This window comes from Leptodactylus fuscus, chromosome 7 (assembly GCF_031893055.1).
Source record: "Leptodactylus fuscus isolate aLepFus1 chromosome 7, aLepFus1.hap2, whole genome shotgun sequence".
In the NCBI taxonomy this organism is placed as follows: domain Eukaryota; kingdom Metazoa; phylum Chordata; class Amphibia; order Anura; family Leptodactylidae; genus Leptodactylus; species Leptodactylus fuscus.
Window position 1 is genome coordinate 68317883 of NC_134271.1, and position 63199 is coordinate 68381081.

General features: G+C 40.6%; 1 protein-coding gene across 1 annotated transcript; it reads left to right on the forward strand.

Annotated features, from left to right (window-relative positions):
• The first annotated feature begins 13224 nt into the window (after window positions 1-13224).
• Window positions 13225-59023, forward strand: LOC142213695 (ninjurin-1-like). Its single transcript, XM_075282132.1, has 5 exons — window positions 13225-13270; window positions 13427-13545; window positions 22582-22734; window positions 39353-39453; window positions 58694-59023. Exons 2-5 carry the CDS (start codon window positions 13429-13431, stop codon window positions 58839-58841), a joined length of 519 nt encoding a protein of 172 aa, XP_075138233.1. The 5' UTR covers window positions 13225-13270; window positions 13427-13428; the 3' UTR covers window positions 58842-59023.
• The last annotated feature ends 4176 nt before the right edge of the window (window positions 59024-63199 follow it).

A 63199-nucleotide genomic window follows, 5' to 3' on the forward strand; every position in this document is an offset into this window, starting at 1 on the left:
ATTCAGAGGAGTCAGGGATAGTCATCTGGCACATTTTACTACTTTCTATGCCACGAATCAATCTAGTCTGAATATTTGTCCAAGTTATACAAAATCTCACAGCTACATATAATTGCTGGTTGAATCCATTCCTAAATATGTGAAGGGTGGGAACACCATCGCCTCTATATTTACAAGACTGATGCAAGATATATTGAGCCAGACAAACACTGATAGTACATCAAAGGAATCAAAAACAAGTCAAAAAGAAAGTATATTGACTTTTGCTACTTTTCAAATAACACTGTGCAACCTGAAAATGAATGTAAACTTTTAACTCTTCGTGTCACCCTAAGATAAAACCCAAAGGCAGTATATTGTAGCCTGCGCTCTATCACAGAGGTTAGGATAGAAGAAAGTCATATTTTTTATTCTCAAACCTCAAAAGTCTCTGCATACAAATAAAAAGTGTGAGGAGTCATTGAAGATCAGGAGTGCGGTCAGCAATGAGCAAAAATCAATCATCGGATGCAAGTCTGAGTCTTTCTTCTGCCATAATGATTAACCCTGCAGCATTCCGCAATAAGATAAAAGCTCATATCACGTAGCTGAAACTTGTGATGAGAGTTTTGACCTTTACACTTCACAACTAAAAATATAGAGTAAAAATCCTTTATGGTGCAAAAGAAAGAAAAAAAAAGTTAGGTATCAAAGTCTTATATAGACATTCTTTTTTTTGGCGTTCTATGTACAGTTGAAAAATACACTAGGTTCCAAATTATTATGTAAATGATATTTTTTCTGATTTTCCTAAATGGTCAGTATAATGTAGAAATCTTCAACGATTAGAGTAGAAATTAAATTTTATTGGACAAACTTCCCAACGATTTTTTTTTCTGCAAATGACACAATCAAAATCCTATTAAAAGCTATTTCAATCAAAAACATCTTAACAGGCCAATTATATGTTAACATCGGACCCCTTCTTTGACCTCACCTTTACAATTCTTACATCCATTGAACTTTGTGAGTTGTTGCATAGTTTTGGCCAGGGATTGATTTGGCGTAAACATTGCGGAAAAAAAAGACAGCATTTTACAGTCACAGCAAAGTGTCAGAACCTGGACCTACTGGAGGATCTTGTGCGCCTAGTTGGGCAGTCATGTAATCAGAGATCTTAAAGGGGCTCTATTATTGGGAAAAGTTATTTTTAACTAAGCACATACTTGCATACCCTTTAGAAAGGCTATTCCACACCTACCTTTTGTATGTAAATTGCCTCAGTGTTTTTTGAATAAGTCCGTTTTTATTTATATGCTAATTAAACTCTTGGTGCACCATCGTGCACTCCTCTTCGCTATTGTTTCTTATGGGTGTATACAGCACAGGCTGATGATGATGATTATGACTTCCTGCTTCCTGTTTGCACACACACATAGGAGATAATAGCAGAGACAAGTGCTGCTGGGAATTTCCTGTGCTGGCTGGAAGCTCATTAGCATATGAATAAAAACAGGCATATTCAAAAACCACTGAGGCAATTTACATATTAAAGGTAGGTGTGGAATAGACTTTCTAAAGGCTATGCAAGGATGTCATTAGTTAAAAATGACTTTTCCCAATGATAGAGCCCCTTTAAGAACTTTTGAGCTCTTTTTTTCCAGCCATAATGAGCCAAAGTATAATTATAAAGATGTCTACTCTTAGAGAAACTTTCACTTTCTTCACAAGCAGTTCACTAATCACAAAGAAGGATGAGAGGATAAAGAGAACTTGTAGTGATCTCCATCTAACCTGCCTATTTAACTATACATTGGTCCTTTTACTAAATATTTCCTCCAGATTATACAAATCTGTCAGAAGATGATAGGCTCTGACCACCATCATCACTTGGGTGCCTAGGACCCACCTGTAAAATGTATGTACAGGTTTACTGTGTTTTGCCAAATCTTGCTTCAGAATCTATATGTCCTAGGGGCCCTGTCAGTAAATTGCTGTCTGGCTCTTACCATGAACTAGAACCCCCTTATCTCTGCTTGCTAGAGATATGGATAGTGCCCATGGAGACAGAATACTGGTTGGCCTGCCCATGTGCTTAGATATCAATTCAGCCATCTGTATAACAATAAATTGGTTATTTAAATAATTTAAGAAAATTTATTTGGACGCATAGACTGGTTGAGATGCTGTATACTTCCTATCTGTATGTAGTATGGTGTCTGTACTTTGCTGTACTGCTTGTGCAGAGGGTGGGGGACTGGGGGTCCGATGGGGGAATCACCCTATTGGCCAATACAAGCCCAGGCAGCCTTATCCAATATTAAACCTTATATTCAAACCTTCATTGAAACTCATACCAAGCACTTTCTAAAATATCTGAATTCCTGACAGAACTAAATATCACTAAATGTGGAAAGATACACTGTGACCCTCTCTGCAGGCCAAGTGCCATTAAATCTCAAAGTGAACAACTTGCGGTAGGGGCATTACATGTTTTCCAATGGGTATTCCTTGTTATTGGTTACACATGTGAGTCTTAATCTCACTGCCCAGGGGTACAATTAATAAAAGTAAACTCCTCAATATCCTCCGTAACACTGAATACTACTTAACACTCGTAGGCAAAGTGTTGAGATAAAACACAGATTATACAGCTTGTTTGAACAATTTTTTTGACACTTTTCCATTCATTTAATGTTTACCGTCTCAGTTTTAACATCACCTTTCAGCTGAAATATATTAGGATATATTAGACTAGACTTTATGATTCCTGCTCTGAATAACAACATAGAACTGAAAAAATCAAAAAGATAAAGATAATAATAAACATAAAATGTCTCTTACATGTCAGACCTTAGGTTAGATGATACAATTACAGAGTGCCATTTAGTGCCCAAATAATACAATCATGCAATTTACCAACTTTTATATGTTGGCCTCTGGGAGACAATTAATTTTTTTTCTGGCTATGTCACTTTAGGGGAGAAACACACATCCTTTTTGGGTTCCACACATTATGCTTGAGTCAATGGGATTAGCTACTCAATGGTTACAAGTCATGTGAAGCTCGGCTACATCTGTACGTGCTGGACACAACTCTTTTTTTTTGCCATGCCCACCACATAAAGTGCCCATATTATGAACATTATGACAGGAACCCTACAGACATTTTTCCAGATGGTCAATCCTTTTTGTGAGAGCCTCCTGGACATTTCAGGAGAGTTGGCAAATACATCATACAATAATAATAATAATAATAATAATAATATTATTACCATGCCATCAAGGTAACTAGTGTCAGCTTTAGTAGTACTAGTCATGTGCCCTATAAGAATATGGGTAATACAACTATTTTGCCAATCCTGGTTTCATGTGTGACTTTCAGTTCAAATACATTAATATTTCGTTGTCATTGTCAAATTTGACTTCCATTATTGACTTATGTCCAGTTGGTACTGAAGTTGAACTGTGCTGTCTTTCTCATGGGAGCTTCGTAGATGATTTAGTATCAAGGCTTTGCTTTCTATGGTTACCACTAAACCTAGATCCTATTTACTACTGGATCATATGAGATCTGTTCTGCATGGTTTTGTATACTTCCTTCAAAGCAGCTTCCTTGAACACTGTCCTCCCCAGATGTTGAATTTACAAGGTAGTCTTCTCATTTTAATGTATTACCCATAGTAATGTAAGAGGAACCTGACAATCTTAAGCAGTCTAGTATCAATTATAGCTACATAGAAGATGTTGTGTGGAGCACCCTAGCAACCACAGACTTGATTGTTCACATTGAATCACCCACAATCCACTTTGATCCTCAAGAACCAATCCAAAAAGTAATAGTAAGACTTCATAAAGAGTGGTAATGACATCACATTCTTAAAAGACACACTAAGTATCGCCTTGGATTAACTGTAAGCAATGCTAAGTCATACTAAATGGGGCAATGCCATTAATTAACACTTAGGCTTCAGAAATATGCCTTAAATTGGTCATGTTTTCCACGTTATTATTCCTCTCCCACAACTAAATGGATCCTGGACATTTTTCTTGCCCGTCTATGCTTCATTTTATGCTTCCTACTTGAATTACGGAATATGTTTCCTCCCAAGACTCTAAAGCAGATACTTATAAAAATTAAAATCAAATTAATTTGTCTACATTAATCTCAGTAATGACTGTCTAGAAGGCACTGAGCCGCACATTCAGAATGCACTTTACATATTATTAAGGACAGGAAACATTCCGCTCACCCTTCGCCCATGACAAATGTTTCTCAGGGAAGTAAACTACTGGCTGACAAAATAGATACTCGTTAGCATAAACATGTCAGATAAATCTTTACTTCTATTTTTAGATGGTGGATTTGTCAGGTTTAGGACAAATACTTGGTTGGATGTACAAATTACTTAATGAATTATCATTAGACGCTACTGAAACGTGACTACATACATACTCAAGGCCTAGATGTATTTGCCTCTTCTGCTGCAAACTCTGTTCATCTGTTCTTATGTTCCTCTGGAAGAAGACTACCTTGGAATGTTTTTGTTCTTTTTTATATATGCCGTAAAATTGTCTCTTGCCCAATGAGATCTAGTTATAATTATGTTCTTATGAAAGGAAACCATTGTAGCCCAAAGCCCTTAGGTTCTCCTTTCCAATGAGATTTAGTTATGGTAATGTTCTTATGGAAGAAGAAGACCTTGGTGACCCAAAACTTTTACATAACTTTTTACTTTACTCTTGCTCAATGAGATCTAATCATGGCATAATATACCAGTATGTGTGGAGGTAGCCATCAATTTTACCATTATTTAAAAGGACAGTTATACAATCAATTATATTGACCATATGTAAATTCTGCATTGGAATACTGTACTATATAATCATATAGAGTATAGAGTTTTAATGCTTCTTTTTTACTTATGACTCATTGAATTAGTTGTCCAACTCCATGTGCTTCAGTTATAACAGCATTCCAACAGCAAAACATTGGAGCGATCCAAAATGTTTTAAGGACTACTTTATTGTCATGTTCCTACAAAAGAATATGTTGGTTTTGTAGCCTCAAGTCCATGTCACAAGAGAAAATGTATAAATCAAATTATCAGCAAAGAATTTTCCAGTATGTCAGATTATATTTTCAGAGGACACCTTTTTTTTTTTTTTTTACAGATATCACAATTTAAGACCATTCTTCATGGATGATGAACTGCTAGACTCATGTTCATGGATGAACCATGTTGCTACATAAAATCAGCAACAGAAAGTAGAAGGGCCAATTCTAATTTTGGCTATAGATCTCCTTAATATACTGTACCTGCCCAATCTTCAAGTATCAGTGCAAACATTTCACTTTAGTCATACCAGGACATGTTGCTCTCCTAGTACTCATTACGTACAGGGTCTTGGAATAACCAAGATGCATAGTTATGTGAAGTTGAACAATATAAGCTTTATTCATTCAACCCTGATGTGGTCCTGACCATGGGACCTTCAGACTGAAATTAAGTTCTGCTAATATCATATTCAGTTTTGCATTTCCATTTTTTAAATGGTTCTGTGTCAGGATATTGCCATTTTATGGTGTCCTCAAATCTTTCAGAGCCAAAAACAATTACAAGAACGTCAATAAATGTCATTTTCTGGCTCAGCTCACATGCCGAGTCAGTGGGGAATGCAATATATCAGAGACGGAGGACATTGAGTGAGTGCAGGGGGTGCCAATAAAATGGTTTCTACTGGGGACTAATGTAATAATAATGGCCATCGTATTATGGTCATTTTGCTTGAAAGCCAATTGAAGCATTGTACACTTGTATGAGTGTGAATCTTTGAAATAAAATGCCTTGCTAAGTGTTTGTAGTTAGGGGTGCACCTCGCAGACAATGCCAATGATCCAGATATACTGTGTATAGATGTTCCATCTTTTGCAAATTAATCATAAGGATTTAGTGTATACATGCAAAAAAAGTGATAATCACAAAAAAATCTGTAGTCTATCTGCTATACTGCTGAGGGTGATATTGCTGCTTCCCCACCATTGCTTCTTGCGTCACCGTCCTACAGGAGAAATAATCCCTCTTGTTTTTTAAGCAATAACGGCAGTCAGGGCAGTAAAGGAGATCCACAAGTGAGGATGTTCTCAAACCTTAAGAGCCCCATTGTGTCTATGCCTAGTTACTGCTAGAATAGCAGAACATAAGAAACAAGATATACATTTCATAATATGGATATGTAGGAAGTCAAAAGGCCCTATATCTGCTTTCCATTGATGGGAATGGTTAGGATGTTCTCCAACTGTGACCAATTCTCCATGAATGGTCGTCATGAAATCAAGCTGTTCCAGATTGGCGAGGATCCCAGCAGCAGGACCCCCACCTATAAAAAAAGAAATGACTCTGACTACTTTGTCTTTCTAGATTTTGTTTCTAATTGATGTAGCACATGGTTTTCAAAAGACCACCTGCCATAACAATTCTCCTTCCTGGCTTACAGTCTTATAACAAAGTGAACACTTTACAAAACTGGCTTGGTTTATGGGATTACTGAATAATTCATAGTGTTTGACAATGGATTATAAAAGATAAGGAAATATTATTTGTAATCTCACTGCGTGTATCATTAGTGTTTCCGTTTCCCTACAATGTTATTGTTTCATAAGCTTTGCAATATCTATTGTAATGTTTGCAGAATTTTCTGCAGTCCAAATCACTGTCCCTTCTTATTTTGTGTATGTGATTTTCTCTCATATCGATTCTGCTCAACGGTGTGAGGCTCCATTTGTTTGTAAAGGTAATGATGAATTTGCTCAGTCATGACGGGAATTGTCTTCGCTACAAAAATTGCAGGAAACCACATTACCATAAAGTCTTACTGAACGACATATTACATTACCAGGTTTCATTTCTTAGAGTTGTCAAGTGGTGCAGGCCCTTTCCTGCCCACAAGAAGCTAAGGTTATGACCAGCTTAAAACATGGAGACATGCTATAGGACATGGTTAAAGGACATGATTTTCTATGTTTGTACTTCTGCTACCTGTGGCTCGGGGCTTCCCTTATATATGTCCCTCTGCTGGTCGGATGCCCTGCATTGGACTCTTGTTTTAGACAAAGCTTTTATTTAATGTTCTGGCTTATTTCACATTTTCAAACACTGTTACCAGACTAGAATTCCTATTGTTTTTTGCTTTGTTCTTTTCTTCTGTCTGTTCTGATTTTAGGCTACCAACACCAGGACCACTACAGCAAATAATGACCATGAAGACTCCCCGAAGCAAAGTCCAGTTCCTCATATGGGATTAAGGGTAATACCGGCAAGTTTGCTTAGACAGTGTCCTTAAAGGTGGCCCAAAGTCAAACCAGTTTGGTGGCTGCCTATTACATAGGTCTTAAAGTACATTTAACTGATCTAGAATACCACATACAACCTAGAGTCAGGTGTAACACTGTCTTCTGAAGAAAGCAGCCATTTTGTAATCCCTTAATGTTGGATGTTGGTAGATAAGAATAAATGTTATGAGAATGTGTATTTTTAGACAAAAATGAGCTCCATTTTGCTTCTGATATCTATATAGTAAGTTCCAACAGACATGTGCCATAACATCTAGATGCTGAGTACTGCAAAAAGCCTGAGCCCTAAAGATAGAAAGGCGCACTCAGTTCCTGCTCGTCAAATCCAAACTGTCAGCGATGGTCAGGTTTTTCTCTACGTTATGTTGTTTCTATAACTTTCATAGAAATAAACGGAAGTTACTGCATCAGCGTAGAACAGTGAACTACTGTAACTTGTGAGATATGGAAAAAGCGTAGCTCACTGCCTTACACTTGTTGTATAGCTCGTCATTACTTCTATAGGAGTTACAGAAACAGCATAGCTCAGAGAGCTACACTGTTTCTGCAAAAACTCGTTGGAGGATGAGAGTAGTAGTTGGTGTAGTAGTACATGTCATGGTAGCTAAGACTCTCAACTATCTCTTGATGCTCACCCCCTTAGTTGGTGCAGTGCTTAAGGTGTCAGCAAAGTACCTGTTGGCGGTAGATGTTTCAGCTGGGGCACTTGCTATGATGGTCTTCAGATCACTGAGCCCAGTGGTGGTAGTTGGAAGGGTCCCTATTGTGCAGGAAAAGACTCAAGAGACACAGATTATAGGTGAACAACAGCTTGAACTTTACTGTACATGATACAACAGCAACACAACCAGTTTCCCATGTGGTGCAGAAATAAAGTTCTCAATGGGAGTTCCAATGTAGGATTGTAATAGTTCTCAGTCAGGGATACCCAGAATAGTGATACATAATTAGTGCCAGATACCTCCAACTTCACTTCTACTCCCTTTCTCTAGAGCTGAGCAAGGCTATTCCTAGCAAGGCCCTGTCTTTCCCAAGGAAAGCAAGGCCATTTATCTAAGGCTCAGTATTATCTCGGATTCTCCTCCACAGTAACCTCACATTCACCTCCTATCATGTCTTAGGGCTGCAGCAATACACAAAGGCAGTCTCTCTTCCCCTTGCTCAGCAGGACACTAAACACATATACTCTGCTTGGTAGATGGATGAAGACTAAGCTGAAGACTGTCAGAGTCTCTTCCACCTATCCCAGCCAATTATAAGTTGGACTGGACCATGTGTCCTCCATACTCAGTGTAACAGCCCAATAAATTAAAGCGCAACAATAACATACACAAGTGTACTTCAACAGCAATACAGACAATATAATATGCTGCATTTAAATGCTCCTTTTGGGTTGTTTAGCATTGAATGCTCCTGGCGCATGCTCCTCTTGTTTCGTTCACTTTGGACATTGTTCTGTTGTTTTCCGGATGTTTGAACTGCTCTTAATTTGTTTTCATTTTACATTATTATATTGTCCTTTGGTCTTATCTGTTCTTTTTTTGAAAATTTCAATAACATTCAGTTTACATCTAATATGCTGCATTTACATAAAACCCGAGCACTGCTGACAATCTAAATTTGCTGTCAGTGGGAACAGGGGAGAGAGTGAGCCAAGGGATGGGTCTGGGACATTAATTTTAAAGATATACGAGCAAAACAAATTGTGAAACTCTAACCACCTTGGAACGAAGTTGTACCAATGTAACAGCTTGAACAGCACTAGAGGGCTGCATGGAGGGAATCCCGGACTATGGCCAGGGGATATTGCTTGAAGCTATAAATGAAGACGTTACTGTCCACTCCAGCATGCCGAATATAAAATAACTTTCCAAAACACGCAATAGGAGATCCACAGCCAACCTTAAATGTTCTTAACAGATGCCCAGCAAAACTCTGCAGGGACAAAGTCTCCTGGACTGAGACAATACATAAAAAACAAAATAGGGTGTTGTCCAGCAAAAAGTAAGGGGATCCAAAATTCATAAAACGTAGCCTTTCATAGAAAAAATCCATAAAAACATCCACAGAGACACTGAGTGAAAAATAATCAAAAATATAAACATGACATACCAAAACAGGAAAAAAGACAAAGCCTGCGTTTACATGCTGAAACCGCTAACGCGTTTCAAGGCTTGCTGCCTCTTAGTCATAGCTATGACTAAGAGGCAGCAAGCTTGCTGTCTCTTAGCTATGACTAAGAGGCAACAAGTTTGCTGCCTCTTAGCTATGACTAAGAGGCAGCAAGCCTTGAAACGTGTTAGCGGTTTCAGCATGTAAACGCAGGCTTTGTCTTTTTTCCTGTTTTGGAATATCCTTTAAATAAAAATCTGTGTCCCACCTACCATATGCCATTTCCAACCCTCTGGTTCCATGTGGCAGAAAACGAAAGCAGAGCTTGGGCTTTCCACAGCTGATCAGGCTCACATGAAAGAAACTATTCAGCAGGGTGTCTCGCAGATCAGCAGGGTGTCTTGCAGATCAGCAGGGTGTCTCACAGATCAGCAGGGTGTGGAATCTGCACCATGACTGAGCAGGACGTAGCCTGATGCAAAATGTTACTAAAACCTCATTTTCATGTATTTCACAACACCCCGTAGCAGGTCACTTACTGGAGATTCTAAAGGATGGAAGAAAGAACACATACTGTGGACACCAGGGACTTCCCTGCAGAGTTGTTAACTGTCAAGATGTTCGCAACAGCAGAGAAGATAACACAAGCAGCTGAACAGTAGCTATGTGTGTAATGCAGAACCAGCAAGCAGATCTCAGGACCTACCAAAAGCAATAATAAACTTGTCCCATGGTGCACCTCTTAGACGCCCATGGGTATAACTAGGAGACTGGGCCCTCCTAGCCGCAGCACAATACAATACCCCCTTAACAGGACCCAACAGAGTATAATTCCCCTGTTCCTGACCCACACAGAATAATGTCCCTTACCTGACCCCCACACATTATGACATCCTCTTTCCATGGCCCCCAAAGGGTGTTTTGCCCTCTTTACTGACCCCCACATGGTAGAATGCCCCCTTTACTGACCCCCACAGTATACTTCCCCCTTTAATGACTGCCCACACATTGTATTGGCCATTTATTCACCTCACACAGCATATTGTGAGTACCATAAAGTAAGTAGCCTCCTTACATGCCCCCAAACAGTAAATGCCCTCTTTACAGGCCTCCATACAGAAAGTACCCCTCTTAAAGGCCTCTACATAATATAACGTCCCACATTCTTGCCCCCACACAATACACTGTCCCCAAGACAGTGTCTTTAGGCTGCTACCTAGTCCAGCAAGTAATGGCCGATATTCATTTATCTATCCCTGCTCCAGGGTCTCCTCCTCTTCAGTTCCAGCCTCTTGCTGCATATTATGTCCCAATGCTGAACAGCTTCAGAATGCAACGTCCACAAGTTGTTCAATGTTGGGACATTATGTACAGTGCCCACTTGAGGATGAAGTTAAAGTGGAGGAGGCTATGGCAGAAGCGGCAATGGGCAAGTGAATATCAGCTATTACCTGCTGAAGTAAAAAAAAAAAGCAGGGGCTGGTCTGATACGGCTTCAATGGCGGTAGTTCTGCCTCCAGAGGCATCAAGTGATCTAACTTCTGAAACTTTCCACGCATTAACCGTGTGATGAGCTGCACTAGCTAACGTTACATGTAATCATCAATGTAATATACAAGACACAATGGAAGACAGACATACCCTATAAAATATGTAATCATTGGCTCTGAACATGCTATGCCGCTGGCAAACTGTTTGTGCAGTGTGAACAATAGCTAACCATTCACCTACCCAGTGGCGTAACTACCGTGGTAGCAGTGGTAGCAGCTGCCACAGGGCCTGGGACATTAGGGGCCTGGCGGCAGCCGCTACCCCTGCGGTTTTCATTTTCCTTAACAGGCTGTTACCGGCTGAAGTTACTCCAGCCGGTAACGGGCACCAGAGCTGGCGTCGGGGGGGGGGGGGGGGGGCAAACTGAGTAATTGCCCAGGACCCCCACACCCTCAAGGGTCCCATACCTTCCCTACCATAAGGAGAAGATTTACAGTAGACAAACCACTCCTAGATGCAGGGCTGCAGATGCTTCTTGTAAAAGCTTCCACACACAGCAGCTTCCTGTTTCGCCCCTCCCCCTCCTCAGTATCGGAGTATGAGGGGAGACATCCTGTGCGATGTATCTGCTCTCTTCACTGCCAGACAGAGCTGCACAGCCACATGTAAGTATATTTTTGGATAAAATATGTATAGATGTGTATATGTGAGTCTTGTATGTGTGTAGATAGGTGTGTGTGTATATGTTGTATATGAATGTATGTGTGTGAGTAGATGTGTATATGTGTAAGTATATTCAGCATATCAATGTCTATCTATCTATCTATCCATCTGTATTTGCTTCTATACATGTCTACCATTATATATACTAGAATTGTATTTTATAATGTGATGTTTAGGCCTGGTTCACATCTGCGTTCAGGTTTCCGTTCATGGAGTCTGCTTGGGACCCTCCAAACAGAAACCTATACGCATTAAAAAGCAGTTACTTTCAGGATCTCCAATTATTATACTCTGGGGTCTGAAAAGACCCCAGAGTATAATAATTGTTCATGGGTGTTTATTATGGGGCATAATACTGTGTGCAGGGGCCACTATGGGGCATAATAGAGCGTGCAGGAATGCGGTGGAGGTCCATCGGTCGAGGTCTTTGGTGTCAGTAAGGAAGGGGGGACCATGTCAAAAGTTCGCCACTGGGCCCTGCCATTCCTAGCTATGCCACTGCACCTACCCATCAATACAGCTGTTCATGTGGACTGAGAGAACAGCCAACTGTTTCAGGTATGTGTTCACAACACTTTACAGTATGACACTGGTGTCTTCTCAAGTTGGCAAGAAGCTTTTAGGACACTGAAGCTAAGAAGTGACTGCTACTACTGTGCAAACTTTAGCAACATCCCGGCTCACCCAGCTTTTCTACAGTCAAATCTGCCCTGTAATATCATAAGGCATAACTATACAGGGTTTTCCTGAAAGGTGCGGTTCCCTTAAGTGTCCGTTCCGAAAGATGTCTGACTTTTCAAGCGGACAGCAAAACCCGACATGTAGGTTTTTGCTGTCCGCTTGAAAAGTCGGACATCTTTGGAACGGACACTTAAGGACAGACACAGACAGTAGAAGAACGCACCCGTTGTCCATTTAAATCAATGCAAAATGTCACGGACACAGCTAGTGTCCACTGCTAATGAAACGGAGTGTAAACAATGAAGTGAATAAATTAAGATAGCGGCCAAACAAAGCAGTTTTGATAAAGCATTGCATTTAGGAAAAGTCTTAAATCCACATAAACTAGCAGTATAGATAGGATCCTTGTGATGGGACAACCCCTTTAAAGTCTCAAACTGAATTCAAACGGACGGATGGCATACTGATGTGTGAACCAAGCCTTAATGTCAAGGGAACCTGCTAAATGGAGCAATATTATTTGACACCCAGCTTTCCCAGAACCAGATACAACTAAGGTTATGTTCACATCTGCGAGATGCTGTCGCAATCGTGCCATGTAGGATGTGTTACTGCTATTTCAGCGATCCACCGCTCTTCAGGAAAGTGGAGAAACTATACTAGTTTGAACCTAGCCTAAGAAAAGAGCAGAAGTCAAGGACTTGCATATTGGAGATCCCGTGTGCCAATAGTCACACACCACGGCTGCTGCAGATGCCTGTTGTTCTTAATAAACAAAAACTTTGACAAAAGTATTGAGCAGCTAAAAGCTCTGAAATCCCTAGAACGTGTGAGCGTCAGCAGCCAGCGGCGGGGAATAAAGCACACAGTAGACAGCACTAGAAGCCAGGAGTCAGCTGAGTTACAGCCCTCTGCAGACAGAGCTAAATGGTAAGTGGAGTGACCGTGGGTGTGATACTGAGTGGGACTCGACCTACATTACGCCTGCTTTATTACACCACACATTGGGAAAACAACACTATCCGCCTCCTCTTGGAGCTGTTGCACTTTTACAATTTTTTTTTGTTGCTATATTTTTCTACCCAGACATGACCTCAATATTCCACCGAGCAATGCACCGAAGAGAGCCTGAAGATGACACCGACATATCCAGTGAGGATGAGCCACTTTTCCAGCCAGGTACTCACGATGGCAACAGAATCAATGTAAGTATCAACTTCTTTTGACCTTCCTCATTCTGAACTTTCTGGTATGTAAATGGAATGCCACAACTGCAGTTGAGACTGGCACGCTGATAAAATGATAAAGCAGGAGGTAGTGAACATGGGAAGTGCGGATGTAAATACCCAGCTTTCCTTTTGACTATCAGCTTGATAATCGGGGCCCATGTCAGTGTCTATGAATATAATTCTAGGACTGCAGTGAAGACTGGCACACAAGAAGAATAGTAGGATCAATTATAAAGGAGATGTTTGAGAGCAACACTTCTTTTGGCCTTCACTAAGACCTCATTCACATAAGCGTTTGGATTCTGTATGGAGACCCCCCAAATAGAATACCAAATGCAAGCGCTGGTGCAGTAAAAGCACATGGACCCCATAGACTATAATGGGGTCTGTGTGCTAGCCGCGAGATCTCCACAGGGTTCACCATCTACTTTCCTGTCCACATGATTCGTGCGGGCAGCTCACGGCGCGGTCTATGTGTGCTTTTACAGCACAGCACTTACAATTGCATTTGTATTCCATTCGGGGGGGGGGGGGGGTCCTCATGTGGACTCCCCCGGATGGAATCCAAACACAGATGTGAACGAGGGGTAACAGCTATTCCAGTAGGCCCTACACATGCAGTATGATACAAAACAAAAGGCCTTATCTAGCGTTGGCTCTCACTATTTTGTATCTTCCAACAATTCCATTACTTCAGTAATACATTGGTAAGAGAGGCCTATACCACCTGGGCTTTCTGGTTCATGAACATAATACCAGAGCTGCAGTTAAAACTGACAGACAAGCAGAATAATAGAATAATATTAGAATGAAGAGGATGATATGTCAGTCTGTAGACGGCATGGAGTCTGTAATGACTTTATTAATATCTCTAAATGTAGCATCTGTTAGATACGCCACATACTGAGGAAGTCTATGAGAATTTTACCTTGACGCCAGATGTGTCACTTAGATCTTGGAGGAATTCAGCCGCTGTCGATTCCTTGCTATTCAGCTGTACAGATTGCAGATGTTAAAGGTCTTACTTTTGAAAAAAAAACTGTGAAAACAAATCATCTGTTGAGCCGCACGGCCTGAGAATAAAACATGGCCGCCGCTAAGTAGATGCATCAGTGACTCTGAAAAGTGAATTAGTAAAGATTCCGGATAATTCCATTTGACAGTCGCGCTCTATGAAAAGCTTTAACCTTGTCGTTTTCATCAAGGATTAGTCTACAATAAACCTAATTGTTCCAATGTGTCGTCAGGTCAGCGCTCGAAGAGGAGAGAGCTCTCTGACTGGACTGGTGAGGCAGGATCCTATGGAGGGGGAGATGGCTGCTTATAGGAAATGCTTCTTTATACGGAATTGTAAGGAATGAAAGATAATCTGTAAGGTTGGAGCAAATAGGATTTATATAGTCCCAATTGGAATGAACTTGTTTATCTTAAGTGTAACTTCTTGCTAAAACTAGGGTTATCCCTGGATGTTCAGATCAATGATTCCCATGCTGTAGATGTCCAAATATTCCGAGGTATAACCTGTACCCAAAAGCAAAATCCGTAGCAGGTCCCCTACCTATCATGTAGTACTGATGTCTCCTTAGGTGACAGAGGCTCTTTGAGACCCCTGAGACTGTTACCTCAGTACAACCTATATGTCCCTGCATATACCAATGTATATAGCGTACAGAAAAGGACTGTCTACATACAGTAGATAACTACATTCCTGGAAGTCCACATTCTTGCTAGGCCTCTCCTTTTGGCCTCCAGGGGCAAGTCCTTCTAGTGATAAAGTTGAACCTACACGACAGTGTTCTGATCCAGTATGGATATATTCTGTCTGTGTTCACATTTCGCATTTCCTAATGATCCTGTATAAATTTATAATCATTTTAAGGCTCCCGCTGCCCACAAACCACAACAGGCCGTTGCTTCTTCAGCATTTCTCCATCACAGCACTATTCTTGTCAAGACACTGTATCTAACAGTACACATTCAATGGCCTGATGTCTGGAGAAAATGCAAATGTGTTCCTTTTTGTGGGTGATTCTCATACCAGTCAGATTTACAAAAATTCTGAAACATGGACAAATAATATTTCAGATAAGTAAGTTCACAATGAGCACATCACCTGTCCTCACTGAAGGGGCACCACTGGCCCTTATGACCTGGGTACCTGACATTTGCAATCCTGTTCTTAGACTTGCTGCTCAAGTCTATGGAAATGCAGCTTCCCAAATTCAGTGTTTGCTAAATGTTACTTGGACACCACAATAGTATCATTTGAGCACTATATGAGTGTATGTGCACATTATATTGCACAAGAGAATGGCAGTGGTACGCGCTATTGGAAATACTCAGGCGTGTAACTTAAGGAACATAGGCCTTTGTGTAAAAGGTCAATTTTAGCCCCCCGTGTAAACTCTTCCTCCCAACCATCAGCTGCATCCTATCTATACATTTTATCAGCGTTCACATTTCCCTTTCCTTATCTATCTGAGCTGAAGCTATGAAGACTGTTCACTTCGTGTCTGCACCGACAAGCTACCCATCATTCCCATCCCATTGATACCCTCCACATTGTAATCATTCCCCCTATTGTACCACAGCCTCCACCTCAAACTCCCTCCTTGAATATTTGCTTCTGAACAACTGCTATATATTTTTTTTTTTTTTTGGCCACTAAAAGGTTATATTTTCTCCTTTCTGACAGTGGAAGGCTGTATCACAAATGTTCTCACTCCAGCTCAGCAGAGAGCAGGGGGCAGAAATTTATGACTCACAGATTTCAAAGGACATCAAATGAAATAAAAAAAGAGATCAAAGAAGTTTATGCAGTCCTAGTTTGTTGAGAGTAACCTGTGGACCCCCCTGGTTTCTGGGCCTGGTTGCAGCTGCTATCCACTAGAACCCTTATAGTTAATGTAGTGAAGATACTATACAGTGCAGGGCACCAACAAACCTAAGGCAGGTATTAACTTGTGGCATTTGGTGTACGTGCTAAGGCAGAAAATTGGAAAAATTAATGATTTTAGAGTTTTCCTTTATTCTATTTACATAGAAAATTTTTTGTAAAGTCTCTTCAATCTGCAAGGTCAAAAGAACCATGGAAGTAAGATTTTGTCTTTTTAGCATTTTTATTGCTCTTAAGAAATATTTTTTAGGGACCGTAATTTCTACTTATCCCCTTGAGGATGTGATTGTGACAGGTAACAAATACCTAAATAATCACTCAAACATTCCAATTGTGTTGCTTTCTGATATCAACTAACAAAGATGTTTCCTGCAAATATGATTTTTAGCTTCTCCGGAACAAGAGATCCAGGTGGAAGGAGTCCTGCCGAGCAAATCAGCTGTTTCTTGTGTAGTCAGAAATGCATAGCCCAGGGTTACAGTGTAATACATGTCTAAGGCCTTATTTACTTGTCAGTGTTTTGGTCAGTGATTTGCATCAGTATTGGCAAGCCAAAACCAGGAGCGGGTTGAAAACACAGAACAGGTGCAAATCTTTCCATTACACCTTGTGTAGTCTCCACACCTGGTTTTGGCTCACAATCGGTGATGCAAATCACTGACCAAAACACTGACAGCGGAAAATTTTTTTAGAAACAAAAACAGTTAATTGCAAAAAAAGGTACTTTTCAGTTATCAGGCCAGAATCGCAGTTCAGCACCAGCATAGGGACAGCAGTCAGCAGTTCAGCATCGGGAATTACATCCGAGGACAAAAACCAGCGCATATGCCTTTTTTTCCTCAAAAGCTATAGTTTTTCAACATTTTCTAAATTTTTTGTATGTTCTCCTCGTGCAAACACGGGGAGAACATACAAACTCCTTGCAGATGTTGTTCCTGGCGGGATTCGAACCCAGGACTCCAGCACTGCAAGGCTGCAGTGCTAACCACTGAGCCACCATGTTGTCCCTACTTTGCTAGACACATCTTGTGAGATTGGGTGCATGAAACTAAGCTAAGTTAGCTCTAGGTAAATTTAGTCTGACTATGCGAAGCTCAGTTCATTTGGATTGTGTTGGCCCATGTGAACTGAATTCAGATCAGTTAATCTGGATCGTGTTGGGTTTAGTTAGGTTGAATTAAATTGCGCTAAATTGTATTGAGTTTGGTTGGAGAGTTGGATTGATGTTGGTTGATTTGCACTTAAACAATAGCCTACAATGCCTGGTCTTCTATGAAATCTGGAGATATTGCCTGAGATAAAAGCTAAACCAGTCCATTTATTGCTAAAACAAGAGACCCATCCGCAGAGAGCTGTTTCAGGGTTATTGTTTTTCATTGGTATGAAGCAGGGTATTGGTTTGGCTGGGTGAGAGGTCATTGATGTGATCAGAAGGGGTACCATGTACTGCCTTTGAAGACCACCTTCCGGTGTGTAGTGTCTAAGAGACCATGCATGGTCTACTAAGAATTCTGGGAAAGAAATATTCAGACAACTTTTCCTTGATGCATGGTCTGTTAGACTACACACAGTAAGGTAATCTCCTTAAGAAGACTCCTTATTAGAGATGAGCGAACAGTAAAATGTTCGAGATTCGATATTTGTTTTGAGTAGCCCCTCAATATTCGACTACTCAAATCGAATATTGAACCCCATTATAGTCTATAGGGGGAAAATGCTCGTTTCAGGGGTAGGCAACGTTCGATCAAATTACACTTACTAAGTCCACAACTGAGGGTCGGGCTGGATCCTCCGAGAAGTCTTCTCCGTGCAGCGTCCCTGCGGCATCTTCCGGTTCTAAATTCACTCTGCCAGGCATCGGGCCTGGGCAGAGCCGACTGCGCATGTCCACACTACAAGCGGGCATGCGCAGTCGGCTCTGCCCAGGCCTGATGCCTGGCAGAGTGAATTCAGAGCCGGAAGATGCCGCGGGGAAGCTGCACGGAGACTTCTAAAGGTAGGAGAAGAACCAGCGTTGATTGGCCGACTGTATAGCATTCGGCCAATCAATGCTGGTTCTGCATCGAACTTTTCCATTCGAATAGCGAGTGGTACTCGATCGAGTACAAGTATTTCGAATACCTTAGTATTCGATCGAATACCTACTCGATCGAGTACTACTGGCTCATCTCTACTCCTTATGAATATAACTTGGAGTCTGCTCTATTCTTTCATTACAAGTCTTACCCAAAATGCACAATTTTGGTGACATTTTGACTACTTCTTGAAGCTGTTAATAGGCTGCCCTTACATAGTACACATATTCAGTTGATAAATCCACTTTAATACATTTCAGACTCTATTGCAGGGAAATCCAGCCTCATAACAGGAAATCTGCCTTTGGCTCAAATTTACTCATCAGTAGAAAACTATATACAAAGAACTTTGCAAGAGAAATAGTATATATGCCGTCTAATTATGATTGTGACCATGACTAGTCATTGAGAAACCTAGTAGCATATGCTTGGTATGAATATATTAGGTATTGGATTATAATTTAGTTGTCGATTAGAAGTTCGAATTTATTTTGCCATATTCGCTTTCTTTGTCACATGACTTCAGGTCACTTGAAGACTTGTTGTAAAGTCTGTGAAGCTCCACAAAGTACCCAGTTGAAATTCTTTTTGCAGTACATAAAGCGCAATATACATTGAGGTAATCACTCCAGTGCACATTAGTGTTTTTTCCCCTTTGGCAAGCTTGCATTAAACAAAGAACAGATTGTAGTTTCATTTATTGGTATATAAATATTTCAGCCCCAGGCCACTTTCCATCATATCATCCAAGACACAGTTCATTGAATATGAGAGACCGCCGGAGGACTTGTGCCAGGAACGTAAATACATTATTAACATCAAGACAACAACAGTCATTTCCTGTAATACATCACATTGAACCATGCGACTAAAGAATTATAAAAACATTTGTTTAGAGCACCCACGGTTACAATTTCTCTGATCTACCAGTCTGTAGGCCGATTAATGTTGCGATACTAGTGTTGTATGAAGTTTAGTGCAAATGAAGAACTTTTTTAGCAATATATGCAGTACGACTTATAACCACTTGAGGCAGTACAGAGCCGTTCTAGTGAATCCAAGTTTTAGTTATTTGTTCTCAACAGTTTATTCTAGAGCAGAATTTGTATATACCCTCCTTCTGTGACCATGTATGTGAGGATGCTTTGTACATCAAACAATGGAATAATACTGCAGTGTAAGTACTAAGTCTGCCTGAAAAGATGATGCCTTTATGTAGGAGTGAGTAGCCTATTATATTATGTTCCTAGATAGATTTGTTGAACGTGTTGCCTATCTCCATGCAATGCACCTATTAGGCTGAGATCAATTTTCCATGTCTATTGTAAAAGTGAGCACAAAACAAGAGAACAGAAGCACCGAGCATTGCATGGTGGATTATCATTTAAAAGTAAGGATGTACAAAATAGAACAAAATGGCTACTCACCTTTTTTGGATGTGTGAGGGCCACAACCAACCAAATAGGCAAAACAAAGGTTCCACAACAAGTTGTATGGATCACCACTGCCACCATCTTACACCAATGAACGGTGTAAAGAGAATACAGTTATTCGGACCAATGGAAGGACTGCGCAGGTCCAGAAGGAATTTGTGGCAAAACTCTCCTAGGTAGCATCCCTTCTACCCAGGAGGCCCATGTATATTTGACGTATGATGCACACTTGTTAAAAGGGGAGTTCAAGACCCCGAAATGTGTTTTGTGTTACGTTGGTGTTTGTCTGGAATAAAGAGTTCTGCTACAAATTCCTTCTGGATCTGCGCAGACCTTTGTCCATTGGTCTGAATAACTGTACTGTTAAATTGAGAGCTGTTCCTGCTTTCTTCTGAGGAACCCAACAGGAATCCAAAACTTCTAGGCAGGTCTGACCTTATGTTGGTTGGTGCCTGTGTTGTGCGCTCAGTTTACCTGCACTCTTCTTTAATAATTTAGTGTATATGGATCACATAGTGTACAAATAGCAATAATACTAGCAAGAATGGAGAAAATAACAGCTCCTTACATACTCTACAGATATCAGATAACAGGGAATTACAAGTAATGCACCTATACTATCTCTTCTAATACTCCCAGTGGTTGCTAGCCACTAATATGGCTTATACAGGTCTGCCAGGCCCAGCCCTCCAGGGAATTCTAGTTTAAATATGTTTATTTATACCTACAGGTTATTTTCTTCTTTTTTAATATTATGATTATTTAATTTATTATACTACTTCTACATTTTATTTATATAGCACCAATACAGTATATTCTGCAGCACTTTACAAATTGTAGGGTTCAAGTAAAGACAAAAAAGATACATTACAAAAAAAATAGTCAATTCACACAATGGGACTGAGGGCCCAGGTTCACAAGAGCTTACAATCTATGTGGTAGAGGGAGTGACACAAGACGTAGTAGGGGCAACATCGGAGGTAGCATTGCTTATACAGTGTTCCAGACATAATATGTTATAATGTATTGGTATGAGTCACTTTTTTATCTATCATTTCTATAATAACAGAGTCGTTACAATGATATTTTAATTCCACAATGTAAGAACATAAACAATATTTTTAATGCTCATAGTAATTATCTACAGTATTATAATCCAAAGGAGGACAATAAAACGGGGTATATTGTAGTAACTGTGTCGCACCCCCACCTGTGAGCTTTTATTTTATTTTTTTTTTTCTATTTTAATAAATGGCACAGAAATCCCATTAGACACAAAGTTTGCATTTTCATAAAGCACACAAGGTACTATGTACAGAAGACGGCTACAGATAGCATCTCTGGTCCCCATTTATACAGTCACATAGGAGCAAAGAACATTATGCAAAATGACAGTAATCACTAAGGATCTGGAGGAACTTCTAAGATGTATTTACGATGCAGATGTCTATAATAACATTACTGTTAATAACCATGTCTGTGATGTATTCTTTAGAAAGTCACATCTGAACAAATCAACACCATACGTTACATGAATTTAGAATGGAAATTCAGGTTGAAATAGACTTGTTTCATATGTGCGCTCAATTAAAGGGATGGTCCAGGGTTTTGACTTTCTTTAGAAGCAGCTCCACCCATGTTTATGGGCTGTGTCTTCATTTACTTGAATTAGTAAGATGCAATATTAGATACAGCTTGTGGGAAAGAATGGCACTGCTTCTGTGCAGAAAATAAAAGAGTGATTTTAGGCTAAGGCTGCATATTATGGAAATGCAGCTAAAAAAAACTGTTGAAAAAAAAACACTTGAATTTTTTTACTTCTTTTCCACTGTGTCTTTCATTTTTACCTATAAACCTATGGGGGGAAAAAACTGCGTGCTTTTAAAAAGCCGCTTTTCTGAAGCATTTTTTTCAGCAACAGCCAAAAAAAGTTGTGTTTCCAAACCTATGGACTTAGCCTTAAATCTGACCACAGACCTGAATGTCATGTATTAAATCTGATATAAAATATAAAAAGCAACAATTGGTACAATGGCTTCCAACAGATGACGGTTACTATTTAATGTTACATCGATATTTATATCTTTATTTCTAGCTATGTCCCATGATAAATTATTTCCAAGCACATTAAGGTTTAATCTTTCTTGAATGTTGCCATATGTCACTCTGTGTAGACAATGTAAGGTCCTCCACTAACACTTCATGTCTCTGAATTTTGACTGAGCTTTGAACAGAGCACAGGGCTGAGGAGCACTAGGAGTTTGTCGTGTATGGCCGGAGGTACACTTTAAGATGATCTGGCATGTATGTTTTTCCTTGGCCATAGATGGCCTCCAGCCTGAGAGTATGGGAGTCTTATGAGTCATAATACCACTGTCTCTTTGATTAAGTTCTAGGGTGTAGGGCTACTGAGAGCTCCCCCCGCATGTTATAGAGCACTGCTCAGGGAACGTCAGGTAACAATACATCTCAAATGCTGAAAGTAACATCTGGTGAAGCTTGAGATGATTAAGTACCTCGGGGTACACAGGTTTAGACTAATACATGGAATAAACAGGAGTATGAATTATTGATGGGGACATTGTGTAACCCTCACATCTCTCTGCAGGTGATAAGAAATATAAACACATTTGCCAGAACAAAGACACTGGCTCAAGGATTTCTGGACATGGCCCTCTTCACTGCAAATGCTTCTCAGATGAAACACCTACTCCAGCAGGGACCTGAGACACCATTTTATTATTTTCTCTTCACCCTTCTGGTAAGTCCATTGCAGGAACATTATAATCTAGTCTAAGGTTTAATGCTCAATACATGCAGACCGAAATTGATGTCTTTCAGATTTTGTGTTCTTCCCATGTACAATACTTTAAAGTTGACATACCAGCTGTTCCATGATGTTCAGCCCCAATGATTGAGGTTCAGCCCTCAAACACTGACCCATGGTTTTTGGAATTGCTTTGCTATAACTCTTTATCATAACAATTTTTTCAGGCCCTCGTGTCTGTTAATGGAAATGAATCTTTGCGTTACTACCCACTGCTCATAAGGCCTTCAAAATTGCTTCTGCCATTTTGGGATTTCACCTTCTAAAGATTATACCCACTATAATTATTTCCACAGCTCACAATGTTAAATATATTGAATTTTATTAATGTTAAAAACATTTGCAATTAAAGGGGCTCTATCATTGGGAAAAGTCAATTTAACTAAACATATACTTGCATAGCCTTTTAATAAGGCTATTCCACACATACCTTTTGTATGTAAATCACCTCAGTAGTTTTTGAATGAGCCTGTTTTTATTCATATGCTAATTAGCCTTCAGCGAGCACTCCTCTCTCCTGTGTGTACAGCACAGGCTGCTGCTGACTTATCTCCCTGCTCTCACACACAGCACACAGCAGACTGAGCTCGCTTAGAACTTCCTGTGCACTCTGGAGCCTAATTAGCATATGAATAAAAATGGGTTCATTCAAAAACCACTGAGGCGATTTACATACAAAAGGTATGTGTGGAATAGCCTTTCTAAAGGCTATGCAAGGATATGTTTAGTTAAAAATGAGTTTTCCCAATGATAAAGCCTCTTTAATAAACTTACAAAATGCCAACTAGAGTATCTCCTGGTCCTCGAAACATATCTACTTGAGCATCATCTACAAAGGATAACAATCCTAATGACATCACTGGTTGCCACTGCACAATAACTGCAGATAATGACTGCATACTGTTCATTTTGCTCTGAACTATAATTATATTCTAATTACAGATCACTGATGTGGTGCCAAGGGCCTGCCCTGGCACACAGGATTGCGCATCTTCTGCTCCTGGAACAACGACTTCTACTTTATGGTACTGCTGGAACCTGGGAGGAGAATAGAAGATTCATGCATCCTGCGTGCCAGAACAGTTCCAAGGAACTGCATTAGTGATCTATTAGTACAATCTCCTTATGGCTCAGAACACAGGAGGATGGAAGGGGTGCCCAACAGAGCCCCTCACATTGTGGGCCCATTGTGGCTTGGGACAGACAGTGGTGCAGCTTGGCACTCACTATCTGTACTTGAACTGTTTGCTGTAACAGCCATCACAGGAACTTTTTTGATCTTCCACCTGAGGCGAGATGCCTAAGTTGCCCCCGCTTCTCCTCATCTTGCCCCATGGCAGATGGGGGCCAGCATGGCACCATCAGACATTTCTGCCACATAATTTTAAGTGGAAAGCCTTTGTTTAGATTTCAAAATTGTGCCAGAAGGTATGGGGTCTGGGGACACTGAAAAAAAGATACACAGGGGTACATTTATTATTGTTGTACACTGCTTTTGTGGTGTAAAAAAGTTGCATCCTTTTAAACACCACTTGAGACAAATGTTGTCATAAGTGGAGTATTAACAATGCCCTCACCACTTTCAAGAAAGGGGCATGGTGTGGATGAGACCCATCAGATTTATGATAACTTACACCATTGTACTGGCATAAGTGACATCTGAAATAGATGCCATTCTTATGCACTATGTCTGTATATTTTTAATCCATCCATGTGCTTAAGGACAATGGTATTCCAGACATGTACAAACAATGGTCCTGTTCCAGTCCTGGGTCAGTTCCAGGGAATGGAGACTATTTGCGGTCAAGGCTAAGCATAATTCGGCTGAAATACACTTGCTCTGAAATCATTGGAGGCTAAAGTACAGAGAATGATAGGACTTGAGAAAGGCGCGGGAACTGTACCAAAATTGTTGCTCTATATTGTCTAGAATACCATTGTTTTAAAGTACATGGATGGATTAAAAAAAAATTTTGCTCAGATAATTTAAATGCTGTAGTTTTAATCCAATATACGGCACTCTGTGGATTGAAGAATCTATTCCATTGAGAATATATAGGGAGTGCGGTACCAATTCCTGCTCTTGCCAGCCATGAACTGACATAGATTTCAGTGTAGGCGCATGACTTGGCAGAGGTTGCACCTGTTTTTTGTGGAGATGCGCGCCTTTTCAACAATCAAGCATATACACTTCTGGCAATGGAGATACATGTGCTATTGCACAGTGCCTGGCCTATATAGACAGAGCATAACTAAACTTTTTGGTGTTTTTTGATTTCTCGAGTCATGCTCGTCATGTTCCAGGAGGGTTCCTGTAAATCTATGACTTGTTTAGTGGACTGTTAGGTGGACTGTACATTGTACTACACTGTGACCTTGTTGGGCGAGGGAACCAAAGCAAATCCAACCCAATTTAGATACACCAAGGACTGGGCAATATCAAAATTAGCTTCACCAATTCCTGATGAATTACCATTGTGACCAATAAAGACTGTAGAGACTATCCTATTCTACTGATGTCTGTAGTTCCATAATGTCCTAGGAACACTGAGTTTCTTACTGAGACATGATATTTTTTTCCTAATTTCCATCCTCTGAATAATCCTCTCAGCTCCCGGTAAGTGTAGTATAGTAAAGCACAGCTTCATGGATCGGAAAAAGCACACGCCGTTTGACAAGAGGCGCCGTAATGGAAACTCATAAAAATAAAGCATGTTTTATAGCCGAGTATAAAAATATAGCATCTCTTAAATATTTATCTGCCTTTGATGAAGCCAGATTTTTGATTGTGCCATGAAATAAACTCAATAAGTTGACTTTAGCATCTGACTCCCAGTATATATAACCCTTATAGAAACACTTCAATCAGGTTCGGCAGAAATTTCCAGCATTAGAGCATAAAATGACACAGGTTATGGCAGCGCTGGGTTTAAATCACTTACAGTTCACTCTGTAATTAGACAATGGTTGATTGCCAGTTTTACACATGTACTCATAATGCAGAACCAATTAGAAAGGCTTAGTGGAAAGGCATAAGTACATTGAAATAATCTAGTCATTGTCCCCCATGGGCATGATTTAGCAACTAAATATTTCTGCAGTCTTTAAATGTGACGACTAGCCGAGGAAACACAGAATACATAATCGTGTGTGGTGTTTGTACTGGAAGCAGTCACTTCAATCAAGATAAACAGCGCAATTCCTGGAAGGGAACAGCAACTTCATCGAGTCTTCTTCTTAGGTTATATGCTATGTAAATGTCATCCAGTCTTATGTGAATATCGTTGTGTCATACTCTCTGTATTTCAAAGTACCGTGCAGACCTAGCCTAAAACTTGCTGAGACCACACCTCAAACTGATACACAGTGACTGGCTTTTATAATAAGGCTAAGGCCCCATGTGGCAGAAACGCAGCTTTTTTTGTTGCATATTTTACTGCGTTTTTGGGGGGCCAAAACCAGGAGTGGATTAAGCAGAAGGTAGAAGTATAAGAACTTCCTCTATATTTCCATTCCTTCTGTAGCCATTATTGGCTTTGGCTTAAAAAAACACAACAAAATCTGCAACAAAAAAAGCTGCCTCAACCTAAGGCTAAGAATCGCAGCTTTTTTTGCCATACATTTTGCTGCGGTTTTTTGGGCCAAAGCAAGGTGTTGATTGACCAGAAGGTAAAAGTATAAGAACTTCCTATATGTTTCCCATTCCTTTTGTAGCCATTTTTGGCTTTTGCTCAAAAAAACGCTGCAAAATCTGCAACAAAAAACTCTGCCTAATGTTGTATAGATACTCTTTGTGTCATCAAAACTGATCTGGCATATAAGGTCATGGACTCCAGAAAGCCTCTACAAGTATTTAACTTTACCTTTTCAACAATTTTTGCTACAGTACTATAGTAATTCCATGGGATCACCTAATATTACATCTGATCAGTGTATGCCATATTGTCCAAGCATTGCAGTGGCCAGGGAGAGAAAACACAAGTAAAAGAAACAACTGCTCTTGGGGCTCTATCTCTGGACAGAGTATGTTTACTGGATAGAGAATGTCAGTATTGTGAGGGTAAAATATAGAGATGTATAGCATACAGAATGGGACGGTATGGTACTGTATTGTGCTCACAGTATGACAGTATTATGGCACTATTTTGTGACCAGTGTATGGCATGGTTAAGTATTGACAGTATAGCAGTATTATATAGGCTATATATGGCATTGTTATGCATTCACGGTATGGCAGTATTATAGGGTCTACATTGCAGTGAAGAACTATATGTGCATTATAGGATAGTATAAATTAAGAACACCAATGCACTATAACTTTAGCAATACTACTCTCCACTCTCTGCTTTTTCTGAAATATACTAGTACGCCACACCTGTTTATTACTAGTACACCCAACACTCTTTCATTGCTGTATAACTATAAACATTTCAGGAGTCAAGGAACTGGCACGGATAGCGGAGCTGTATTCACAACCATACAACCAAGACAGTGGTCCTCTGCGGATAATTTTTTTGCATTTAGGATAAACATTCTAAGTGCAGAGTGTTTACGTAGATTTCTATTTCTATATGCAATCTGTACTAATAACCAAGTTAGTACATCAAACTAAAGTATGTAAGTAAATGAAAATATCAAAAAGTGCATGTCAGTGGGCAGCTGGATGTGCGCTCACGTGGCCTCTAATGAGCCTAATTAACGACATTTACATCTCTATGACTGTGGGTCTGCTGTAATTGCTTTGTCGGATTTCATCTTCTTCACTGTCTAATACAAGGCGGGCGCAGCAGCCGTCTCGTGTAGAACGAACCTCTCACTTCCTCAAACTATTCTTGCTTCATTGGAAAGCTGAGAAATATGTTGATAACCACAAGGCTATTAACAGATTAATTAACAGCTCATACCTGGCACATTCTATGGCAGAGAAATATGCAAAATTCTATTGTTCCCAGGAGGATATTCATTACTTATCTCTTAAATACCTTTGTGCCCATCTTGTGCATTTTATTGTTGTGGGAAGAATACATGGGGATAGTGGTTGCAATCATAGCATGGGCTCTATGTTTGATGACATATTCTTAAGCAGGGGCCACTTCTGCTTCACAGGCCATGTCATGTTATGTTCATTGGTCACATGGCTTGATTCCAGCTCAGTCTTATTCAAGTGAATGGTACCAAGCGCAGCCACTGTACAAATGTACACAACTCTTTTACTTTATTTTTACATTACTGTAACTCAGGGTTTGTATTTTGCGGGATACATTGTATTTTCTAATGGCACTTTTATTGGGATGCCTAGAACTTATTAACTACATTTTATCAACCCTTGCTGACAAACATGTGAATAAACTATAAAAAATGGTGATTTTTCTCCCATAATATATTTTTGGATGTTCACAGAACAGCATACATAACATATTGTTCTTATTCTATAGGTCAGTAGGATTATGGAAATAACAAATTTTATTTTATTTGTGGCATGAGAGACCCGATGAGAGGTCACAAATATTAAGTTCCATTAAACACAGAGGAAAATGGTGAGGAATTTGGTGTGGAATTTCAGCGTTGAAAAAAAAGCCTCCTATTGACTTCAATGGGTTCCTTTTTCTGCTCCATTTACCTCCATCTGAATGGACCCTAAGCAACCACTTAGATGACTTGACTGCAGCATCTAAGAGGCAAAAACCCACAGAGCCATCTCAAATCATACGCTCCATAGTCAAGTAAGTTTCAGTTGAGGCCCGCTGCCCATGACCACTTTAGCACTGTACATGTAAGATGCTGAACTTTAAAGGGAGTCTCTGACCATAACAGTCCTTATTGAACTATAGAAAGAACCCATTATTAGAACCTGGAGTTGCATCCACAATACTACTGGTCGTTATTGGAAACAGTCAGCATTTCCAGTTTAGCTGAGTTTCTATAATGCAAGGGGCAGCTAGATCTCTGGCCCTTTAGATTAAATAACAGATTAGGAGCAATTCTAGATATTGTTGTCGAATTATAAGACTACAACTATAGATAAATCAATGCAATGCAATTCAATGTATTGAGATATAAATGTGTTTTAGACCAAGCAAAATAATTGATATGCTGAAAAATGCCCGTACATTAGTTACACAAGGAGCTGAACCTTCAAGATGTCAGCTCCAAGGATATCACATGAAGGGGATTTTAACAAAAAAAAAAGATAGTATTTTATGGTGGTAGTTTACAACCAAATCAATTATCACGGCATACTTTAGGAATCTCAGTGAAATTAAAAAGGGCACGTTGGCACAGAGCTAATGTAATTAGCCATAAATAGAGCGGGCATTAATGACAGTAAATATAATAGTTACATAGTGTAATGATTTTAGATGGGACATTAAAATCTGTTCCTCGATTTTGTAAAGAATTATATCACGAGACTCCCCTCCATTCATTACCAGCCTGCCAAACCCTTTCAGAGACAAATGGCCATTTCATTGCCATAAAAATCATGTTATAATGTTACCAAATTGGAATTTTAAATCTTGGCCATCATTAAAAATCAAAGCAGATTTAGCATGGAGGCCAAGCAAACATGTTCAGTAAAAAAAAACTACAGCCAGGCTAAGGTCCTATTCACACACACACACATCAAGAATTACCATGTGATGCCATTTTTGTAACAGGTTGTTGGAATATAACGATTACAATTACGTGCCCTTTTTTTTCACAGATGAGCGAAAATTAGGATATGTCCTATTTTGTCCATTTTCACAAATCCATTAATAGACTGAAATCTATAAGGAATCTGAAACAGGGCCCAGACGGATGCAAAACCATTTTGTCTGTACTTCCCAGGTGGTTTGAACCACAGTCGTCTGAATATAGCCTTGGAGTTTCTCAAAGAGAAAGCTAAATTAAAGGAGCGGCCATTTTTAGCAGCTGTGGTCAAATAGTCACCCATGTTTCAAAACAAATGCATAGTCTCTGCTTTCTCTTCCCGTCTTTATTTCCTGTGAATCCTTTTGTTCCAGGTATGACTAGAGGTTCACTATACAGCTGTATGCAAATATTACATGATATTCTTTTGCAAATGCCAAAAATGTTGTCCTGCGATCCTCTCAGTAGTCTGTTGTCTGGCTCTTGCTTTAAAATAGGGCCCTGTTAGCTCTGTGAGCCAGGGATATATGTCCATACAGCAGCAAGATGATCGGTGATTGGAACCCCTGTAATGTGATTGAGAATGTGGAGCTCAGTAAATAAAGATATTACTGGTTGCCCTAACTCTGCACCAAGAAGTCATCATAGGCTAAGTTCACATCCATTGGAGTCTCCACTGCAGATACCGCCAGAAATCGGTTTCAGTATAAAAACAGCAGACACCCAATGGACACCCCATGGACCCCGTTATAGTCTATGGGGACTACAGGCAGCTACTGTTTTAGCAGCCCAGCTCTCCAAACGATAGATATCAATGCCCAGATGTGACCCTCGCCTCAGCCACCCAGTGTGTCTACAGTATATAAAAATGAACTGGGTAGTATTTTAAGTTATCTATCCAGTGTATTATACCGATCTAGAGCCTACTTTAGGAGAACATTGAAGAGTGTTCTTATGAAGTGTAATGAGAATACTGTGCCATGCCAAGGTGAGCTGGGCACCCACTTGGCTAAGGGGCCCACTGGGGAGTACACCAGTTCACTTGTGGGTAATTCCAAAGCTGGTTATTGATGAGGGCAGACATACCAAAAAAGTAGAATATGCAAATGCTGTGAGGCAACTCTAAAAAATCTGACTTTGGTTGGTGGAACCTCTTATTGAGCTAGGGTGCTTCTAGCGTTTATGCTTCCCTCCTTAAAAAAAAAAAAGCTACATTTTTAGATATTTTTGTTCTGCAGCCTGTTTACGCTACAATTCACATCAAGCTAAACCAATTGCAAAAATGCCTTATATTACATAATACATAAAATACACTTAAAAACATGCAAATGTTGACAATAGAAGCCATCAGAGGCATACCTGGTGGAGAGAGGGGCAGAGAGGCCCTGTGTCTTTGTTGGGCCTAACCCTGTAGCTGCCACAAATGCTGGCATCAATTTCAATTGCATCACCAATATATTGGAAATATATGGTAGAGGAGGAAGTTGGTGCCTTCCTGCTCTACCAATCTTTGACATTCAGGCTGTAAACCACTTCAGGACTATGACCTGCAAGGTACCCCAACCACAGCTTAGAAATCTGCATCCCAGTGCAGGCAGGCATGATAACATCGGGATGCAGATATCTCACACTTTGTAGGTCACAGGCCTAAAGTGCCTTGCAGCCTTTAAAAAGAAGAAGCAGAGGCAATAGCAGGTCAGTGCATCGGGGATCAGAGATAGGTAAGTAAAGATTTCTCAGGATCAATACATGGTAAGTAATGTATGTACACAGTGACTCCACCAGCAGAATAGAGACAGAAGCTCTAAAAATACTACAGTATAATATAGGCTGTAACTAAGAATCATTACACAAGTAATGTAATGTATTTAACACGTAATTCTTCCACAAAAATAGTGACTACAGCTCTGGATATAATTCTGGATTAGTAATTTATGTACCCAGGGAATATACCGGCAAAATAGTGACTGCAGCTCTGGAGTATAATTTAGGATAAGTAATATATGTACCCAGGGAATCCACCAGCAGAATAGTGACTGCAGCTCTGGATATAATTCTGGATTAGTAATATATGTACCCAGGGAATCCACCAGCAGATCAGTGACTGTAGCTCTGGATATAATTCAGGATAAGTAATATATGTACCCAGGGAATCCACCAGCAGAATAGTGACTGCAGCTCTGGATATAATTCTGGATTAGTAATATATGTACCCAGGGAATCCACCAGCAGAATAGTGACTACAGCTCTGGATATAATTCTGGATTAGTAATATATGTACCCAGGGAATCCACCAGCAGAATAGTGACTACAGCTCTGGATATAATTCTGGATTAGTAATATATGTACCCAGGGAATCCACCAGCAGAATAGTGACTGCAACTCTGGATATAATTCAGGATAAGTAATATATAGAAATGAGCGAGTAGTGAAATATTTGATATTCGTTTCGAGTAGACCCTTAATATTCGACTATTCGACCGAATATCGAATCCCATTATAGTCTATGGGGAAAAAAGGCTCATTTCAGGGGAAACCACAATTCAACTCAGGAGAGTCACCAAGTCCACTATGACACCTCAGGAAATTATGACAACACCCCTGGAATGCAACTGGGACAGCAGGGGAAGCATGTCTGGGGGCATCTAACATGCCCAAGTCACAGTATTACCCCACTATCACAGCCTAACAACTAGACACTCCAAGCTCAATAGAACCTCTATGAAAGTGGAAAAATACTTGGAAACCTTCTTTCCTCCACAATAGTATGGAAAGAAACACAAATTTAAAGCTAAAGAAACATTAGCATGCACCCCTTTAAATCATGTTGCCATGACAACCACAGATGGCATAGGCAATGGGAAATCCAAAAGCCCCCACCCTTAACTGTCAGTGTGTGTGTGTGTGTGTGTGTGTGTGTGTGTGTGTGCGTGCGTGCGTGCGTGCGTGCGTGCGTGTGTGTGTGTGTGTGTGTGTGTGTGTGATGTAGTGAGACCTTCAAAAATTACTTTTCTGGCCCTTCACGTGAGCCCTTCCAAATTGAGTTAGAGGCCCATAAGCTGAGCTACCAGCAGAGACAAAGGCCCTTGAGGTGATTTAAGCCTTTTACTAGCATAGTTTTAGGCCCTTTAAGTTAGTTCAGCTTTGCACGAGCAGAGTTTTTTGCCCTTGGGGTGAGTTGAGCTTTTAACCAGCAGTGGTTTTAGACCTTTGGGTGAACTGAGCCTCTAACCAGCATAATTTTTGGCCCTTTAATTTAGTTCAGCCTTGTACCAGCAGTTTTTGTCCCTTGGGGTGAGTAGAGCCTTGCACCAGCAGTGTTATATTTTCTGGGCCTTGGGGTGAGTAGAGCCTTTAACCAGCAGAGTTTTAGTTTTTGGCCCTTGGGGTGACCCCTAAAAAATTTGATTTCAGGCACTTGGGGGTGAGCCCTAAAACATTAATTTTCAGGCCCTTGGGGTGAACCCTAAAATATAAATTTTCAGGCCCTTGAGGGAGCCCTAAAAAATTATTTTGCAGGCCCTTGAGGGAGCCCTAAAAAAATATTTTGTAGGCCCTTGGGGGGAGCCCTAAAACATTAATGTTTTTTTTAAAACTATTTATTTACGGTGAAGGTGGTGGTGGTGTTGGAGGACGAGGGACTTGTGGCTGGCACAGACATATGGAACTGTGTCTCGTCAGTACTGTGGACAAGACATGCTGGTTGCGGGTCCATAATATCTGCTATCCACCCTAGTATAGGTTCCTGGTGTTCGGGCCTCATCAGCACTACACCCTGCACCCCGCTTGATGTTGTGGCACTGCTGACTGCCCCTCTCCAGTATATAATTGGAGTCGAGCTACTGCAGCCTGGGTCCTCTCGTCCTCGCGCTCGCCCCCTTGTGCTACTGACGAGGGGCACTGCTGGCAGCCCCTCTCCTGTAGCTGGACTGTGGACTAGATTTCCACGTCCACGCCCTCGCCCCCTTGTGCTACTGATGAGGGGCACTGCTGACTGCCCCTCTCCAGTAGCTGGACTGTGGACTAGATCTCCAGTTGGATTTCCATGTCCACGTGCTCGCCCCCGTCCTTTGATGCTACCCTAAGCCACCTACCCTGCACAGTTATTGATGCAAAAAAAGCACAAGGGAAGGTGGACGGGCATTCGAATTTTAACTGTGTTTACCACGTGGTATTCGTTCGAAATCGAATATGTCGAATACCTTAAAATTTGATCGAATATCTACTCGATCGAACAGTATTCGCTCATCTCTAGTAATATATGTACCCGGGGATCCACCAGCAGAATAGTGACTGCAGCTCTGGATATAATTCAGGATAAGTAATATATGTACCCAGGGAATCCACCAGCAGAATAGTGGCTGCAGCTCTGGAGTATAATTCAGGATAAGTAATATATGTACCCAGGGAATCCACCAGCAGAATAGTGACTGCAGTACTGGATATAATTTAGGATAAGTAATATATGTACCCAGGGAATCCACCAGCAGAATAGTGACTGCAGTACTGGATATAATTTAGGATAAGTAGTATATGTACCCAGGGAATCCACCAGCAGAATAGTGACTGCAGTACTGGATATAATTTAGGATAAGTAGTATATGTACCCAGGGAATCCACCAGCAGAATAGTGACTGCAGCTCTGGATGTAATTCTGGATAAGTAATATATGTACCCAGGAAATCCACCAGCAGAATAGTGACTGCAGCTCTGGATATAATTCAGGATAGGCAATATATATACCCAGGAAATCCACCAGCAGAATAGTGACTGCAGTACTGGATATAATTTAGGATAAGTAGTATATGTACCCAGGGAATCCACCAGCAGAATAGTGACTGCAGTACTGGATATAATTTAGGATAAGTAGTATATGTACCCAGGGAATCCACCAGCAGAATAGTGACTGCAGCTCTGGATGTAATTCTGGATAAGTAATATATGTACCCAGGAAATCCACCAGCAGAATAGTGACTGCAGCTCTGGATATAATTCAGGATAGGCAATATATATACCCAGGAAATCCACCAGCAGAATAGTGACTGCAGTACTGGATATAATTTAGGATAAGTAGTATATGTACCCAGGGAATCCACCAGCAGAATAGTGACTGCAGTACTGGATATAATTTAGGATAAGTAGTATATGTACCCAGGGAATCCACCAGCAGAATAGTGACTGCAGCTCTGGATGTAATTCTGGATAAGTAATATATGTACCCAGGAAATCCACCAGCAGAATAGTGACTGCAGCTCTGGATATAATTCAGGATAGGCAATATATATACCCAGGAAATCCACCAGCAGAATAGTGACTGCAGCTCTTGAGTATAATTCAGAATAAGTAATATATATACCCAGGGAATAGTGACTGCAGCTTTGGATATAATTCAAGCAGTAATTAAAAATCGGTACAAGATAAGTAATGTAATGTATCCACACAGTGCCTCACCCAGCAGAACAGCTCTGCAATACACAGGCTATAACTCATGATCAGTACAAGGTCAAATAATAACAATATGAGAGTCTGATAACACTACAAATAGACTCCATGTTTATAGAGAATATAGTTGCATAGAACAAGACATTTTCCCTTAAAGTGTCATCAGAAAACACAAAGTAATTTATAGCACTCTACATCCTATCAAGGCATATCAGCTCTTCAATGAGTTTCACCCATCTACAGAATACAGGCTGCCATGAATGGACCTGGATCCAGCAGGGAAGTGGTCATAAACGGGAGCCCTACAATTGAGTAATTGCCACAACAGTATTCTATCAGATGATGTCATTCCCTAATATAATAAAGTTTCTCTTATCTTTCTTCTTCACGTCTCCCTTGCCTCCACTCAATCTAACAAAAATCTGTAAAAAGAGGGCCCTGTTAGCCATTCAGATTCCACATTCAGTACATGCATATATTTGATATGCCTCTGTCAAGTTTCATATGTGCCGCAGCCACTAATAACAGATGGCAGCCCATCCCCCATATCACGGCTTAATGTGTTGTGCTGGAATTTTTTTATTTTTTTTTTATTTTTTTCCCTCTTGTGCTACTTAGTCTTTAAGCCAAACATATTTGGAGCGGCGCTGCCACATTGATTTAGTGTGTACAACTAATTTTCTTGTCTATACGCATTTCAGTTGGTTAACATAAAAAGACATTATGAAGGAGACTATATATATATACTTTACATAAAAATTAATGCTCTGTCTTGGAGCTGTATTTGGCTGTGATCTGACTGTCCTTTCTTGTCACAACATTCGCTGCGCTTGTGGCAGCTGGCGGAAAATATCTTAACTTGATATGAAAACGTACAAATAAAATAATATTATATCCGCTGCAAAAGGCAGAGAAAGAAGGACACAGATCTTATAAAATAGGACTAAGGGGCCATCCCAGAGACAGGGACAACTTGTTTAGGGGACTCCCATATGATAGCATTTCCAGGATTGAGAGATCATAGCGAATGGGGTATATAAAATATAAGGTACATAGTAAACTGCATGTGAGGAGGGTGTTAGGATGTCCGGGTACACTTCACCCATTAGTCTATAAGTTGTGAGATCTGCAGGCCTTCTTTTATCCTATATGCAGATGGTGGAGCCCTAAGTTTCTTGCTTGTGCTTGCTTATGACAACTGTCTGCCATAGAGAATGTGCCACCAAAAGTCGCCAATATTTTAAACCAGGTTTCTAAGGGAGCGTTCACCCTACCGCGACTTTCCAACCAGGGGATTCTGCCCTAAACCTCGGGGAAACTGGACAAGGGACGGTTTGCTGGCGGTCAGCTTTAAAACCCATTCATTTGAATGGGTTTTTAAAGGTAACTGCTGGTATCTGTCATAGCCCTGATATACGAAAAAAAAAGTTTGAGACTATAGTGTTGTACTCTCAAATTGTCAATTTAGTTAGAAATATTGAGAAGGAACAGCAGAGAAAAGGCACAAAGCAGAATTATGGGAAAAATAGCAGAGATTCAGGGGTGTAACTACAGTATAGGGTGAGCTATAGCAAACACACAACGACTGTCAAGTAAATCCTATATCTGAGCACAAATCATACAAGAAGCAATTGACATGACAAATTCAGCTCTGTTACATTTCTATATGAAAGGAGCCTTCATATGCTACAAGAGCCTACACAGACTTACCTGTAGGTATTGTAATACCACCATGATTCGTGCACTCGGCACTACTACATCTATACAGAAATGTATAAAATGTCAGTGTGTTATTATATCCGATTTGCAGCCTGTACGTGTTTTATATTCCTACAAATGTTATTGACTCCTGTGCTTCACTGTAAAGGTTAAATAATACAATATCAAGTGACTGTTGAATGTGACATATTGTAATATATTCAGCCACTTGCCTGTATTCCATAAATATATCAGTGTTTTGTTCACATAAAAGATATTGTGTGACTTAATTATACTTGTGTCAGGCGCCTGGGACACGACTGTCGTTTCATGGCATCAAAATGAATAATTACAGATGACAGACAGATGACAATTATGTGATGAAATATATATATATAAATGTAACAATGTGTCAGATGGTGCACAATAGTACTGCGAGAAAGTGAGAATTCTGTTCATTCAAGCATGCCGCAGCAACAGTACAATACAATGGGCACATCAAATGTATTCGCCCAATGGATCCCCGTAATGGGCATGTTCCGTTTGTTTTTTTACGGAAAATCTGAAGCCACGGTCAAAAGAGAATTTAGATGATGGGCTGGATATCTAACTTATTGGCCATAGAATACTGCCATACTGTGCCACACTGAAAACCTATTTTGGTGACTGAGTACTGCTATACAATGACTGAATATTAAAGCCATATAGTCATTTAATAAGGCTAGGAAAAAGAAAATATTCACTCTTTTATTAAGGGAAAAAAAGGAATATGGGAAGCCAATTCTCCCAGTGTGCAGTAAACTACGTAGTCATTGCCAAGGTGGCCATTGCCAACCTTGTGGATGGTCTGTTTATTGAAAGGGTTAAATTGTCTGATGTACAATACTTTAATCCTTCTATAGGTCTCTTGAACAACATTCTACTTGATCACAGGGAGAGGCTTGGATTAAACAGTTGGTTTTTGACTCCTATAAACAACCTTGGACCATGGAACATTTCCACGAAAATCCAAGTTAGGCTGAAGCCCCATGTTACAGAAACGCAGCTTTTTTTGTTGCAGATTTTGCTGCGTTTTTTTTTTAACCAAAACCGAGATTGGCTACAAATGGAATGGGAAAAATATAGGAAGTTCTTTTATTTCTCGCTTCTGCTTTATCCACTTCTGGCTTTGGCTCAAAAACTGCAGCAAAATCTGCAACAAAAAAAGCTGCATTTCCGCAATGTGGGGCCTTAGCCTTAAAGGGAACATGTCAGGGTAATTTGGGACACTAAACTACCCACATGTCCTTGTGTACTGAGGTTTTAGTGTCCCAAATGCCTCTGTTCTGAAGCTGGTGCAGACATAGTGGGTCATTATTGCCACCATTGTGGTGACAATTTTTTTAAACCCATGCGTATTTTGCATTGCTGTTATTGACTTATCTCCTATTATAGGAATAGAGCAGGGATAGTTATTTGTATTTGTTATTGCTCTATAGCATAGTATGCTTTTTGTGATTCCATTATTTTTCTGTTCTCAGCCCTAGTTATTTTGGGGTTTCTTTGATGCTTAGGGCTCCACTGCCCCTATAAGACGTATTCTTTTTTGTTCTTGTTTTTAAACTTAGTTTGTCTTTCTATGAGGGTATATCAAATAAAACCAGATTTTATATATATCTCTTGTGTGGGTGAGCACCTTTTCATGTGTCCTCTTTGACTTGTTTATCGGATTATCCTTATGGTTGATTTAACACATGCTTGCACTGCTATTTTGTTGGTGGTGCCCACTCACATTATATAATATTCTTGAAAAGCTGTCCACGTCAGCACTTGTTTTTTTTAAAAAAAAAAAAAAAAAGATTATATTTACCTAGAACCTGTACTCCCAATGCCTGTGCAGTGATTCCATTAAGCTGGGGAAACACATCAGTTTCACTGCCCACGCGCCTGACCAGCTTGAATGAACCAGTTTACAGGTGTCAGGAGCACCAGACACAAGTCCTATGCACCACATGGGGCTCATCTCTATTAAAGTGTAAGGCTAAGGCCCCCACGGCCCGTAAACACAGTGATAAAGCGCTGCGGGAAGAACCGCTGCGTGATCGCATTGCGGTTTTTTCCGCAGCGCTTTGAAGAGAAAGTTCACAGAGTTTTCCTCCGCGGACTTTCTCTTCCCATTATATCTACAGGAAAGCCGCCGGCGTGTCCGTAGATATAATTGACATGCTGCGATTTGCAAAGCCGCCACGGCTTTGCAAATCCGTAGCGTGTCTGCGCTGCAATCTTTTCCGCAAAGTGGGGATGGGATTCGCATGAATCCCATCCACTTTGCCTGCACTGTACAACGCCTTGATTTTTCCCGCGGCGTCTCTGGCCTAATGTTGTATAGATACTCTTTGTGTCATCAAAACTGATCTGACATATAAGGACATGGACTCCAGAAGACCCGTATTAAAAATTTACCTTTTCAGCAATTTTTGCTACAGTACTATAGTAATTCTACGGGATCACCTAATATTACAGCTGATCAGTGTATGCCATATTGTCCAAGCATTGCAGGGGCCAGGGAGAGATAACACAACGTCGAGTTTTAGCCTAAAGGTATTTAATAGTCTCACTAGGTGCTATTACAGGACTTACTTTCAGAACAATTGTCACATATTAAATCCACCTCTAGACTATGATGTGTGGACACACCCAAAAGTTACAGGGCTGTCGCAATTTGGACAGTAGCCCTTTACAACATTTGGCTGGTGTATGGATACCTCCATTCTGAATGACCATTGTGATTGCTTTGTTACAGTGTATCTCAGTACTGCTGCAGCTGATAGTGGCGGCTCTTCTCATCTATAAGGGATCTAAGAATATAGAATGTGATGACCCTGAGCAGCGGCTGAGTGACAGGTACTTAAGTCAAAGATTCATTTTTTTAGTGGTTGTTTTGGAGTTCCAGTGTTTTATTTAGATCAGGGGTGTCCAAACATTGAATGAGGTTATTGCTGCACCCCTCTGGTATCTGTTGGAGGGTACTCTTTTATTCTACAATTAATGGCTGTAAGTTTTATGAAAATAACCTGACCCTTATGTTGTATTGTACTCAAGGATTTACACTGCTGGATACCTAATTACAGTGAATGCATTAATGTCTATGAGAATGTAGTTGAGTAAGAAAGTTTTCCAACTCCAGTCACATCTAGAACACAATTAAAAAATTTTCTTTTTTTTCTTTTTATGTAGATTGTGAGCTCACAATCTACATTTTTCATTATCAGGGAGCCTTCACACGGAGTTACGCTGCGCTCATTCTGAACGTAAAAACACGTTCAGAATGAGTGCGTAAAAAGCAGCTCCCATTGACTTGAATGGGAGCCGGCATACATGCGCTACCCATTGAAATCAATGGAGGCCTTTTTGGTACTTTTCCCTTATTGGGTCAGCATCACAGTTCAGCATCAGCATCGGGACATGCCGAACTGCTGACTACTGGCCCGATGCTGGCTGGCACTGGAGCTGTGTATAAAGGAGCAGCGGATCAAAGGATGCCAGAGAGGGGAGCCCAGACCCTGCCCTCAATCGCGGTGCGTAGAGGATGGTGGAGTCCGGCCTGGTGTGAGTAGTGTGCCACCGTGACAGACGGTATGTGCGTGTCACTGCAGCCGCAGCATCAGGGGGTGATGTCCGGCTTCTCAAGCTTGTGCTCACCGACAATCACCAAGTCAACCCATGTCCCGACCCCGTCACCATCCTCTCTGCACCGCGAGTGAGGGCAGGGTCTGGGCGCTCTCTCTGGCATCCTGTGATCCGCTGCTCCTTTATGCACAGCTCCAGTGCCAGCCCGATAAGGGAAAAGTACCAAAAAGGCCTCCCATTGATTTCAATGGTTAGCGCACATATGCCGGCTCCCTTTCAAGTCAATGCTTTTTACGCGGTCAATCTGAATGTGTTTTTATGTTCAGAATGAGCGCAGCGTAACTCCGTGTGAAGGCTCCCTCAGTATGTGTTTGGAGTATGGGAGAAAATCCAGGTAAACACAGGGAGAACATACAAACTCTGTGCAGATGTTGTCCTTGGCAGGATTTAAGGCCAGGACTCCAGCCCTGCAGTGTTAACCACTAAGCTATCATGTTGCCCCTCAGCATTAAAAATTCTGTTGCCTTCCTCTCACCAAAGTGGGATGCTTTTTGAGAGTTCCTGTTAGCAACCCGCAGCAAAAAAAGTGAAAAGGAAAAACCGTGTCATCAACGCATTGCGGTTTCTTGCGCAGCGCTTTTCACGGAAAGTAACTTCTGCGGGCTTTCTGCTTCAATTATACCTGTAGAAAAACTGACGGTGTTTCCATAGGTATGAATTAACATGCTTCAATTTCCACAACCATGACAGTTTTGGAAATTGCAGCATGTCCACTGTGCATATTTTTCCTCAAAGTGGGGACAGAATTGCTGTGACTGTAAAACACTGCATTTTTTCCTGCTGCGTTTACATCACAAACACACCGCAGCGTTTATGCCGTGTGGAGCCCCCTGCTTTATAAGGGTTGTCCAGGACTAGAAAACCATAGATACTTTCTTTCACAAACAGCACCACAACTGTCCACAGACTGCATTGTATTGTACCTCATCTCCATTCACTGAAATGGGGCTCAGTTGCAATACCACACACAACCCATGGCCAGGTGTGGTGCTGTTTCTAGAATAAAGACAGCTTGCATTACTTAGCCTGAACAACCTCAGGCTGACTCTGGACTTCAGATAACTTCCAACGGCAAATGGCAAAAGTGAGAACACAGCTTTGATTGTGAATTTAGGATCAGTACGATAAAGAATTTGTTAAATTATTTAACATTTTATGCAAATTCTAAACTGTGAAATTTTGTTAAAAGTTAAGTTGGTGGATGAAATAGAATATTGAGATATTGAGAAATTTTTACACACTTCCTGATGGGTGAGAATTGCTTGAGCTGAGAAGACTCTCATATTTGTTCAACATTAATTACCACTTTTTATTAAAACAACATCCATGAAGTACAGGAACAATAATTACCGCTCTGAATCTTGCAACTCGAGGAAAAGGTAATGACGCCACACATTCCAAGTGTTAAGGGCCATGTTCTCTCATAATCAGTAGATATTACTCCCGTATTAATGGCTGCCAGAAAATATACTATACATTTAACTCCAGAGAGTCTACTAGAAGTATTCTTTAGAATTCCACAGTACAGAACATTCCAATTGTTAGCAAAGCTGCACAAATGTTTCAGCTAAATATTACAAGATGGTTGTCAAAAATATACTACCATCTACAAATGAGGGGAAAATAAGGATCATAGAAAGGTGTTACTATAAGGCTCCGTTCTCACGGAGTAACGTGCCGCTCATTTAGACTCGTAAACACGTGTCAGAGCGCGGCACTTCAAAACAGAATCCCATAGACTTCAATTTGTGCCGGTCTTACGCGCGCTACACATTGAAATAAATGGGAGGCTTTTAAACCGCTCTGACACGTGTTTACGAGTGTAAATGAGCGGCGCGTTACTCCGTGAGAACGGAGCCTAAGAAAAAAATAATCCCACCCATATCGCTTGAAATGTTCAAACTGGCTGCGATGTGGACCAGAGTAATACTAAATCTACTGCCTGGACCACACCCCTAGAACCGCAGGGTGAAGGGCAAAAAAAAGATGTCTTCGAACTCTCCCAAAGTTGTGGTTATAATTGAACACATTACCGAAAGAGTGGTTGTCAAACGACTCTTGTCTGAGATAGAGATGTATATAGCAGATAGATGTCAGGGGCAGAACTACCGCCATAGCAGAAATAGTGACTGCTGTCTGGCTTCTTGACCTCAGGGGTCCCAGTACCCAATCACTTTTCTTTAGACCTCCAGCGTGCGCTGAACAACATTGGAATGTCACATCCTAACAGTGTCGATGCGGCCATGGACAGGAGCGGTAATGGGTAAGTGAAGATCACCCATTACCTGCTCTGGTAATCCAGTAGGCACCGACCTATAGAACTTCTCTGGGGAAACGTATATTGTATGGGGGCCTGTACCAGGATGATGTTTCTTTAGTTTGCTCTTGAAACTAGAAATTGGGAGTTAATATGATAGTCCGAAGTAGAGCATTCCAGAGAAGTGGTGCAACACAAGATGTTTTGTATAAGAGCGTGGGAGGTTCTGATAATAGAGGATGTTAGTCTTAGATCAATGAGTGAACAGAGAGCAAGGGTTGGGCTATACAGAGATGAGGAAAGAAATGTAGGGAGGTGCAGCCTTGTGGAAGATAGATAGATAGATAGATAGATAGATAGATAGATAGATAGATAGACATATAGATAGATAGATAGATAGATAGATAGATAGATAGATAGATAGATAGGTTTGAAGTAAATAGATCTGAGATAGAATGGAAGATAGATAGATAGATAGATAGATAGATAGATAGATAGATAGATAGATAGATAGATAGGTTTGAAGTAAATAGATCTGAGATAGAATGGAAGATAGATAGATAGATAGATAGATAGATAGATAGATAGATGATAGATAGATAGATAGATAGATAGATAGATAGATATTGGATAGAGTAAATAGATAAATAGATATTAGTTATATAAATAATAGATAGATAAATAAATAAATTTGAGGTAGATAGAATGGTAACTATAGAATGGTTGAGATAGATAGATAGATAGATAGATAGATAGATAGATAGATAGATAGATAGATAGATAGATAGATAGATAGATAGGTTTGAAGTAAATAGATCTGAGATAGAATGGAAGATAGATAGATAGATAGATAGATGATAGATAGATAGATAGATAGATAGATAGATAGATAGATAGATAGATAGATAGATATTGGATAGAGTAAATAGATAAATAGATATTAGTTATATAAATAATAGATAGATAAATAAATAAATTTGAGGTAGATAGAATGGTAACTATAGAATGGTTGAGATAGATAGATAGATAGATAGATAGATAGATAGATAGATAGATAGATAATTAGATAGATAGGTAGATAGATCCGTGAGAGACAGATGAATGGATAAACAGATAGACATTAGTTATATATTTACATAGATAGAGCTGAGAGATATATGATAGATAAATCTGAAATATATAGATATGAGGTAGACAGATCTGAAATAGATAGCTAAATAGACAGAGACAGATCTTATATAGACAGAATATGTATGTGCATAGTTAATTAAGCTAAATTAATGGAGATGGATATAAAAGCCAGCCATGTGCCGCTGTGGGTACAGCTGTGATAACTTCAATGTTAGATTTGCTTGCACTTTCTAACTCAGTTCATTTGGTGATCACTGAAAGCCCCTACTATGTGGTTTGTCACATCTCTCCACAACAGGGGGCTAATAAGAGTGCAGACTGACAGATCCACGACTCTTCTACACCCCCTGTAGTGCAGCAACGAGGGGGGAGAAACAGAAAATACAATTATATCACTGCCTGTACCATGTAAAGCTTACTAAGTGATATTCTTCTTCTTCATCATCACCTAAGCTCATGTCACAGCAGTATTACCCTGCTCATTATCACAGGCTTCTCATGCTGTAGTAAGATACTTCCTTACAAGACATGACCGTCCACTAGAACCTTAAGTGTCATTGTGACCCCCAGTGTGTGTCATTATGCCATTAATCCAAGTGTCATCATTTTCACTGCCCATTTCCCTAGGTGACAGTGCTTAATTGTCCTGTATCCCCAAGTGTCAGTGTGTCATTGTCCTGTACTACAAGGGTCAGTGTGCCATTGTCCTGTACTACAAGTGTCATTGTCCTATATTACAAGTGTCAGTGTGTCATTGCGCTGTACTACTAGGGTCAGTGTGTCATTGTCCTGTACTACAAGTGTCAGTGTGTCATTGCGCTGTACTACTAGGGTCAGTGTGTCATTGTCCTGTACTACAAGTGTCATTGTCCTATATTACAAGTGTCAGTGTGTAATTGCGCTGTACTACTAGGGTCAGTGTGTCATTGTCCTGTACTACAAGTGTCAGTGTGTCATTGCGCTGTACTACTAGGGTCAGTGTGTCATTGTCCTGTACTACAAGCGTCATTGTGCCAATGTCACCCTAAGTGTCATTGTCCTGTACTACAAGTGTCAGTGTGTCATTGCGCTGTATCCAGAGACCTAACTTGTGGCTCAGCAGGGGGAGGAGGGCAAATACATTATTTATTTATTTAGCTTAATTATATAAAGCCATCATATTCTGTAGCACTTTACAGACATTGCCAGTTACTGTCTCATATAGGGCTCACAATCTACATTCCCTATCAATATGTCTTTGGAGTGTGGGGGGAAACAGGAGTACCCAGAGAAAACCCACGCAAAAACAGGCAGAACATACAGACTCCTCACAGATGTTGTCCTTGGCAGTATTCAAACCTAGGACTCCAGAACTGTAAACTCTAAGTGGGCCCCCAACTCAGGTACACCAATATACAGTGATTATATAGTGGTAGCTAGCGGCTCTATAGGGTAGATTCACATATGTCAGTTGCATCAATATCAGTTTTTTTGTCCTTTAGTCATTACAACTGTGAAAATACATCAATTTTCATCAAGCTTTTCACAAATTTCTACTCTAAAACCATCAGTTGGCATAAGTTGTCATCAGTTGGCATTAGTGTTTACCATCAATTTTTACTATTACGTTTTACCATAAGAGTAATGTATGCCTTGTACATGGAGTACAAGAGGGGTACATGGGGGTGTAGGCTGTGTGTGAGTAAGAGGGGGGAATGGGAGGTGCGGGCTGTGTGTGAGCAGGAGGGGTAAGTGGGCATGCAGGTTGTATGTAAGGAAGAGAGTGACATGGAGTGTAGGGTGTGTGCGAGCAAGAGGGGGGAATGGGGGTGTAGGCTTTGTGCGAGCAAGAAGGCAGAATGGGGGGGTGCAGGCTGTGTGTGAGCAAGATGGGTTCATGATTGTGTAGGCTATGTGTGAGCAAGAGGAGGGAATGGAGGGGTGTAGGCTGTGTGTGAGCAAGAGGGGTATGTGGGCATGAAGGCTGTATGTGAACAAGAGTATAACGTGGGGTGCAGGGTGTGTGTGACAAAAATGTGGGAATGGGGGTGCAAGCTGTGTGCGAGCAAGAGGGGGGAAAGCGGTGCAGGCTGTGTGTAAGCAAAAGGGAGGAATAGAGGTAAAAGCTGTGTGCAAGCAAGAGGGGGGAATGGGGGTGCAGGCTGTGTGTGAGCAAGAGGGTGATGTGAATGGGGCACTGATGTGAAAGTAGCGTTAATGTGCTGTTGGCTTGTTCCTACTTCAAGAATCAGTGTGTCCTTTCCTTGTCAACCCCATGTGTCATTGTGCTATGCCATTGTCCTACCATACAAGTTCCAAAGTTGAAGACAGTTTATAGCCATTCCTTAGTAGATAGAGAAGTCTTTATTAAGAAGATACTGTGAGTGAGAGTGGAAGATTCATGGAGAGTCTGGGTGGCAGGTCCATTAACATCCTTAGTATGAACTATACAAGCATTATATCTACCGCTGGTGTTCTATCTAGATTTTCCTCTCTGCAGCTATATTTTTAGAGTTGGCTAAAAGAATTTTACAATGAAATTTCTAGAGCAAATTCCAATTACCCATAAACATAGCTGCAGAGGCATTTTAATTGCACCTCTCCTATCCTGGAATCTAAATGAATCGTTAGATTTCCTGGTCATCAGGATACAGCAACGCCACAATTACCTATATATAGAAATTCTAATTACAGCCTCGCACCAACCTCATTAACCAATTACAAGTGCCAGCAGCCAATTAAACTATCAATCACAAACTCGTTTGTGACAAGTCTAACAAGCTGACACATAACAATATACAATCATCTGAAGTTACATAGGACATGCCACACAGACGTCGCTTCTTGTGTCCTCAATAAAACAATTTTATTTTGGGATTGGGAAGCTAAAATTTAAAGTGTTAAGCATTCAAGTATTTGTCGTGGGCCACCTTCAGTTTTATGCCTAGTGCCATGAACGTCAGGGATGTGGCAAGTCTGTTGGCTTGTTTCTACCTACAACATGATTAATCAAACTAGTGGTTTTGGTCTAACCAGCAAAGTGCCGGGGGTTTACTATTCATGAAACAAGGTGACAACATCTCTTCAGGTGCAACTACTGTATTTCTGCAGCGAGTAGTCAGGGCATATATAGTCCTTTTAACACTAGACAACTTCTAACTGAATAAAGAAATCCACATAAGTAATAAAATAGATCATCGTTTATTAAATAATTTACTGGGGGTTAGTTATCATCTGCCCCGAAAACGAAATTACCCCTTTTTAATCTGACAGGCTTTTATGAACTGCCTATGTATTGGAGGGTATTTGTGCCTCCTTTTGCCCCTTTTTAAGAAGGTGAAAGTTCTAAATGCAGCATGAGAAGTATCTTAATTTTGGCCACTTTTCCCAACAAAGAGTAGCGACAGCCAGTGGCGTAACTACCGCCGTAGCAGCAGAGGCAGCTGCCAGAGGGCCCGGGACATTAGGGGCCCGGCGACAGCCACTACCGCTGCGTTTTTTTTTGTTTTTTTTAATAGGCCGTTATCGGCTGGAGCTACCCCAGCCGGTAACGGGCCCTATATACTTACCGATCGGTAAGTGACGGCGCGGGCCCCACAAGCACTATTATACTCGGGGGTCTTTTCGGACCCCCGAGTATAACGATCGGAGGACGGGGAGAGGTAAGATAACATAAAAAACTGTGTTACTTACCTCTCCAGGCTCCAGGCAGGCTTCGGCCTTCTTGCGTCACATCATATGACCACAGGGCCCCGGTCACATGATGTCCCGGAAGATGGCTGACAGCGACGGAGAATACAGGGGAGTCGGGAGATAGGTAAGTAACAGTAGTTTGTTGTTTGTATCCCTCTGGGTCTCCGATTATTATACTCTGGGGTCTGAAAAGACCACACAGTATAATTGTTCATGGGTGTCCACAATGGGACATAATACTGTGTACTGGGGCCAGTATGGGGACATAATACTGTGTGCAGGGACCAATATAAGATATTATAGTGTGCGCAGAAATGCGCGCAGGGGGGAAGGAGCGGCGGCGTTAGGGGTCAATTGGTTGAGGTCTTCAGCATTCAAAAGTTCGCCACGGGCCCCGCCATTCCTAGTTACGTCACTGGCAACAGCAACGTAACATCTGAGCAAAAAAAGGTGCAAATGTCTCATAAATGAAGCATAAGAGAGAAAAAGACCACAAAAGAGTGCCTTTTTTGGCATTTTTTATGGCCGTCACGAAAAACTGGCACGCGCTATTTTTATAGGTCACAATCAATGTGTTACGACCTGAATTCTGGTAATAAAATTGTGTATTTCTCTGGTGGGGATTTGATCCGGTGTTCTGTGGTCTTCGGGTAGTTTCTTTGTCATTAGTCCATTCTGTTTGTGCCTTCAAAGTATGCTTGAGGTTCTCTGGAGCGAACCTCAGGTGTTGGTTGCTGTCATTATCCTATGGTACTATCCTGGGGCCTTTATTAGGAGGAGAGCTGGCTTCACTAGTTGCTGGTTTTCGTGGTTACCACCTAGAATTCGTGGCTCAGGGAGGAGTATTGTTTTGGTAGTATTACAACTGACTAGGAAGTGGTGAGAGTGTTGCCTTGTGTATGAGTCTGGTTTGTCCCTCCACACTTCTACTCTACTCTGTCCTTCAGTTCTGTTTGCCTGGCACTATCTGGTTGTTTGTGAGGTTCTGGGTTCCAGTTTGTTTTGTCCCAGTCCTGTGTTAACCCTTTCCTCACCTCTCCACTGTCCCTCTCCTCATTCTCTTGTTGCGTATTGTGTTGTGCTGCTTGTCTGTTGTCCAGCACTTCCCATCCTGTTTGCTTTGTCTGCAGCTGCACCTTGGTTTCGGTAGGGGTGACCACCTTAGTATCCCCAGTCCCTAACTCTCTTGTAGCTCTCGCCCTATCTGTCGGCTAGGCCTTCATGTTAGAGAGCCAGGAGTTGTCGGGGCCAAGGCTAGCTTGGGAACAGCTGACCACCACCCGCAGGCAGGGCCTAGCTAGCCGCCGTAGCGTCAGGGAAAGTCTCCTTCCCCTGTTCCCTTAGCGGTGCAGTCTGTAGTCCGGATTCTGGGTCTGGGCATAAACACGAACGTGACACAATGTCCAGCATAGATAATGCCATAAGAATTGACCCATTGAAATTCATGGGTTTTATTTTGGTCATGTGACGGCCATTTTTGGACAGTTTTACGACTTATATGAGAAGAGGGATCGGTTGACTCGAAAGGGATGTGACGTCAAGGAATTTTTCCTAAATTGTGACACTATGCACCAAGAAATGTGACACATTAGACTGTCTAATAATGTTACAGATTTATCAAACAGCATTAGACACTTTGATGTATTTGTTAAGTTTAAGACTGTCTAGTCTAAATTGGACTGTTTAACTGTAAGGCAAAGACCCCAGGTTGCGGAAACTCAGCTTTTTTTGTTTTAGATTTTTTGGGGGGAGAGGGGTTTCAGCCTAAGCCAAGTATGACTACAAAAGGAATGGGAAATATATAGGAAGTTCTTATACTTCTACCTTCTGCTCAATCCACTCCTGGCTTTGGCTCAAAAAATCACAACAAAATCTGGAACAATAAAAGCTGCATTTCCACATCATTGGGCCTCAGCCTAAAGCTATATGCAACATGAACATTGAAAAAACAGCCATTACAAATGGAGGAGCACTTTTTTAGTGGGTGTTTCTCATCCATGCGCCACAAATTTTTCATTCACTTTTAACATTATTTTCTCATGCATTTTATACTGACCATTTTTTTACCCATCCCATTCAATTGGATTTAAAGCCTTTTTGACAAACATTAAAAATGGAACTATTAATTTGTACTTGGTCTTACAGGCTATGAAAAAAAGCAGGGCATGTCCTATTTTTTGACAGATGAAATTTACTGTACAAAAAAAATAAAAAGATGAATGTGTAAATTCTTCTGAAAATTGTGTGATGTTTGTCTGATGATTGTTTTTGACTGTCATGTGCATGAAGCCATAGACTATAATGGGGTCCGTGTGCTGGCTGCCAGATCTCCACAGGGATCATGCGGACAGGAAAGTAGTTCACAATCTACTTTTTCGTGCGGGCAGCGCACAGGAATCAAATAGATCCCATTATAGTCTATGGGGTCCATGTGCTTTCACTGCACACCGCTTGCACTTGCGTTCAGTATTCTGTTCGGGAGGTGGCCATGCGGACTCCCTGAATGGAATACCGAAAAACAGATGTGAATGAGGGGTAAGGCTCCATGTTGGCTAATCCCATCGACACATTGCACATCGCTATGAAAAAACTGTGTTTTTCAAAAATGTATGTGTTTTTGAAAAATGCAGCATGTCAATTTTGCCAGCGGAAATGCTTGTGTTTTCCTACAGATGCAATGCGTCTTAACGCTGAAGCACCACATTACGAAAATGTAGTGTTTTACAGTACCTGCAAAGGGAATAGGATTCTGAATAGTGAATCCGATCCACACATTGCAGAAAAAAAACGCACAGTGGAAAAGCTGTGTGTTCAAAAATGCTTGCATGTCGATTATACCTGTGGAATGCTAGCATTTTCCGTATAGGTGTAATAAGGGCATAAAGCCCGCAGAGGAAAACTCTGCGAAAACGCAATGAAAAATGTTGCGTAAAAGATGCAGTTTTTTCTGCAGTTTTTTTTATCTTGCTATGATTTGCTACGTGGGTCCTTAGCCTAAGCCTAAAGATGCACCAGAATTATCAACCAGTGTAAGCTACTGTGATAAATCTGGTACACTTTCAGACTGCCTGTCTTAGTTTACACTGTCTAAATGTTAGTACATAGTCTTTCAGTAAATTCTGAAAATAAAAATGAAAAATATATTATTACTAGTACAATGGTCAGTCCAATGTTCCCTTCTAAAGTGACTGGCACAAGTGCAGCTACCGTCACATAAGATCTTTGGTTCCTGACCTGTGAACATGTAATTTCTAATGTTCATTCTTCATAATAAACAGCCGGGGAATTATGAGCCCCAACCCCTCCGAACCACATTGTCACAGGCTTTATGTGGAATAAATTAAGCACAATAATATCGAACAAACAGATCTATGCGACGCCAGATAAAACGCATTTGCTTTTCCACTAAAGAGACTCTGACGGATCTGCCCTGACAATTTCTTAGTAATTGTTTATTTATTCATTAACTTATGCTGTGGTATATTGGCATAGTACAGTGGAACAGAAAAGCCTATCTCACCATGGAAAAGCAAGTGCCTGGACAGATGGCAGACTACATCAGCAAAGAATAGGCAGCAATTAAAAGGAAATTCACTGTAGAAACACAATTATGTATAATGTGACACAGGACCCTATATATCCACGATCAACACAATGCGCCGAGTTATAATGGTCAGGTCTCAAGTCTGAAAATAACGTTATGATGTGGGGATTTGGTTTGGCATAGAAAACAAGAGTTTGTCTATTTAGAAAAACAATTTTTATATACCATACTAGAAAGAGTCAAATGTAAGGGGATCCCCAGTACATTAATCCTATCCAGTGGCGTAACTACTGCCATAGCAGCAGAGGCAGCTGCCACAGGGCCCGGGACATTAGGGGCCCAGTAACAGCCGCTACCGCTGCTATCATTATACTCGGGGGTCTTTTCGGACCCCCGAGTATAATGATTGGCGGACCGGGAGAGGGAAGAAAAATAAAAAACACTGTTACTTACCTCTCCACGATCCTGCCAGGCCTCCTTCCTGACGTCCTTTCTGACGTCACATGAAACCGGGCTGCGTCCCGGGTCATGTGACGTCCGACGTCATTGAAGAAGGATGGCAGCGGAGAAGACAGCATAGGAGCCGGGGGACAGGTAAGAAACAGTAATTTTTTATGTTTTTATTCCCCCAGGTCTCCGATTATTATACTCTGGTTTCTGAAGAGTATAATAATTGTTTATGGGTGTCCACAGTGGAGCATAATAGTGTGTGCAGGAGCCACTATGGGACATAATACTGTGTGCAGGGGCCACTATGGGGGATAATACTGTGTGCAGGGGCCACTATGGGGGATAATACTGTGTGCAGGAGCCACTATGGGGGATAATACTGTGTGGAGGAGCCACTAAGGGACATAATACTATGTGCAGAGGCCACTATGGGGGATAATACTGTGTGCAGGGGCTACTATGGGGGATAATACTGTGTGAAGGGGCCACTATGGGGCGTAATAGAACGTGCAGGAATGGGTTGGTCGAGGTCTTCGGCGTTGGTGTCGGTCGGGGGGGGGGGGGGGCATGTCAAAAGTTTGCCACGGGGCCCCGCCATTCCTAGTTACGCCACTGATCCTATCTAATAGCCGGAGTAATAAGCAGCTACCAAGAGCATGTCTATCTTTAAGGAACTAAAACAGCCATCCAGTAGATAGACCATTGTGTAATATTTTCCTGTGGACTGCAAAGAAACTTAACAGTTGCCACCGGGATAATCTATAGACTACATCTGACCACTGGGGTCTATGTAGAGGAAAATACAGGGTAAATGTAGATCTGTGGAGGCAGTAGGCCAAACTACCGACACCATCGCCTCTATTTTTTCCCCAAGACTGATTTCAACTCTGACTCTGCCATGGTCAGTCAGAAGGAGTAAAACCTCTCTAATTCATTATAAAGCTAGTGATGGAATTCCTAAGAAAGTGAATATGTAACAAATTATGTATCTAATTATACTATACAATACCAATAATTCAATTAGGCCGGGGATCCCATGTTGCAAAAAAACACCGTGTATTACAGTACTTGCAAAGTGAATGGGATTCTGGTTAATGCAAAAAAATAGAAAAAAATCAGGGCACTCACCAGCCAGTAGTAAAATTCACCAAACTTTAATAATCTTCCATAAAAATAGGCACTTGAACAGCATTTACAGACGTCTGTAAATGCTGTTCAAGTGCCTATTTTTATGGAAGATTATTAAAGTTTGGTGAATTTTACTACTGGCTGGTGAGTGCCCTGATTTTTTTCTATTTTTTTGCACTATATTGGACTATTTGTTTAACAGTGAGCACCACCTGAATGCCAGATCATCTAGTTTGAGATCCAGTGATTTGGTGTATGTTCACACTCACAGAACGGTGCCGCTGCTTTTGAACTTTTTTGCATTTTGTGGGATTCTGGTTAATCCTACCCACACATTACAGAAAAAAATCTGCAGCGGTAAATCACAGTATGTCAATTAGACCAAAAGAAACGCTGGCGGTTTTCTGCATAGGTGTAATAGGGAATAGAGATGAGCGAGTACTGTTCGGATCAGCCGATCCGAATAGCACGCTCCATAGAAATGAATGGATGCACCTGGTACTTCTGCTTTGACGGCGGCCGGCCGCTTAACCCCCCGCGTGCCGGCTACGTCCATTCATTTCTATGCGAGCATGCTGTTCGGATCGGCTGATCCAAACAGTACTCGCTCATCTCTAATAGGGACAGAAAGTCTTTCTGTGAAAAGCATTACAGTAAAAAAAAACACAAGACATCTCCACCGCAGTCTTTTTGGCTGTGGCTCGCTACGTAGGGCCTAAGCCTAAAATAATACATAATAATCAATTTATTTTGAAATCAGTATCAGTCATTTTTTCTCCAACTCCACAGCCCTAGTTTAATGTATTATTAAATGATGTTGTTATGACAAGAATATTTTACATTAGGTCAAGTATAAGATGCCTGGTAATAAGATAAGCTAGCATAAATGTACCCATCTGCGCACTATACCTAATGTGGCAGAATTTGAAGTCAAAATAGGCAGTACCCTTGGGCAGTCAGATGGACTAAAATCACTCCACTGACATTATTGAGGTGATCACACGTAGGAATTAGACACTGAATTTGTCAAGCAGAAAATTTCTACTTACAGAATTTGAAGCTGTATTTTGCTTTTATTGGGCAAGTACAAACTCCAAATTCCAATGGAAAAGGTATACATTTCCACCTTCCATTCATTTCAATGGAAGTTCTCAGGCAGAATCCGCTGGAAGAACCTTTGGGTCCTGCTCTGGGTTTAACTAACCCTAGGAGTGGTGAATTAGACCAAGCTATCTTCACACTTTCAGATAGCTGATAGGGTAGTCTATGTCTCTATTACACCAATGAGCCACCAATTTTGAACAGGGACTCTAAATACAATATTAAAGAGAATCTATGACTGTAATTCTATGCACAATTTATGTAAAGGAAAAGACTGCATTGAAAAGAATAACCTATAATTTCACTGTGACAATATAGTTAAGTTTATTTCCTAACTTGTCACAGGATTCTCATCTCTAAAGGCTGCATGATATAAAGAAAGTTAAAAAAAAAAAAACACTTGAAATATAACTACAGCTGTTCACAATGGCTGCTATCAGCAACAGGGATGAATAGGTTAATCATAAAACAGAGGTGCCCACTCAGCCATCAGGAGCTCATAATAACCCTTGATGAAGCCTATAAGCATCTGACTGGTCATCTCATTTACATATAATTAGCCCAGTTGAAACCTAATGAGAACAATTTGCATAAATAAATGTGGGTCTAAGATCCTGGCATGTCCATGGCCCTCACGGACAAGACCTGTCTTGATTAGTTTTGAAATTAAAAGGATGTACAGTATATTCAGTACAAGTTACACTGGGTTCACACCAGCGTTCGACAGTCCGTTCTCAGGTTTCCGTCTTCTGCATGCATGTATGTCCGACTCTGTGTCTGGTTTAATAAAAAACGGTTTCACTGCGGAGAGCATAAAACGCTCACTGCCGCTCATGGCTGGACACTTTTCATTCCCATTCAAATGAATGGGTTTGAAAAGATGTCAGCAGGTTTCCGTCTCCTGCCCTGTTTTGTGCAGGAGACGGAAACCTGCAGAACGGACTCCCGGGCGCAGATGTGAACGAGCCCTTACATCGCATTCTTGTAAGGTCTACGGTCTGAGCGGATAAAGAGCCATAATGCTAATTGTTGTGCAACTGACTGGTGAAACGTAATATAGCCAACAAGGGCACAACTCCCATTCGAGCATCATGGCCTGAGTGAACGATCTCTCAACTGATCATCAACTAATACATATCACTCATCAATATTACTCTGTCCCATCCCCAAGGATTCCTGATCCCACAGAGCTAAGACACTACTTATTTTTGGCCTTCCTACCTTATGGACCCACTATTTGAGTCTGCCTCTATGGACGGCACATACTTGGACTTTTATAATTCCAGTTTTTGTATATATTTCTTATTATTATTTATTGATAATCATTATCAGCAAAAATATTTACATGAATATAGAAAAACATAATTTAAGAATCACTCCAACAATTATTTGTCTATATAGTGCAACAAAGTATTTTATTAAAGAAAAATGTACAGGCTTTTATATATGCTTAGTATATATTTGTTTTGGTTTATGTGCCATTGATGTGTCGTCTTCCAAATTGATTCCCTCTTCCCATAAAATATACATCCCCTATATGTCCCATCACACTTCTAGCTTTGCAGAGACAGATGGACAGAGTCTCATCACACTACATTTCCACAGAGTCCCTAATCTAAAGACAGCAAGTGCCTAATCTAAGGGCAGCAAGACTTCTGTCCCCTAACCCAGGGTCAGCCACCTTCAGCACTCTACCTGCTGCGAGACTACAACTCCCAGCATGCTTCATTTAGATTTATCAGCATTCCAAGAACAGAAGAGCAAGTATCCATGCTGTGAGTTGTAGATTCACAACATCTGGAATCTTAAGGTTGCTGACCCTTCCCTAACTCACACTGCAGACTTTCACTGAGACGTAGCGTCAGCCTGTCTCCTCTGTCTTCTGCTTGCAGTAGACATCTCCCAGCAGAGAGCAGGGGTGAGGATTGTAAAACTGCATCTTGTAAAACATACTGGAGATTGTGCACACAATACACACAAAGGGCACAATGACTCAAAGGAATTTTATAACTGTGTAGGTCATCATTGTAGGGACTCACCTATAGCTATAAAGGGTGCAGAGGTAGCAATCTCTACCAGGCCCAGCAGTCTCAGAGGGAAGTATTATACATAGCACATGGTAAGGGGGTCCTTCCGGATTCGTTGCATTGGAGTTCTGTACCTTCAAGTTAAGCCTCTGGACTCACCTACCATTTTACCTCTTTACTGTTCCCTTACATAAGGCAGTAATAATGGGCAATGAGAGAATGGGGAAACTGGGAACACATGATACAGTTGTCTACAATAAGAGGTTTTAAACTATATAGATGTAACAAAGCTGGGATAAAAAAATCTGCTAGAATATTGCTGGAGAATTAGCATTATCTAAAAAAATTAAAAAATAAAAAAAATTCCAGGGTTGCAGGTAATTCCGACCGCTAAGATAGAAATAGGATAAAAAACAGTGGTCGAGAGTAGATTCTTAAAGATGCACAATCCGTTGAGGCAATACAGGTGGTAATGAATCTAGACATTCAATGTAAGTCCATCCAGGTAGAAGGTTCCAATCTTAGTACAAGATCTGAGCGTGTATGTATTAATCTAATGAATTAATTGTTCTCATAACTACAGCAGATCGGATCATAAAACAACCTTTGTGTCCTTGCCTGGCATTATAATGAGTATGCCCTTTTAAAGGACCATATTACATGCATGCAAATGAGGCAAGCAGTGATCGCTCCAGCTTACCCATCTGTGTACAAGCAGGGATATTCATAATGACTAGTAATAAGGAGCCTTTTGAGGCCTGCCTTGAAATCCGTTGGTTTATATAATAATCCAGACTACAAGACACTAACTTGATAAAGCTTTCATTAATCATTATTTAAAGGGATTTCTATTCAACAAGTAGATATGGTCACTTTGTTAACAAAGAATTAAGTCTGAATCTCAAAGCAAATCAGTCTTCGTGTGCTCCCAGCAGGGCGCCAAATGCTGCCAGACATTAAGAGCCACCAGATTTAGAGATACTTAGAAATATTTAGTATATTCTTCGAACAGTGAATGCAAAGCTTGCCAAAGAAAAGATTAGTCTGTCAGAAGATTTGTTACAAGAGAACGGGACTTTCTCATTATTATTTGCAGTCAGGGAGGGAGAAATAGAATCCAAAGCGATAAAATATTTGTATATAAAGGTCTTATCACCAAGCGATGGACAATTATATGGTATAAAATATCAGAGGAAGAGTAATGTCCACCACTTAGTATATGGGATACCAGACCCAATAACATTGGAAAGTAATTATCAATCCCAACCTTCTCCTCTCCTGCAGAAGACAATAGATTTGTTTCCAATAGGACACTTTACCATTTTCTCCTCCATATATCAGTATAATGGTCTTATTCATTGACCCGTCCAGAGAGGATGGAAACAGCTGGTATCTGAGCATTAGTTTGTAAAGAGATTCAGGAAAAATACAGCAAGATTAGAAAGGATAATGTCTCGGACTTCAGGATAAATCTCTTGGTTAGGAGAATAAGGTTTCCTTAATATTTTAGTTTTCTTCAGCTGCGGCTCTTGTGTGTGATCACATTGGTGCCTGCAGACATTATGCCATTTACTAGGCGCAAGGTTAGCATTTGGAAATATGTGAAGGTTGGAAACTCATGTAAAGTCTGCCAATCAGCTGTATTCTGTCTGTATCATACCCACAAAGAAGGGGCTGTGACACTCCAGGGAGCAGAGAATCCCCTACATTATTTATGCTGTTACAGAACCATACATGCAGTCATACCTACTATTACTACTACAGATCACTGCAGCATAGACAGAACACTGTGGCCCTTTAATCAGCAGTATGGTGCTAGTAAAGGAACCCTCCACCAATCAAATGTTGTCTTAAAGGGGTTATCAAGGAATTGAATAAACCACAAAGGAGACCAGATGAGGTTCAGAACAAAAAAGGAATCAGAATCATACTCACCTGTCCCTGGCGCTCGGTTGTGTGCTGCCACTGAAGCCTTGTGTCCCACTTGAGCACTGAGAACAATCAGTGGCCTAAACAGTTGCTGGGTTGGAACGTATGATGTAATTCACACTGATTGGTGTCAGCAGTCACACAGGGCGAAGGACTACAGGTACAGCGCAAGATCAAATAGACAACACCAGCAACAATAGAGCACCAAGGACAGGTGAGTATGATGATTTTTTTTTTTTATCTGACGTCTCCTCAGCCTCCTCAGTTGTTTCTCCAATTTCTGGACAACCCCTTTAACTAAAGATTGTTAACAGCCAGAGCATTCAGGTGCACAGATTTTTTTGACTGATATGCCCTTAACTTTTAAATGGTTCACAGGCCACAAGATAAAATAATGCAGATCACTGAGCTGCAATACCAGACACAGCCTATGCATGTATGTGGAGCTGTTTCTGAGAGAAAACCAGAATCTTTTTTATTAAAATCATAATAGTCATATATAAAATCTATATTGCCTTCTGTTAATTTAGCTTTTTTTTTTCAATCAATAAGGGAAGAAATACTGTTACCTCCTAATATGCCTTCTGTTAAGGACTCTATTAGGTGGATTGTTACTCAATAGTCTTGGGGTATGGGTGCCTCTGTTCCTTTAGTCTACTCATGCCATCGAAAATAACATAACTATTTTAATCTCTCACCTGTACCCTGGTTTCCTTAGCTAGTTCCTCTTTCTTTAAAAAAAGGTCGATTTTTCTTTCTCTGTAGACCTCCACAGACCTTCATCTGGCCCTACAAGTATGGTCTTAATAAAGTAAATAACTATAGGATTTTTCTAGTAGGAACCTTACAGCAATCACCCCAGGGTCCTATTATATCCATACACACCCCATGGGTATTGTCCATGATGCCACCTAAGATAAGTGATCTCAACTCTACCCAATAATAACATATGATGAATATTGTCAACTTTCGCTGTAATTCCCTTTCTTCCAGTCTTCTGGATGGTTTCTAAACCTCCACAGGAAAGGCAAAATAAACCCATTTATCTCCTAACTGCTAAACTGCCAACTTAGACACAATTAGACTTCATGGTTTTAAAGTGAGAGGAATCCCATCTCTCAAGGGGTTACGTTATCATTACAATTAGAGCATATACCAAGTTCTCTGTCTGTGCGTTGCCTTTGATCATTGATCTGCCTTCATCTCCTCTTGTAGAGTACACCTGCTGAATAACATTGTGACCGGGCTAATCTTAATTATCACAGCTGTCAATGTGTTCATCACTGCCTTCTGGTTCTCTCCTCTTCACTCGACCCCTGAGGACCACAACTTTCTCAATGTAGAAACCGCTGCTGCGTGTTAACAGGATCCGTGTAATGTGAAGCCTTCTGTGAAGACTGAAGTGTTCCGGACAATGTAGGATACAATTATGTGGCTCAAGCTGACGTGAGTTCAAGGCCCCTTTGAGAAGACGGATTACTGCTTCTCGGGTTGGAGTCAAATGAACAAGCTTTCTGGGAAGATTATCGACCTATGGTTGGGTTATGTTTTTACTGCCATATATTTCTATACGAAAAATGTGAAATTAGGTTTTACTAACTTAGACTTACATCATTATAGAAAGGAGGGATAATACAAGGAGTCTTCCAAATATTGGTTCATTGTTACACCCATCTTCAGTGTGCCCTGAAACTTTGACTGGATCACCACAAATTCCTTCTGTAGACTTTGGAATGGTATTGGAGCTCAAACTCAACTAGACCTAAGCAAGTTCTCTGTTGGACAACTGAACTGGTGGTTGGTACTGGGGGTTTTTTCTACTGTTTTGAGTCCATTATTCTGTATATGTCCTGAGTCTGCAATGATAATAGCATAATTTATAATGGGATTAAAACGGGTATATAGATGTGTCCTAGAGTGTAGACCTTCATAATCGTTTCCTCAGCTACCTCACTCTGACGCTGCCTGTCTTTCAAGTTTTTTTATGCCTTCTCCTTGAATATTTTTTCTCTGTCACATCTTATGCTACTTCCTTCTGCCTAAGTAGGAGGCGTCTCAAAAATCTGTGTAGGATAAAGGGGAAGTCTATGGTACAGCAGTTAGAACTTCCTGTATCCAATACAAGGTGGTGACCTAGACAGGAATACAACTAGTTGCTAGGCAATGGGAACTTACAAATCCTGCAGCAGAGAACTAAAGGTAGAAAGGGGGATCTAAAAGAAGAGAAATAATCATAAATTCTGAAAACCTATATGTAAGCCTCATTAAACTATGTCTCTGCATTTACTGCAGTGGAGATAGGCTTTAATGTTACTCGAAATGACCAAACAAGAACAAGCAGTAATATAGTATGGCACATTAGTCAAACATCCCAGCTCAAAAGACTTCTAAAGAGCTCCTGGATCAGCAAATAACAGGGCCATCAAATTGCACAATTGTGGTGTTAGCTGTACGTGCGCCAAGCTAATTTTCTCAAAACGACTGTGTCAGGTTCAGCCAAATACTCATTTAATGAGTAAAAATCAAAAGTAAATATTGACCATCTGCTCTACGGGTTTATATATTGTTTTCCTAAGATCTCATCCTTCCTTTGTTTGCCAGTATCGTTGCGCTGGATATTTAGAAAATACATATTTTTTCCGCAGCGCAAGAAGCGAAATTTGGTCATTAGCATACATGCGGTTAGTTTAATGGTGTTACGTGATGAATGAGTTCTTGGAGAGGAGATATGTATAGGTATATAGGCTCAGCAGCTGCAGGGTTCTCACAGGGAATTAACCGATTAAAGTTGGGTGAATTCAATTTCCAAGTCATCGGATATCACAGCAATTTAGTTCTGTGCATACACGTAAAAGAACCTGACACCTCCTGTATATCAGCAGCCTCAGGCAGCGCATCACACTCAGCAGGCAACTGGTATAAAAACATATTTAGATACGTGTCAAGTATTTAGCTTCGTATATCCTCCGTTAATTGGAATTTTAGAATTTTGATGAAACTTGTATACTTCTAAAATTGAGAGGGGTACTTCTTTTTAAAGGATTTTACTATATTTGTGTTATTAATAAAGAAACAAATCTACAAAATAAAAAAGACTCCTGCTACAAAATCACCACTATATCTACAGCTTTTTTGGTGCAGATTTTGCTGTAGTTTTTTGAGCCAAAGCCAGGAGTGTATTGACCAGAAGGTAGAAGTATAAGAACTTCCTATGTATTTCCCATTCCTTTTATAGCCATTCTTAACTTTGGCCCAAATAAATGCAGCAAAATCTGAAACAAAAAAAGGGACCTCAGTCTTAAAAAGGTATTTCCATTTGGGACATTTATGGCACATCCACAGGGTGCCATAAGTCTTATAAATACCTATAAATACCTGTCCCACCTCTCAGACCAACGTCTTTGTCAAGAACAGAAATTCCAAACCCACATCATCTGACTGCAGTGAGTGAGGTGTATGGAGTACATAGACAATACGTTCATATCTATGCCTAGCAGGCACATCGCTATTTATGGAACCCCCATAGGTTTGAATGAAGAGGTCCACACTTGTGCAGAGTGCTCTCTATCCTCAGTTAACATGAACATTTTTAAGATGGGTGTTGGTCCCACATTATTGGCAAATCTTGTTGATATACCATAAGTATGTGAAATGAGGGCACGGAGATGAAGCAGAGAAGGGAGCCAATGGTCAAATACACAAGGGTGTAATCCAGGTAGCAACCATTAAAGAAAATTCTCTACAATAAGATTTCCTGTATATATTAATTTATAGATATAGAGATATAGAGAAAGTGATCAAAATATAGGCTAGTGAACAGAGCATATGGTAGTGTGCCACTTCAGTACTTTCATCCAGAGTTGTTGTGGCCACAAAACCACAAGATGATCCTGCAGCAGGCCCTGGCAGAATAATGGGGCTAAAGATTCAACAAAAGAAAACCTAATCGGAGATAATACCACTAAGGACTACTTCATATGGGATTAATTAAATGTTGATATTTGCATATTTCATATAAATGGAATAGAAATTTCAGCCTCCCTTAGCTTCAAAGGGTCTAGTCTGAAGCTTAGTAGTTTGAACACCTAGATACAGCGCTACCATAGTTACTTTGATCAAGGGTTGGAGCAACAAAGTGTGCATAAAATTTATTTTGTAGATCCTTATGGACATGAGAGACACTTTGTCACCATTGATCGAGCAACACTGGATGGTGTAATATGCTGTCATATCAGGAATATGACCAGAGTCACTCATGGTGTTTAGTCAATAGGGTCACCAACATATCAAGACAAGCAGAACTTTAAGGAAATGTAACCCTTATAATTATTCTCATATTAAAATAAAATAGTAGCACATGACACACATGACAGCCAAGGCCTAGTCACAAGTCTTAGCAGTGGCCTAGGGTCACGTGACATCAGCCAAGAGGCCAGAAGAGAATACTGAGGTACTGCCAGATGCAGTGAAGGAGCCCAGGAGAGGTGAGTCAAGATGAGTACAACCATTTATTATATTAACACACCTTCCCTGGGTCTCCACATATTATACTCTATAGTCTGAAGAGACCCCAGTGTATATTAAGCACACTCCCGGTTCGAAGTGAACCACTGTAGCCCAAAATGAGCTAGACACATGAACCTCAGGAATATTATCAAAATGAATCTCATGAGGTGACCAACATTAGATCAGTATAATACAAAGCAAGGTAGTCAAAGTATCAGAAGGCTATTTTTGGCTTTCAGTTTTAGTGGTACTGTTTGACACACCAAATGAGAATCGGTTTGGCTTTGCAAGCAAATAAATTGTTTTAAACAAGGAGGACATGACATGTCCATCTAGTGGCAACATTAGATCATTATCTTTAGATTGGCTTGACATTAGTTCCATCAATAACAACACAAGAATATATATAGTCATTGCAGACAGTGGTTGCTCATAGCTGAAAAGTTGTGACATCTTCTAATGTAGCCTTCACGCTGTAAGTGCACTTAACTGTTTACATAACTACATAACTACATAATTACATATATATATATATATATATATATATATATATATATATATAACACTTACTCTACAGTACAATGTAGCATTTTACCCATTCTGCTTTACAAAGTTTATATCGAGGATCAGCTTTTACCAAGATCAATTATATAACTGTGACATTTCTCCAGCATCTTAGAAGCCGATTACCCATGGTGAACACTCCAAATACATTTACACAAGTTTTCACACCATTGATTGATAGTAATATATGCTCATTAGCCAATCCAACTAAACATGATAAAATGAGGTACCAATGCTCATTTCAGAAGGTTATTAACGCTTATAGAAGAGTGGTAAAATATGGCTAATTCCTAGGGTACCGGGGCAAGCAGGGTGGCTATCAACACACTGTGAGCAGGTAGTGAATAAAGTCAGCACTTATTCCTAGTGTAGGCTAATTAAAATAGACTTATTGTAAGGCTGGCACCCCTGCTAAAGCAATTAGCAAGAAAATATACCTTTGGAGATAATTCATAGCAGGCATTAATACCAAAAGAATTGACTGAGAGAGCTTATTGTCTTGATAATGTTTCTGTGATAGGATTATGCGTGTCACCAAACATACCGACCTCTAGCTAAGCAGAATCAGAGCTCTATGTGGGCACAAGCAATGATATGTCTGCAGGAGGGAGGTAAATCAGTCTTCAGCTGAGACATGGTGTGAGGCAAATT

Excerpts from the sequence above, each read along its gene's own strand:
- LOC142213695 (XM_075282132.1), top strand. The coding sequence starts at position 13,429 with ATGACCTCAATATTCCACCGAGCAATGCACCGAAGAGAGCCTGAAGAT. Across the intron at positions 22,735-39,352 it reads ATTTTCTCTTCACCCTTCTG|TGTATCTCAGTACTGCTGCA; the intron begins GTAAGTCCATTG and ends GCTTTGTTACAG. Across the intron at positions 39,454-58,693 it reads GAGCAGCGGCTGAGTGACAG|AGTACACCTGCTGAATAACA; the intron begins GTACTTAAGTCA and ends CTCCTCTTGTAG.